The sequence below is a fragment of the Neltuma alba genome, unplaced genomic scaffold, assembly GCF_004799145.2.
Source record: "Neltuma alba isolate B1F8T4 unplaced genomic scaffold, ASM479914v2 tig00004693_pilon, whole genome shotgun sequence".
NCBI lineage: Eukaryota > Viridiplantae > Streptophyta > Magnoliopsida > Fabales > Fabaceae > Neltuma > Neltuma alba.
In genome coordinates, this window is record NW_021633822.1 from 1 (window position 1) to 66,595 (window position 66,595).

A 66,595-nucleotide genomic window follows, 5' to 3' on the forward strand; every position below is an offset into this window, starting at 1 on the left:
AAAACAAATGAAAGAGAATGTATGAAAAAATATGATACTACTTCTTGTCTTAATTATAAAAACTAGTCGATTAATTTGAAAAGATTAAGGAAATAAGTTAAATTAGTTATTTGTAATAAATAAGTGTTGTCTTTCCTAAAATATCCTTACTAATCAAATGTATTGGCTAAAACTACCATTATTAGAAGAACCATCTTAGAAAAAAATGTATAAATATGAGAGACAAAGTGGATTGTGATCTTATACTTAGGACTAAAATAAAAGTCAAATGAGATTTTATATTAAGGATCAGAGGTAGTAAGAGAATATGTCAAAGGAGAAAGAATAAATAATTAAGGACAAAAGTGAAAAAAATACATTAAATATAAGATAAATTCAAATTAAACTTATAAAATACCACACATTCTTTAAATTTAAAACTTATAAATAAGACTAGATGAAATATTTTTTTAAGAATATTTTGATCTTTAAAAAGCCCAACAAAAGGTAAATATTATAACATAAAAAATTCATACTCAAAATTATACTCGTCCAATCCTAAATATAAACCCGTTTTATAGTGTAATTTATGTTATAAAATAGATCTTATATTTAGAACCAGAAGAGCATTAAAAAAAGAAAAAAGAAAAGATGTCCCCCGACCATGACGGTCTCCGAACCGGACGGGCGGACGTAAACAATATATCTCCTCAAACTTTTGTTATTGTAGGGATAACCACTTTTGACTTTTGCTTATACCTTCAACTAAGCCCCGTACATTTTAGGTATAGATAACATCCTATAATGTTTACTAACATATATTCTATAAAAGAAAAACTAATAAAAAGTAAGAAAATTATTTGCACAAATCCAAACTTGTATAAAGATTGGGGTCGTTCATTATCAAGTTTTAAATGACAATTAAATTATTTACATAATTCAAAATCTGGGAAGATTACGTGTAACTCCACGAATCTATTTAATTTTAATCAAAATAATATCATAGTTGAACTTAATGAAATTTAAATGTGCAGAGAAAGTCTCAACCAAAACTTGAGCGCGGGGTCGACTCTATAGACGCTAATCTTCACATTAGTCTACAAAGAATGATTCAAGTCTATATTCAACCATAGAATGAATATTGAATATAGTTAACAGTCATCGGTAACGAACATATATGATTTTTCTTTTTTCTTTTTAATCCTTTCATGCGATAATCAACACATCACATAGCTAGAAGTCTAGAACTCCATTTTTTTAATTTAAGAGTTGAGTTTATATTATTGAAATCATTTCCAAAACTGATTTTTATGTACTAACTAAAGATTACTTTTATAATGGGCTAATATAATTTTTTATCACTCAAATTTGTTCTCATTTTCAGTTTTGGTCCTTCAAGTTTCCTTTCATTTAAAACATTTATCCCTATAAGTTAATAAAAACATGGATCATTTTACTCCTCAAAGGACTAAAACCAAAACAATGACAAATTTGAGGGATTAAATGTTATATTAACCCTCAATCATCCATGGAGAGGAAAAAATGTATAAAAGAATTTCACTCTTTTTTGGTTTTGAAACTTGAAAATTGTAGTAAAACTTATCAATTAACAGCACGAAAAGAGATTGACCATAGTTTAAATGGGAAAAAAAATACTGGAAGAAAAAACTCTAACGAAATAGTAAAAGTTTTTACTATTTTAACTAAGTTTAAATTAACCGATGTTTAAGTCAAAAAACGCTACAAGTTATAGAAATTAAATAAAATAAATTCCACTTGTTAATAGCCCTCTTTATTGGTTTGCCCAGTATGACGTTAAAAAAAATGTTGAAATTAATGAAGGAATTAAGAAAATGTAAAGATAGTTAAATCCAACAAGACCCAACGATAAGAAGTTCAGCTCTCTTGCAGAATAGAAGTCGCTTTCGTGTTACCAAAGCGACGTGGTTCACATGGTCAGAGGAATCTCCAGCTATTATTCTACGAAAGTGATAGTAATATTATGATCAATGGCAAAACAGAGGGAAATTCCATCTAACTAAATAGATATTTATGATCGAGGCAAACCGTTAATTAATTCATTGACCCAACAAATTAATTGTTTCATTCATGAATTATGAGTTGGTTAAATGGCAATATTTTTTATTTAAAAAATTCTTTTCCAACATAGGTATACTACTCTCTCTGATCCTCTTTTAAGCTAAATTTTTTGTTAATTTATTTAGTCTTTTTTTATCAGCTCTACCTTGAAAATGCCTAAACATTTGGTATAGATATTTTTTATTTTTCCTAATTATTATATGTTTCTCTCCTCATTTTTTAACTCATTATTTCTCATCTCCTTTTTTACTCACTCTCTTTCCCACCCATTTTTTTTCATAAATAAGGGAATTTTTTTTAAAAAAAAAATACATTTTTGACATATTTATTATTATTAACCAACTTTTTAATTTGTTCATCTTATAAAAAACAATTCGTGGGGGGCATTTGTTACGGTATAAACATGCGAATCATACTCCCTCTGCTACTGCTACTATAAGGCATCTTGTGTTGTGTGTGAGAAATTGATGCCAATTCAAATTCGTGGTCGGGGAGGAGAGACCCAAAAAAAAAAACTTTTATTACCTTTTTTGGCCCCAGAAAACAGAACACTTTTACCAATATAATATCCATCAAGCCACAAGCTGGATGAGCATTATAAGACAGAATTTTATAAAGGCAGTTAAGCTTTTATTCTGAAAAATCCTTGACAAAAAAAAAAATTTACCTGGCTCATTAATTCGGTCTGTTCTTCGCTCATAAAAGAGCTGACTGTATTTAATTTGGTTTATGGGGCTGCCAAAGATATGTTATACTTCCTTGGCTCCATGATATAAGTTGATTCTAGAAGAATGACTCAATCCAATTAAAACATAAGTTATTTGAAGAGTAATTGATTCTTATTTATCAATTTCACTTCTGCAATTAATGTTTAAACGTAACTCTTTGTATTTTTCTCTCTTCTTCACAACCTCATTTGATATGGGCCAAGTTGAAAAAAAATTTCAAATTAAAATACGTTTAATAAATAAACTATCATTTTTTTATATTGATAAATTGATTAAATAACTTATATTTTGAATCAAAGGGGCAGTGGGTAACCCAAGTAGAAGAGAGTAATATTTGTTAACTATTAATTACACCCTACGCATACGCTCCTTCGAGTCGAGTTTCTTCAAGTAAATAAGCTTAATTTTTGTCCTTTTTTTTGGGGGGGGGGGGGGAGAGACAAACAGTTCACGTCAAAAGTTGCATCTATATGCTGCGTCCTTTCTCCCATATATATAAGCTGGAAAATTAAACAATCTATATAGAAACGAACTTTCAAAGAAAGATCAGAATATTCTATCTGGAACATGTCATTTCATTTGGATTTACCATTATTTTGCTATGCCCCAACAAAGTGTGATCACAAATTCACAATGGGTCCTCTCATCGAAGACTGAAGGAATTCATTGGTATGAGTTGGAAAATTAAGTCATATATGTAAAACCATCGAAACTTCAGGGAAGCTAGAGACAGCACCTATGAATATGAACATGTGACTTTCCTCGTCTCTGATATGTCCGGTTCCTCTAAAGAGATTAGCCCGGCCCTTCATGGACTTCTCTCTCTCTCTCTCTATATATATATATAAAAGATAAGAGATGAGAGTAGCCACGTTATAAAATCAGAATGAACATGTCGAGCCAGAAGAAAAAGAAGAGCTTTAACCTTTGCCTCTGCTGGTTTCGTTGTTTTTGTTCTTTTCTATGTTTCTTTGTAGAATCTTCGAAGGCCAAGGAAACACATATACCAGTAGGGGTAGTTGTTGATCTCAACTCCTCAATTGGAAGAATGGCCATTCGCTGCATGAAAATGGCTCATGATGACTTCTATAAACACTATTCTCATTACCAAACAAGGCTTGATCTTCGAACCAGGGATTCTGAGAATGATGTTGTCAAAGCAGCATCTGCAGGTAATATATTTTTATCAGTTGCAGTCCTAAAATGTTATTTTCAGTCAACTGATTTATATTTTAACACTTTGAAATCCTTTTTTAAGAATTTTAATCTTCTGTTTCTAATGGCTCCTGATATTAATTATACCCATGCAGCTTTCCATTTGATGACGAATGAAAACGTGCATGCAATTATTGGACCTTTATTTTCGGAACAAGCGAGGTTCGTAATACAACTTGGGCACAGATATCAGGTGCCCATCGTCTCGTTTTCAGCCACAAGTCCATCTCTCACTCCAAACAGAAGCAAATTTTTCATTAGGACAGCACAAGATGATTGCTCACAGGTGCGGGCTATAGCTGCCATTGTTGAAGCTTACGGATGGCACGAAATCATCCCAATCTACGAAGACACCGAGTATGGCAAGGGTCTGATCCCATATATCACAGATGCCTTGGAGAAAGTTAACACGCGAGTGCCGTACAGAATTCCCATCGATCCAAATTCTGAGGAATATGACATTTTAGATGAGTTGAAGAAGCTCAATCAGAGTCGAAAAAGAATATTTCTTGTTCACATGACTAGTCTTATTGGTCCGAAATTCTTCTCAGCAGTGAACAAGGCTGGAATGATGACGGAAGGGTATGGGTGGATAGTCACCGGTGGATTATCCAATGTGTTAGACCCTTTGGCTCCGAAAGTGATGGATTCCATGCAAGGTGTCTTAGGGGTAAGGCCGAGATTGGAAAAGTCTAAAGGGCTTACAATTTTCAGAAATAGATGGAAAGCTTCGTCAATTAAATCTGGTAATGTGTCTTTTCCCCTAACCTTGTTTGGACTTTGGGCTTATGACACAGTTTGGGCGATAGCCATGGCAGTAGAGTCCAAGTTTGCAAGTTCTAAGGGTAATGATACACTTATAGATAGAATCCTAGATACTAAATTCGAAGGCCTCTCCGGGAATTTCCATTTAAGTGAAGGACAACTCGAAACCTTAGAGCTTGAAGTATTCAATGTGGTAGGACGCAAGGAGAGGGTTATTGGATATTGGAGCCCACAGCGAGGACTATTCCACAACAATCATTTGAGTTCAAGATTGAAACTAATGCCACCAATATGGCCGGGGGACGTAATAAATCAACCAACCAAGTTGAGAATTGGGGTCCCAGTAAGAAAGGGCTTTAATGAATTTTTGAAGGTGGAAACACGCCCTTCAAATAGTACTCCAGATGTTTCTGGCTTTACCATTGATGTGTTTAACGAAGTGCTCAATGCTTTACCTTTTCCTTTTCCATATGAGTTCCTCGCATTCCAGAAGAAGAATGGAGAAAGTACTGAGTCTTATGATGAGCTTGTTCTTCAAATTGAGAAAAAGGCGAGTTTTCGTTAAAGGATAAAAATCATAGTATACTGTCTAATATATTTGTCCAAGCATATTAATTCAAGCTTTTTGAAAGATAATGTAACAAGTAAATGTAACCGTTTTTTTTTTAATACTTGTAGGAGTATGATGCTGTGGTTGGGGACATAACTATTGTAGCTAATCGTGCAGACCATGTTGATTTCACGCTGCCATATTCAGAATCTGGCGTGTTAATGGTTGTTTCGATGAAGCACGATGAGAGAGAAAATATGTGGATCTTCTTAAAGCCTTTGAGTCCAGGTCTTTGGCTGACCACAGGTGCAGCCTTTGTCCTCACAGGTATCATTATATGGCTTCACGAACGTCGAACAAACACAGAATTTCAAGGGTCCCCACAGCACCAACTTGGCATCATGTTCTGGTTTTCTTTCTCCACCATAGTCTTTGCTCACAGTAAATCTCCTCTTAAACTCTTCCATTACATATTTCATGATCTCTAGGTCAACAGTTTTATATTTATCATTAAATTTTACGCACTATGTTTAATGGTCACACAGAGGAAAGATTAGTGAACAATTGGTCGCGTTTTGTTCTGATCTTATGGGTATTTGTGGTGCTCATCATAACACAAAGTTACACCGCAAGTTTGGCTTCCATGTTAACCGTACAAAGATTGCAGCCTAAGTTCATTGATGTGAATGAGATAAGAAAGAATAATTACTGTGTGGGGTATATGAAGGGGTCCTTCGTCAAAATGCTTCTGAAAAATCAATTGGGGTTCAAGGATGAGACGAAGTTGAAGCCGTACGAGACCCCTGAAGAATTTGATCGAGCTCTCGCTAGTGGTGAGGTTGCTGCTATCTTTGGTGAAATCCCTTACGTGAAGTTTTTCCTCTCAAAATATGGCTCCAAGTATGGTAGTGTGGGACCAACCTACAAAACTGGGGGATTCGGCTTTGTGAGTTCTCTTTCTCTTGTTCAATCTTGCCTTGAATAGAAGTCTTTTAACAAATACAAATGCCGAGCAATACAATGCAAGTGTTTAATTAAACTCGTTCACACATGTGACATGTATATTATTTCAAAGGTTTAAGTTGATACTCCCTCTGGTGTCATATATACCATAAGAGCCTTTTTAAAAAGTCTGATTTGGTCAAATATAAGAAACAAAGAAAGAATGCCTATATATTAATTAGAAAAAATTACAATAAGGTCCCACCTAAAGGAATGAAATACAAAAAAGTCTCTTAAAATTATCAAATTATTCTAAAGTCTCAAGAGATCTCATTACAAAAATTTTTATTTGTTTAATTACCAAATTGTCCTTTTTTTTAAAAAAAAGTTCGTATTGACAACTGAAAGAGCAGTCGTTGATAACTTAAGGTGTAAAGATTAACAACTATCATGGCAAGTATTGATAACACATTTTCTCAGGACATCACAAAATGTAATGCATGAATTGTCAATACCTGCCGCGATAGTTATTAATCCTTACACCTTAAGTTGTCTATAACTGCTCTTTCAGTTGGTAATGCAAACTTAAAAAAAAAGACAATTTGATAATTAAACAAATAAATTCTCTTGCAATAAGGTCTATTGGGACTTCAGAATAATTTGATGATTTTAAGAGGCGTTTTTATATTTAATTCCCTAGGGTGTGACTTTGTTACAATTTTTCGTATTAATTAATAACATTCTAATTATGCCCGCAACTAATATAGCAGTATTTTGTTTATATGCGGCGCCCATTTATTTGTTGATGACTAAAACTTCAAATAAGTTGAGTTTCATGATGAGTTTATTAAAGTTCGGACATGCTTTTGAATTCAAAGAATTTTTATTTTTTTATAAACGAATTCAAAGAATGTTTATAAAAGATTGATAGAGCGCTTGTCGAAACACCCATTATTTTTCATATGTTTGTTGAGTGTGAATAAAATAGGGAAATTTCTTTTAAAAAATAATCCCATTTTATTCATTAATCTATGGTAGTTATTTTTTTTCCCTTACATATGAGACCAGAGGGGCTATGACTTGTGAGTTTAGTATGTGCCGTATTTTTTATATTTCGTTATCAATTTTTAATACAAATTTTACATGTTTAAAGAAATTGCGGTATAAATGAAATTAATCATTCAGGCCAAAAAAGAAATTGAAATTAGTCAAGTCTTCCCTTCACAATCAGTCAATTAATAAGACTAGTAAAGTCTTCCATGCATCGCTGATTAGAAATTTCAAATTTTTAGTTGCCTCTTGGAAGTCAGTTTCTTAATTGTACTAACGCTGTGTTGAAGGATGAAAATGGCTATTGAATTGAATGAGATAAAAATAAAGGTTTCTAATAACAAAGAGGCACAAATATATGCTTAAGCCTTCAATTGTCATAGAATGCTAACGTTGATATATGTTGTACATATGCGGTCAGGCGTTTCCACTAAAATCTCCGCTGGTCTCTTATTTTTCGAGGGCAATCCTAAATGTGACTCAAGATGAAGAAAAGTTTGAAAGGATTAAGGGAAAGTACTTCTCCAGCGGAATCACATCTGAAGATGAAAATGGATCATCAATCCCAAACAATCCCGTGAGTCTTACTGTGTCCAGCTTTGGAGGGCTTTTCGTCATCGTAGGGGTCGCTTCTGGGATTTCACTTCTGTTCTACCTGTTTAAGTTTGGGTACTCTCGTTCAGAAGAAAGACTTCTTTGGTTGTTGCAGTTAAACGCTCGAATAGCGAAGTGCTTGGATCGAAAGAATAGCTCTTTATCTGTGAACAGAAGTGATTCCAGTGTACATCCTGCAAGTAATAATACTGAAGAGGGAGATAGAGCCACAATTACTACGTACCCTCGCTGCTGATATGGTTTTGCCTTGTGAATGGACAAGATCAGGTACTAGATGGATTTGGATCTTTGACGCTTACAAGTTTATATGAAATATATGTGCTTCTGACTATAACTAGATATAGGGTGAAACGAAACAGAATAAGTTTGAAGAATTGAGTTTCATACCAACTCGATCTCCCTTGTATGTATCACTCTTTTTCAGTGTCTAGGAAATGCTTGTACGAATAAAATGTCATGCAAACTGATGTTCATGTTATACATACGATAACATCTCATAAATAAGATTATGAATTCGAACCTTGTACGTAAATGGAGAAAAATTAAAGATCATATTAAAAAGGTCACCTCTATTTATTCACCCCATTATTTTGATATTGCGTTGTCATATACCAACCAAAAAAGGAATTGTATGACTATGATTCAGGTATAGATTCACACACTGAAATTACCAGCTGAGAGGCGTATAACTATAAATTGGACGAGAGGAGCATTTGTTACACTATAGAGATGTGAATCTTACTCCCTCTGCTAACCTATTATTACAATTTAGAAGGCATCTTGTGTGCAGGCATCTGCCAATTCAAACTCATGGCCTGTGAGGAGAAAACAGAACACTTTCACCATCAAGCCACAAGTTGGATAAACATTATATTATAAAATTTGGGTCAAGTTACTAGTTATATTCATTAAAATGCTTATTTGCCGTTACTTATATAAACATTTATAAGCATGGTTTCATATAAGTCAATACGAAATTCTTCTCACATATATATCTCGTATTTTGTAAATTATGATTGAAAAGTTTCTTATAAATTAAGTTTATAAGTAAATTTATAAGTACATATACACATTTTAACAATTGATAATAAAAAAATACTCCTCCGGTCCTTAATATAAGACCCATTTAACTAAGTTGATTAGATTAAGGAAGATAGGTAAGTTAGTTAATTATAAGAAAAGTGACACATTTTTCCTAAAACACCATAATCATCTTTTTTAATACCCCCTCTCCCTCTTCTATTTGATTATGGTTGAGAGAGTATCTATAGGGGTAATTTAGAGAAAATTGATAAATATGAGAAATTGGTCTTATATTTAGGATCAAAATCAACTCAAGAATTGGGTCCTATATTAAGGACCGGAGGAGTAATAAGTATCAATGTTTCACAAATAAACTAATAAATATACATACATATTTTAATAATTAACAATAGCAAAATAATAGTTGACAGAAAAAACAATAGCAAAATAATAAGCACACATTAAAATTTATAAATTTTAATTTATATCATCCTATATTCTTCTAGATTCATTCATTTATTTTTTTTGCCCATATAACAGTAATATTAGAGTATTACTATAAACTATTAATTTCTTTATTCAATTAATAAATAAATAAATTATTAAATATTAATTAATTGATTGTTCATTTAATTTATTAGTTAATCATATACGTGTTGATTTGTTTTTATTTTTTCATGTAAAAACTTTTGACGAGGGCGCCCCCCGGGGTTTTGTGGGATCACAAAAAGGAGGCAGGAGAGAGAGTGCCGTAGGCCTGTCCGCACCAATGCTTTCTTTCAACGTGACGCGCCCCAAAGCAATTAAAAAAAAAAAGTAGCTATGAGATAATTTCTTGAATATCTTTCTCATCTATTTTTTTCTTACATTCTCTCTTATCTTTTTTTCCTGCTCTCTCCCTCCCACCCACATTTTTCACAAATGAGTGCATTTTTGAAAAATAAAATTTAATTTTAACATATTTATTACATCTAATTAATTTTAATTAATTTTTTAAAATAACGCAATTTAATTAATTGTATCTTATATAAACGGAGGGAGGGAGGGAGTATCATGTTAATGATTTTTGGGCCAAAAGCACTTAATGCCAAGAGCTCTCCCAAACATGAGTAAATGACCCGACTAGCCTTTGAAACCAAAAGGCCACTTTTAAGCGAGCCAGCCACAGTTCCAAGCATACCCCATGTGTAGTAAGAATTAGATAATCAATATGCACCATCCAATCTTAATTGCGGAAATCATCTCTTAAATATAACGTGTTTTAATTTCTTTAAATGATATTATTCTTTGTTATTTGTGTTTCAACTACTACTCATAAGTAATGGAAAAGCTCTTTAATATGCGCACCTAATTGGAATAATTTTTTAAAAAATTATACATTTAGAAAACAAAGTAAAATTGTTATCAAAAAAAAGAAAACAAAGTAAATTAAAGCATGAAAATCTTCATGTTATGATCTGGCAAAAAAAAAATCTTTATATGATGGACGCTGGGAGTAATCAATATCTTCGTTGAAGTTTGATTACGACTTGCTTGTGAAATTGTCGTTGATGCGAGCCATCTTTGACTCGGAGATGATGGTTTCTCACTGGTGATGGAGTACATGAACCGAACTTTCAAGAACACAACATTCAATCTTTATTTATTTATCATTATCTTCTTATGCCCATCAAAGACCTAAATAATTCGTTGGAGTAAATACAATTATTTTTTTAAAATCCAATAGTATATTCTTAAAAATTAATTAAATATATACTTAATTTAATTACATATTCTTAATTTATTTAATTTAAGGATGCGTTAGAAGTGTACATTTAATTAAGTCATATAAATCTAATACATGGTTCAAATTTTTATTTTTATACAAAATGTAACGCAATAAATATAACTTTCAATTAATAATTTTGAAGATTGATTTTAATTAAAAGATAATTAATCAATAACTAATTCAACTCCATTTACCGCTTAATAATATCACATGAGGAATGAAAAACGGTGCATCGGGTATATTGACGAGCAAGAAAGAATTTATTTTTATTGATTTAAAAACAAAGCGAACTTGGACGTACGGTCATGAAACATTCAGATCGTTAAGTGAAGGAATGGTTACGTATGCTTCCTAATTCCCCTAACTGCGTCGGCGAAAAAAATATTCCCGTAATTGCAATGAAGCTTCCCCTGAAATAGCAATAAATATTAAATGATACTAACATATATTCACTTCACAGTCTTTATAATCTAATTTTCAATTAACTACTTCATGTAAATTAAGAAAATTGAAATCAGTTATATTTTTGTAAATTTTTTTAACATTCTCAATACTTTTTTAGTTGAATATTGAGAATATGAAACATTAGTGAAAAAATTAGCTGAAAAATTATAATTCCATATTTTTAGTACTTATGGTTGCTACAACAATTTAACCATAGAAATGGGGGAGGAAATTAGGAAAAAAAAATCCTATTTTATTGGTGAGGAGTTTGATTTAGATTCTACTCACTGATAAAATTTTCAATGAGGAATTTTCCCTAAAACTTGAACGGAAAAATACGGGTGAGAATAAGGATATAAATAATATGATTTGGACCGTCTAAATCCGTCATATAAAAAAAATTAGGATAGAGTTTCTGTTCAATTCATGAGAACATTTCTGATAATGTGTTCACACACACACACACACACACACACAACACACAAGCCGACTATATAAATGAAGTTAATTAACTGCATGAACTCAAACTAGCCAGCTTTTTATTTTGTCTTATATTGCCACATTATAGATATATGGCAGCCCCAAATTACTATTGTTACGGCTACCTTCTAATAATTACTTGTGTTGTGTTTTCAACAGCTCAGGTTAGAGCAGGCGATGATGATAAAGCCGCGGCTTCACGCCTAGGAGGAAAGAAGTTGATAATAGGTGTTCCCAAGAAACCAGCCACCGGCTTCGTCCACTTTAAATTTGTGGATTTGGAACTCAATTCAAGCAATAAGAATCAGGTCGTCAAGGCTACGGGCTTTTCCATTGGCGTCTTCGAAGCTGTAATAGCTTACCTTAAGAGTTTACATTACAATATTTCTTTCGAGCTTAGAGCTTTTGTAGACGAACATGGAAACAGTGCTGGAAATTACGACGCACTCGTCTATCAGATTTTTGAAGGAAAGGTTAGAAACTATATATGCGATCTTCTCTTCATATATATTACTGCTCATATGAAGACGAGAGACCAGCTAGCAAGACAAAGAAAAGATTGGTCTATGACTTCCATGTATACAAATTAAAGACGTTAGTTAACTTGAATATATGATGAACAGTATGATGCTGTGGTGGGAGATGTGGCGATTGTGGCAAATCGATCAAAGTACGTAGATTTTACATTACCATATAGACCGGCTGATATGAGGATGCTCGTGAAGGTTCGTCATGATCCACGGTTGAATATGTGGATTTTTGTACAACCTTTTACTTGGGACTGTGGGTTTCCATAGCCATCTTTAGTATTTTTATAGGAGGTATAATAGTCTTCCCGGAACGTCCAGTCGATGAAGATTCACCCTGCAGGAAACAACTCTGCTGTTTTGCTATCCTGTGGCTTCATGTAATGCAAGCGGTCCTTCCTGAAAGTGAGCATTTTTAAACTAATCCTGCTTTAAAGTGCCTTTTGTGCAAAAATCACACAAGAAGCTGTGCCTAATTATTCTCAATTTTATATTTCTTAACTATTCGTAGGAAAATCAGTGGCCAAAGCAGGCTCTAGGTTTGTCTTGGTGTTATGGCTGATGTTAGCATTTGTGCTGATGCAAAGTTACACAGCATGCTTATCATCGATTTTGACAGTACATCTCCTAGTCAGAATGACGTTATAAATGATCCCAACATTAACATTGGATATCCTGGTGTCTCATTCTTGAGAGGCTTATTTGTCCATCACTTGAAGATTGATAGTTCGAGGTTGAAGAAGTACTCCAGTATTAAAGAGTACAAGGAGGCTTTGGACAAAGGAAGCCGTAAAGGGGGTGTGGATGCTATTTTTAATGAAATTTCCTACCTTAAGATCTTCCTCAACCAATATGGTTATTCTAATTATGCCTTGGTCGAAACCAGACACCGCAATGATGGATATGGTTTTGTAAGTATCTCCCTCTCTGTTTTCTAACCTTATTTAGATTTCCTATTGTTGAAGGGCAGCATATATAAAAATTATTCCGAGGCAAATTAGGAATGGATATGGATTGAATATGGGGAATGATTGTTACAGTACTGTTTATAACTTGTAAAAAATACTAACTAGTTTTAATCTCACATCTGATAGCGTATTTAACTAATTTGAATCCTGATGGTGAAACGTAACCAATCTAATTAATAAGATTGCAAATTTTAATTTTGTTTTTAACATGCATGTATTCAAACATTGGCATATACAACTTTTCAGGCATTCCCGAAAGGCTCCAACTTAACCTCCTACTTTTCTACAGCCATACTAAATGTGAGAGAGAGTGAAGAAACGGACAGGATTGAGCAGGAATATTTTGGAAGCAACGATATCCACAAGGAAGGCAAAGAAGACACATCCAATAATGCACCAGCAAACAATGCAAATCCCAGCCTTAGTGCTTATAGTTTTGCAGGTCTATTCATGGTAATTGGAATGCTTTCGGTCTTAGCTTTACTAGTTTCTGAAAATCGTGTTTGGCAAAAAACCAATTATATTGGCAAAAACGTACAGCCAACAATTCTTAATGATGAGTAAGAGTTTAATTAAGAACTAAAAAAGCTGGTTTCACAGCTACAAAATGTCATTAAAATAATAATTTATAGGAAGATGGAGCAAATAAACATGGAAAAATAAAATATCTCTCATGAGATCACTTTCTTGCATGAATACTTTATCATTATATTGCCTATGAAAGTGTATTGTAGTGATGATTGAATATGCAGACTCTTGCTTTAGTTGTAAATCTGTTTTTTCACCTCATCCCAGGTTCTTCTTCTTTTTTTTAAAAATTTTTCAACTCATCCAATTACTTTGATACTCCCTCTCGTACTAAATATAACACCCATTTTGCAGTGTAATTTATGCTGTAAAATAGATCTTATATTTAGGGTCAGAAGAGTATTGTAGAAATATTACCCTTTCTCGAAGGTGGTTATTTGGAAATTGTTTTAGATGATGTACATAATTATTTTTTGAAATTTACATGTTATTAACCCCCGGGCCATACACGTACAGGCAAACTAACACATAAAAGCCCAATGGCTCATTAATAGACTGGCCAGCCCAATCCATGACAAAAAAGACTGACCAGCCCACTATTCTCCAACGCAAACGAGCCCAGTCTCTAGATTTATGGGTGTCCCTTGTTTTTTCCGCGTTTAATTTGTCGCCAAATTTTTTCCTTTGGTTACGCTTTAGAAAAGATAACATTTATAATTACTTTTCTTTGTGTGATTCGTGAAGAAATTGAGAAATTAATTTGTAAGGATACGTAGAGGAACTTAGTAAACGGGGAAAATGTACATGTTGTCATATTTTGTTCGGGAGTTTAATAATTACAACCGTTTAAAAAAAATTAACGGTACTGCTTTTTCCTCCCCTAAATTTTTGGAGATCAAATTTGAAGTTGGACCCTATGTGAAAATTCTGCCAGAGGATAGTTCGACTGTAAATTAATGTATCTCATTAAATCATTTCATTTTTTCAGAAAATAAAATAAGAGGCTAATTAAGTTTTGATGGGATCTTGACAGATTCATATATACTGCTTCGGCCTGTTTTGAATATTCAATGGGCCAGTCATGATACTATTGCTGAATGATCAGATTGTGTCCACGTCTATAAATTGCTCAAATTTATTCAGTTAAATTACGCAAAATATCTTCCACAAAAAAATCACCCAAAATTATTTTGACTTATGTGCAAATAGCTCATGCAATATTTAAAATCTGAGGATGAATTTTTCAAAATTTTTAGATCTGAACAAATAATTAATTTTCTTGTCATTAATTAGTCTTTTGCGTTACTAATATCATATGTCATAAATATACAAGGGTTCAACTTGTCTCATCCCAACCGTTCTATTCCATCTCGGTCCTAGTTAATTTGGGACAGGATAGGTGAAATAAAAAAATTTTTGGAACAATAACCGAGACAGGACAAAATGTTAGATGTGGTTATCCCGTCTCAGGGTTTTTTTTTTTAAATTTATTTATTACTATTAAATTATTTAATTCATATATTAATAATAATTATTTTTATAATGATTTTCAGCTCTTAAATTATACTGTTATCTTAACAAAATCTCTTTTCTTAATAAAATGAATTCATAAAGTCATTATAGTGTTTTTTTTTAAGGTTTTTTTACAATATTATTTTTACACCTTGTTTACATTATATGATTGAGCTTTCTACATAATACTCCCTTTGGTCCTTATTTTAAGCTTCAAATAACTAATTCGAGAATAATAAAAAAATTAGTTAAAATTAGTTAAAAGTAATAAATACATTAAAAATATACTTTTGTTTTCAAATATGCCCCTATTATAAATGAGAAAAATGGTGAAATAGAATATATAAGAAAATGTAATAATAAGAGAGAGTATGTCAAAGAAAAAAGAATAAATAATTAAGAACAAAAGTGAAAAAAATGCATCAAATGTTGAACAAATACAAATTGAAAATTATAAAATAGACAACACTCCTCTTCAAGTTTGAAACTTATAAATAGGATCAATGGGATTTTTTTAATAATATTTTTATCTTAGAAACCCAATATGAAAAACAAATATTATAACATAAAAAATTCATACTCAAAATTATAAATTTTTTTAAAAAAGAAAGGGGACGTCTCATCCTGTCCCGATCCTGAAGGGGTTAGAATGATCCTCCGTCTGTCCCATAAACAGTCTTACATAAACAATATTTTTTCTCACACTTTTGTTATTGTAGGGATAACCACTTTAGACTTTTGCTTATATCTTCAAATAAGCGCCGCACATTGTAAGTAATGTATAGATAACGCCCTGTAATGTTACTAACATACATTCTATAAAGTAAAAGGTAATACAGAGTAAGAAAATTATTTAATTTGCACAAGTCCAAACTTGTATAAAGATTGAGGGTCATTCATGCATTATCAAGTTTTAAATGACAAATAAATTATTTACATAATTCAAAATCTAGGAAGATTACGTGTAACTGCACGAATCTAATTATTTTTAGTCAAAATAATATCATAGTTGAACTTACTAAAATTTAAATGTGCAGAGAAAATCTCAACCAAAACTTGGGCGTGGGGTCGACTCTACAGGCGCTAGTCTTCACACTAGTCTCTATCGAGAATGATTCAATTCTATATTCAACCATAGAACGAATATTCAATATTGTAGTTAACAGTCATCGATAACGAACATATATTGATTTTTCTTTTTTCGTTTTAATCCTTTCATGCGATAATTAACATATCACATATCTAGAACTCCATTTTTTTAATTTAAGAGTTGAGTTTGTATTATTGAACTCATTTCCAAAACTGATTTTTACGTACTAACTAAAGATTACTTTTATAATGGCCTAATACAATTTTTTATCATTTAAATTTGTTCTTATTTTAGTTTTGATTCTTCAAGTTTCCTTGCATGCAAAACATATGTCCCTATAATTTAATAAAAACGTGGACTATTTTACTCCTTAGGAACCAAAACCAAAATGATAATAAATTTGAGGGATCAAATATTATATTAACCCTTAATTATCCATGTAGAAGAAAAAAATGTATAAAAGAATTTCACTCTTTTTTGGTTTTGAAACTTGAAAATTGCAGTAAAGCTTATCAATTAACAGCACGAAAAGAGATTAACCTTAGTCTACATGGGAAAAAATACTAGAAGAAAAAACTCTAAAAAAATAGTAAAAGTTTTTGCTATTTTAACTAAGTTTAAATTAACCGATGTTTAAGTCAAAAAACGCTACAAGTTATAGAAATTAAATTTAATAAATTCCACTTGTTAATAGGCCTCTTTACTGGTTTGCCCAGTATCACGTTAAAAAAAAATGTTGAAATTAATGAAGGAATTGAGAAAAATGTAAAGACGGTCAAATCCAGCAAGCGATAAGAAATTCAGCTCTCTTGCAAAATCGAAGTCGCCTTCGCATTAACTTAGTCGAAGCGACGTGGTGGACATGGTCAGAGGAATCTCCAGCTATTATTCTACGAAAGTGATATTAATGATCTATGGCACAAAACAAAACAAAAAATCCCAAACCGTTAATTAATTCACTGACCCTACAAATTAACTGCTTCGTTTTTTGTTTTGGCCAGCCAAAATAATTGTCTCATTCATGAATAAAGAAGACAATATAATCTGATCAATCACTTTTCATTGGTACAACTTGCACATATATGATGTATGAGTTGGTTAAATGGCAATATTTTATTTAGAAAAGTTTTTTCCTAACATAAATATGCTATCTCCGATCCTCTTTTAAGCTTTTTTTTTTTTTTTAATGTATTTAGTCTTTTCTATTAGCTATACTTTGATCATGTCTGAACATTTAATATTTTTTTATTTTTTTTCTTTCATCATTTTTAACTCATTATTTCTCCTCTCTCTTTTTACTTATTCTCTTTCCCATCCATTTTTCCATAAATAAGAGAATTTTTTAAAAATAAATTACATCTTTTACACATTTATTATTAACCAACTTTTTAATCTACATAATTCGGTTATTTATCTTATTAAAAACAATCCGTGGGAGTATATTTTACATTATGAAGATGTGAATCATACTCCCTCTGCTACCGCAACTATAAGGCATCTTCTGTTGTGTGTGAGAAAGTGATGCCAATTCAAATTCGTGGCGAGAGAAGAGAACACTTTTACCCTTTTTTTCTTTCTTTTGGCCAGAAAACAGAACACTTTTACAATTACCATCAAGCCGCAAGCTGGATAAGCATTGTAAGACAGAACTTTATATTTTGTTTTATAAATCATCTTGCAAATTATAAAAAAAACAGTTTAAGTTTTTATTCCAAAAAAAAAAAAAATCCTTGACGAATAAAAAATTTACCTGGCTCATTAATCTGGTCCGTTCTTCACTCGTAAGAGAGTTAACTGTATTTAATTTGGTTTATGTGAGCGGGCCGCCAAAGATATATGTTATACTCCCTTCAGTTTACAATACAAGTCACTTCTAGAATAATGATTCGGTCCAAAGCATAAATCATTTGAAGAGTAATTAATGCTTATTTGTTAATTTCATTTCTGTAATAATTAATATTTAAATGGAATTCTTTATCTTTTTTTTCTCTCCTTCACAATCTCATTTAATATGGATAAGGTTAGAAAATGTTTTTTAATTAAGACACATTTGATGAATAAACTATATTTTTTTAATGACATATATTGTGAACTGGAGGGAGCAGCACGTAACCGAAATAGAGGAGAGGAGTAATTATTAATTACACTCTATTCATATACTCCTCCAAGTCTTCAAGTAAACAAGCTTAATTTTTTTGTCTTTCTTTTCTGGGGAGACAAACAATTCACGTCAAAAGTTGCATCTATGTGCTGCGTCCTTGCTCAATTCCATATATAAAAGTTGGGAAATTAAATAATCTATATAGAAACGAACTTCCAAAGAAAGATCAGAATATTCTATCTGGAGTATGTCACTTCATGAATCTGGATCTATCATTATTTTACCATGCCCAAACAAAGTCTGATCACAAATTCACAATGGGCCCTCTCATCAAAGACTGAAGGAATTCATTGGTATAGCACCATCGAAACTTCAAGGAAGCTAGAGACAGCACCTATGAAGATAAACATGTGACTTTCCTCGCCATCGAAACTTCAAGGAAGCTAGAGGCAGAACCTATGAAGATGAGCACGTGACTTTCCTCGTCTCCGATATGTGTGTTTCCTCTCAAGATTCTAGCCTGGCCCTTCATGGACTTGACTTGGCTTGGCTCTCTCTATCTATATATATGTGTGTATATATATATATATATATGTATATATGAGATGAGAGTAGCTAAATTATAAAATCAGCTTGAACATGTCGAGCCAGATGAAAAAGAAGAGCTTTAACCTTTGCCTCTGCTGGTTTCGTTGTTTTTGTTCTTTGTTATGTTTTTTTGTAGAATCTTCGAAGGCCAAGGAAACACATATACCAGTAGGGGTGGTTGTTGATCTCAACTCCTCAGTTGGAAGAATGGCCATTCGCTGCATGAAAATGGCTCATGATGACTTCTATAAACAGTATTCTCATTACCAAACAAGATTGAATCTTCGAACCCGGGATTCTGAGAATAATGTCGTCCAAGCAGCATCTGCAGGTAATATATTTTTCTCAGTTGCAGCCCTAAAATGTTATTTTCAGTCAACTGATTTATATTTTAACACTTTGAATTCCTTTTTTAAGAAGTTTAATCCTCTATTTCTAATGGCTCCTCATATTAATTATACCCATGCAGCTCTCGATTTGATAAAGAATGAAAACGTGCATGCAATTATCGGACCTTTATCTTCAGAACAAGCGAGTTTCGTAATACGACTTGGGCACAAATTTCAGGTGCCCATCGTCTCCTTTTCAGCCACAAGTCCATCTCTTCCTCCGCTCCGGAGCAAATTCTTCATAAGGACAGCACCAGATGATCGCTCACAGGTGCAGGCTATAGCTGCCATTGTTGAAGCTTACGGATGGCACGAAATCATCCCAATCTACGAAGACACCGAGTTTGGCAAGGGTCTGATCCCATACCTCACAGAGACCTTGGAGGAAGTTAACACCCAAGTGCCCTACAGAATTGCCATCGATCCGAATTCTGAGGAATATGAGATTTTGAATGAGCTTAAGAAGCTCAATCGGAGTCAAAAAATATTTCTTGTTCACATGACTAATCTTGTTGGTCCGAAATTCTTCTCAGCAGTGAACAAGGCTGGAAAGATGACAGAAGGGTATGGGTGGATAGTCACCAGTGGGTTATCCAATGTGTTAGACCCTTTGGCTCCGAAAGTGATGGATTCTATGCAAGGTGTCTTGGGGGTAAGGCCGAGACTGGAAAAGTCTAAAGGGCTTACAATTTTCAAAAATAGATGGAAAGCTTCGTCAATTAAATCTGGTAATGTGTCTTTTCCCTTAACCTTGTTTGGACTTTGGGCTTACGACACAGTTTGGGCGATAGCCATGGCAGTAGAGTCCAAGTTTGCAAATTCTAAGGATTATGATACACTTCTAAATGAAATCCAAGATATAAAATTCCTAGGCCTCTCTGGGAATTTCAATTTGAGTGAAGGACAACTCCAACCCTTGGAGCTTGAAGTATTCAATGTGGTAGGACGCAAGGAGAGGGTTATTGGATGTTGGAGCCCGCAGCGAGGACTATTCCACGAAAATCATTTGAGTTCAAGATTGAAACTAACGCCACCAATATGGCCGGGGGACGTAACAAATCAACCAACCAAGTTCAGAATTGGGGTCCCCGTAAGAAAGGGCTTTAATGAATTTTTGAAGGTAGAAACACGGCCTTCAAATAGTACTCCAGATGTTTCTGGCTTTACTATTGATTTGTTTAACGAAGTGCTCAAGCCTTTACCTTTTCCTTTTCCATATGAGTTTATCGCATTCCAGAAGAAGAATGGAGAAAGTACCGAGTCTTATGATGATCTTGTTCTTCAAATTGAGCAACAGGCAAGTTTTCGTTAAAGGATAAAAATCATAGTATACTGTCTAATATATTTGTCCAAGCATATTAATTCAAGTTTTTTGAAAGATAATGTAACAAGTAAATGTAATTTTTTTGTTTAATACTTGTAGAACTATGATGCTGTGGTTGGGGACATAACTATTGTAGCTAATCGTACGAACCATGTTGATTTCACGATGCCATATTCAGAATCTGGCGTGTCAATGGTTGTTCCGATGAAGCACGATGAGAGAGAAAATATGTGGATCTTCTTAAAGCCTTTGAGTCCAGGCCTTTGGCTGACCACAGGTGCAGCCTTTGTCGTCACAGGTATCATTATATGGCTTCACGAACGTCGTACAAACACAGAATTTCAAGGGTCCCCACAGCAGCAACTTGGCATCATGTTCTGGTTTTCTTTCTCCACCATAGTCTTTGCTCACAGTAAATCTCCTCGTAAACTCTTCCATTACATATTTCATGATCTCTAGGTCGACAGTCATATTTATCATTAAATTTTACGCACTATGTTTTATGGTGACAGAGGAAAGATTAGTGAACAATTGGTCGCGTTTTGTTCTGATCTTATGGGTATTTGTGGTGCTCATCATAACACAAAGTTACACCGCAAGTTTGGCTTCCATGTTAACCGTACAAAGATTGCGGCCTAAGTTCATTGATGTGAATGAGATAAGAAAGAACAATTACTCTGTGGGGTATATGAAGGGGTCCTACATCAAAATGCTTCTGAAAAATCAATTGGGTTTCAAGGACGAGACAAAGTTGAAGCCGTACGAGACGCCTGAAGAATATGATCGAGCTCTCGCTAGTGGTGAGGTCGCTGCTATCTTTGATGAAATCCCTTACGTGAAGTTTTTCCTCTCAAAATACGGCTCCAAGTATGGTAGTGTGGGACCAACCTACAAAACTGGGGGATTCGGCTTTGTGAGTTCTCTTTCTTGTTCAATCTTGCCTTGAATAGAAGTCTTTTAATCTTATTGAAAACAAAAGTTTAACATATACAAATGCCGAGCAATACAATTCAAGTGTTTAATTAAACTCGTTCATGCATGTGTATTGTTTCAAAGGTTTAAGTTGATACTCCCTCTGGTGTCATATCACATATGTACCATAGGGGCCTTTTTTAAAAGACTGATTTGGTCAAATATAAGAAACAAGCAAAGAATGCCTATATATTAATTAGAAAAAATTACAATAAGGTCCCACCTAAATGAATTAAATACAAAAAAGTCGCTTAAAATCATTAAATTATTCTAGAGTCTCAAGAAAGCTTATTGCAAAAAATTTTGTTTGTTTAATTACCAAATTATCTTTTTTTTAATTTTGTATTGACAACTGAAAGAGCAGTCATTGAGAACTTAAAGTGTAAGGATTAACAACTATTGTCGCTAGTATTGACAATATATTTTCTCAGTATATCACAAAATATAATGCATGAGTTGATAGTTGTTAATCCTTACATCTTAAATTGTCAACGACTGCTATTTCAGTTGTCAATACAAATTTTAAAAAAAAAAAAGAGGTAATTTGGTAGTTAAACAAATGAATTTTCTTGCAATGAAGTCCTTGGGACTTCAGAATAATTTGATGATTTTAAGAGACTTTTTTATAGTTTATTCCTTTGGGCGGGATTTTGTTGCAATTTTCCCTATTAATTAATAACATTCCAATTATGCCCTCCAGTGATATAGCAGTATTTTGTTTATATGTAGCGCCCATTTATTTGTTGATAACTAAAACTTCAAACAAGTTGAGTTTCATGATGAGTTTATTGAAGTTCGGACTTGCTTTTGAATTCAAAGTATGTTTATAAAAGATTGATAGAGCGCTTGTCGAAACACCCATTTATTTTTTATATGTTTGTCGAGTGTGAATAAAATAGGGGAATTTTTTTAAAAAAATAATCCAATTTTATTCATTAATCTATGGTAGTTATTTTTTCCCCCTTGCATATGAGACCAGAGGGGGTACGACTTATGCGTTTAGTATGTGTCGTATTTTTTATATTTCGTTATCAATTTTTAATACAAATTTTATATGTTTAAAAAATTTATGAAGAGTGAATCATATTATGTTGAGATATAAATGAAATTAATCATTCAGGCCAAAAAAGAAATTGAAATTAGTCAAGTGCTCCCCTCACAATCAGTCAATTAATAAAGACTAGTAAAGTCTTCCATGCATCGGTGATTAGAAATTTCAAATTTTTAGTTGCCTCTTGAAAGTCAGTTTCTTAATTGTTCTAACGCTGTGTTGAAGGATGAAAATAGCTATTGAATTGAATGAGATCAAAATAAAGGTTTGTAATAACAAAGAGGCACAAATATATGCTCAAGCCTTCAGTTGTCATAGAATGCTAACGTTGATATATGTTGTATATATGCGGTCAGGCGTTTCCACTAAAATCTCCGCTGGTCCCTTATTTTTCGAGGGCAATCCTAAATGTGACTCAAGATGAAGAAAAGTTCGAAAGGATTAGGGGGAAGTACTTCTCCAGCGGAGTCACATATGAAGATGAATATGGATCATCAATCCCAAACAATCCCGTGAGTCTTACTGTGTCCAGCTTTGGAGGGCTTTTCATCATCACAGGGGTCGCTTCTGGGATTTCACTTCTGTTCTATTTGTTCAATTTTGGGTACTCTCGTTCAGAAGAAAGACTTCTTTGGTTGTTGCAGTTAAAGGCTCGAATAGTGAAGTGCTTGGAACGAAAGAATAGCTCTTTATCTGCGAACAGAAGTGATTCCAGAGTACATCCTGCAATTAATAATACTGTAGAGGGAGATACAGCCATAATTACTGCTTACCCTCGCTGCTGATAGAGTTTTGCCTTGTGAATGAACAAGACCAGTTACTACATGGATTTGGATCTTCGAAACTTACAAGTTTATATGAAATATATGTGCTTCTGACTATAACTAGATATCGGGCGAAAAGAAACCGAGTAAGTTTGAAGAATTGAGTTTCATACCAACTCGATCTCCCTCGTATTATTTTTTTCAGTGTTTAGGAAATGCTTCTACGATAATAAGATATCATGCAAACTTATGTAGATGTTATATAAATACGATAATATCTCATAAATAAGATTATGAATTAGAACCTTGTACGTAAATGAAGAAAACAGATCATATCATATTAAAAAGGTCATCTCTATCTATTCACCCCATTCTTTTGATCTTGAGCTGTCCCGAAAGTAGTGGGTATATACCAACCAAAAAAATATATATATATATATAAAAACGATTCAGGTATGCATCCGCAAATTGAAATTACAAGCTGAGAGGCGTATAATAACTATAAATAGGACGAGTGGAGTATTTGATACATTATAAAGAAGTGAATCTCACTCCCTCTGCTACCTATTATTATAATTTATAAGGCATCTTGTGTGTGTGTGTGTGAAAATGCCAATTCAAACTGATGGCCCGAAAAGAGAAAACAGAACACTTTCAGCTTCAAGTCACAAGTTGGATAAACATGGTAGCATAAAATTTGGGTCAAATTTATAAGAGAATTTATAAGTGCGTGTACGTACATTTTAACAACTTGCGATGATAAGTTGAAACCAAAACAACTTGCGATGATAAATAACGTCACACGTCAATATTTCATAGATGCATAAATATTTTAACATCTAACAATAATGAAAGAACACGTATCCATATAAAAATTTACATCACCCATATGACAGTAATATCAGAGCATCAATTTAAATTATTAAAGAAGAATTACAATCAAGTCTCATAAAAAAAAATAATTACCAAGACATCCCAATAATAATTTTAATAGTCTATAATAACAAGTCTTATAGTGACCTCTGAGATTTGTTTTTCAATTGTTTTCTTTGTTTGAGACATCATTATAATTTTCCCAATTATTAATTTGTTCATTCAATTAATTATTAAATATTAATGCTTCCTTTCCACGTGACGCCCCCAAAAGCAATAACAAGCAGTTCTCGTCCGCCATGGCTTTTAATGAGTTTTGGGCTGAAGCACTTAATTTTAAAAGCCTTCCCAAAGATGAGTAAATGACCCGACAAGCTTTCGAAACCAAAACGGCACTTTTAAGCGAGCCCACCACAATTCCAAACATACCCATGTGTAGTGAGGCTTTAGTTCGCTTCCGTACAAGTGGGAAAATTAAATTATTTATACTTAACTAGTTGAGGACCCTAAATTCATTAAATATAGATCATTTATATCTGATTTGAACTGTTTAGGTTTAAATTTTTTAATTAATTATTTTAAATAAAAAATTATTTTTAAAAAAAAAGATAGTTAAGAGATTGTCTTTATTTTAGATTTCATCCATATTAAAATAATTATTTTAAAAAAATAAAACTAAAAAATAAATTAAATCCTGAGCATCTAAATGAGATATGGATAATCTAAATCTGATGAGTTTAAGATAATTATCAAAACGATGAGCACAAAAACTGATTCCAATTTATACTAGTATATTGTATACACCATCCTGTCTTAAATATGGATTCATCTCTCAAATATAATGTGTCTTAATTTCTCCAAAGTACGTTTTTAAATTATTTGTGTTTGAACTCCTTATAAAAAACCTTTTAACATGCACATGTAATTTTTAAAAAAATTATATATTTAAAAAATAAAGTAAATAGAGGTTTTACATTTATAATTAAAATAAGTCATAAAAATCTTTATATTATGGAAGGTGGTAGTAATTAACATCGTCGTTGAAGTTTGATTGCAACTTGCTTGTGGAACTGTCGTTGATGCGGACTGTCTGACTTGGATGCTGGTTTCTCACTGATGACGGAGATTGTGAACCGAACTTTCAAAGAAAGAATACAATATTCAATCTTTATCTTGTTATGCACCGACAAAGTTTGATCACAATTGGTCCTCTCATCAAAGACCGAAAAGAATTCGTTGATATCAACAGATGAACATGTCACCTTCCTAGTCTCTCTGATATGCGTGGTTCTCCTCAAGAGATTTAGCCCACCCCTTCATGGACTTGAAACCAGCATCGAAGTCAAGCCAGAAGAAAAAGAACTTTAACCTCTGCCTCTGGTTTCGTGGCTTTTGCACTTTGCTTTGGTTCTTTGCAGAAACTTCGAAGGCGAAGCAAGCACAAATACCAATAGGCGTAGTGGTTGATCTCAAATCCTCAATCGGAAGTATGGCTGTGCGCTGCATCCAAATGGCTCATGATGACTTCTATAAACAGTATTCTCATTACCAAACAAGACTTGAACTTCGAATCAGCGATTCTAAGAATGATGCCGTCACTGCAGCATCTGCAGGTAATATATTTTTATCAGTTGCAGCCCCAAATTGTTATTTTCAGTCAACTGGTATATATTTTGACATTTTGAATCATATTCCTTCGACAATTAAAAGATCAGTTCACAAATTTTATTAATTAAAATAAAGTGTCCACTGATTAGTTTAATAGCTCATGAAATTATACCCATGCAGCTCTCGATTTGATAAAGAATGAAAACGTGCATGCAATTATCGGACCTTTATCTTCAGAACAAGCGAGTTTCGTAATACGACTTGGGCACAAATTTCAGGTGCCCATCGTCTCCTTTTCAGCCACAAGTCCATCTCTTCCTCCGCTCCGGAGCAAATTCTTCATAAGGACAGCACAAGATGATCGCTCACAGGTGCAGGCTATAGCTGCCATTGTTGAAGCTTACGGATGGCACGAAATCATCCCAATCTACGAAGACACCGAGTTTGGCAAGGGTCTGATCCCATACCTCACAGAGACCTTGGAGGAAGTTAACACCCGAGTGCCCTACAGAATTGCCATCGATCCGAATTCTGAGGAATATGAGATTTTAGAGGAGCTGAAGAAGCTCAATCAGAGTCGAAAAGGAATATGTCTTGTTCACATGACTAGTCTTGTTGGTCCCAAATTCTTCTCAGCAGTGAACAAAGCTGGAATGATGACAGAAGGGTATGGGTGGATAGTCACCGACGGGTTATCCAATGTGTTAGCCCCTCTGGGTCCGAAAGTGATGGATTCTATGCAAGGTATCGTGGGGGTAAGGCCAAGACTGGAAAAGTCTAGAGGGCTTACAATTTTCAGAGATAGATGGAAAGCTTGGTCAATTAAATCAGGTAGCGTGTCTTCTCCCTTAACCTTGTTTGGACTTTGGGCTTATGACACAGTTTGGCGATAGCCATGGCAGTAGAGTTTGCGTTTGCAAATTCTAAGGATTATGATACACTTCTAAATGAAATCCAAGATATAAAATTCCTAGGCCTCTCTGGGAATTTCAATTTGAGTGAAGGACAACTCGAACCCTTAGAGCTTAAAGTATTTAATGTGGTAGGACTCAAAGAGAGGGTCATTGGATGTTGGAGCCCACAGAGAGGACTATTCCACGACAAACAGTGGAGTTCAAGAGAGAAACTAATGTCACCAATATGGCCGGGGGACACAACAAATCAACCACCGAAATTGAGAATTGGGGTCCCAGTAAGAAAGCGTTTTGTTGAATTTTTGAAGGTGGAATGGCGGTCTTCAGATAGAACTCCAGATGTTTCTGGAAGTGGTCAAAGCTTTACCTTTTCCTCTTGAATATGAGTTTCTCCCATTTCAGAAGAAGAACGAGGAAGCTACGTCCTATGAAGAGCTTGTTCGCCAAATTGAGACAAAGGCAAGTTTTCGTTAAAGGATAAAAATCCCAGTATATATACTATCTCCTGCCCTTAATATAAAAATTAATTTCACCTTCAATTTAATTCTAAATATAAAACTTTAATCTACCTTGTCTTTTTTTTTTTTTGAAAAATAGTCTTTGTAAGAGTTGTATATATTAAAGATTTTATTAAATGGTAGCTCTAGCTAATATCTATCATTAGTAAAAGCATTTTAAAGAAAATAACACCTATTTATTACAAATAACTAACTTAATGAAATTTCTTAATTTACTTAATCAACTGGCTCTTATATTTAAAACAGGATGTAGTACTACCTATTTGTCCAATTGTATTACTACAAGCTTTTTGAGGGATATTATAATGACAAGAATTTTCATTTATACTGGTAGACATATGATGCTGTGGTCGGAGACATAACTATTACAGCTAGCCGTGCTGAACATGTTGACTTTACCTTGCCAGAAGCCGGAGTGTCAATGGTAGTTTCGATGAAGCACGATGAGAAACAAAACATGTGGATCTTCTTGAAGCCTTTGAGTCCAGGTCTTTGGCTGACCACAGGTGCAGCCTTCTTCCTCACTGGGATCATTATATGGCTTCACGAACATCGTACAAACACAGAATTTGAAGGATCCCTACAGCAACAACTTGGCATGATGTTCTGGTTTTCTTTCTCCACCTTTGTCTTTGCTCACAGTAAATCTCCTCTTAAACTCATATACTACATCCACTCCTTAATATAAGATTTAGTTTATAATGTAATTTGAACTGCAAACTAAATCTTATATTAAGAACAGGAGATAATATATTTCGTGGTTATAAGTTGACAATCATGTATTTATCACTAATGTTTACCATGTTTAATGGTGACACAGAGGAAAGATTAGTGAACAATTGGTCGCTTTTTGTGCTGATCTTATGGGTATTTGCGTTGCTAATCATAACACAAAGTTACACTGCAAGTTTAGGTTCCATGTTAACTGTACAAAGTTTGCAGCCTAGGTTCATCGATGTAAAAGACATAAAAAAGAATAATTACTGTGTGGGACGTCAGAATGGGTCCTTCGTCAAAAGGCTTCTGAAAAATCAACTGGGATTCACGGAGTCAAAGTTGAAGCCATACGAGACACCTGAAGAATATGATCGAGCTCTATCCAGTGGTGAGATTGCTACTTTCTTTGATGAAATCCCCTACGCGAAGCTCTTCCTCTCAAGATACGGCTCCAAGTATGCTATGGTGGGGCCAACTTACAAGACTGCTGGATTTGGCTTTGTGAGTTCTCTCTTGTTCAATCTTGCCTTGAATACAAGTTTCTTTTACTGAAAACAAAAGGTTTAATTAAGGAACACGAATGTTGAACAATTCAAATGTGTAGTTAAACCCTTTCACATATACATACACCTACACGCACATATATTATTCAAAGGTTTTAGTTGATACTCCCTCAGCTCTATCTAAGAATTTTTTAAGGATTGGAGAATAGGGGGGGAATAACGAATGGTACAATGTTAATTATAAGATTCCAATTATGCTCCAGTAGTATAGTAATATTTTGTTTATAAGGCACCCATTTATTTGTTTAATTTTGATAACCAAAAACTTAGATGAGTTGATCCCAATATAACTTATTAGGATTAAGATATACTTCTAAGTTTAAAAATTTTTGTATTATAAAATACTTAAATTAAGTTTTTTATATTCGTTATATCAAATTCTTCAATCATACATACCTATGTACCCTAGTTTTTTTTTATGTGAGTTTATAATTAAATACTATTAAATAAATGCTAATATTTTAAAAACAGTATAAATGGTCACATGTGATTGTAAAACTTAACATAATAGCATAAAAATTTGATGTACGTACTATTCTTTATATTTTGTTATCAATTTGTAATACAAATGTTATATGTTATGAAGAGTGAATCATAATATGGTGAGTTAAAAAAAAAAAGAAAAAGAAAAGAAACCAGTAAAGTCGTCCATTCAAATTCAATGAAACGAGTGAAGTCTTCCATGCATCTTTGACTTTAGAAATTTCAAATTTTTGTTGCCTCTTGAAAGACAGTTCCTTAATTGTACAACCGCTAATGTGAAAGGGTAAAAATAACTATTGAATTGAGTGAGATCAAAATAAAGATTTGTAATAACAAAGAGACAATATTTAAGCCTTCAATATCCTTTTTTCCCCCCTCCCCACAAGCCTTCAATTATCATCGAGTGCTATTATGCTAACGTTGATATATGTTATGGTCAGGCATTTCCACTAAAATCTCCGTTGGTATCTTATTTTTCAAGGGCAATCCTAAATGTGACCCAAGATGAAGAAAAATTTGAGAGGATTAGGGCCAAGTACTTCTCCAGCAAAATCATATCTGAAGATGAAAGTGGATCATCAATCCCAAACAGTCAGACTAGTCTTACTGTGTCCAGCTTTGGAGGGCTTTTCATCATCACAGGGGTCGCTTCTGGGATTTCACTTCTGTTCTATTTGTTTAAGTTTGGGGACTGTCAGTCAGACGAAAGATCTCTTTGGTTGTTGCAGTTAAAGGCTCGAATATTGAAGTTCCTGGATCGAAAGGACAGCTCTTTATCTTTGAATGGAAGCGATGTCAAAGTATTCCCTGCAAGTAATAATATTGTAGAGGGAGATAGAGCCATTACTGCCCAGAATGAACAAGACCAGCTACCTTCTCCAGAGCATAGTGACAGCATTCAGCGTGCTCATCAGTCAGCACAAGAAGAAGTAGAGAGAAAAGAATAGGATTTTAGTTTCTTACAAACTCTGATCACTTGTTATATTCTTCATTTGAAAGACACTTTTAAGTGTCTAGGCAATGGCTGCATATGAATAAAATATCCTACAACAAACTTATGTGCTACCTCCGGTCCTTAATGTAAGATCTCATTTGATTTTAATTTTGATCTTAAATATAAGACCTTTATCTACTTTGTTTCTAATATTTATGCATTTTTTCTTAAAGTAATCCTTCTAATAATTATAGTTTTAGTCAATACACTTAATTAGTAAGGATATTTTAGAAAAAACAACACTTATTATTACAAATAACTAACTTAGTTTATTTTCTTAATATCTTCAAATTAGTTAATTAGCCCTTATAATTAGGACCAGAGGTAGTATATCTCATGGGTTGACAATATCCCCTAAATAAGATTATAGATTCGCATTTGTTAATAAAAAATTATATTGAAAGAATTATTCTTCTTTAATATTGATGATACTTAAATTTGACCAAGCATACCATGTCCAATAGTTATTTTAAAGAATAAATAAAATAATTAAAGAAAATCGAGTAAAATGAATAATCTCTAGCAGTTAACCACTGTATTCAAATTCAGACCATGTAAATATACCGGTTCAAAATTTATGTAAACTAGGCATGCTTCCAGCCATTCAAACTTATGTACATGCTATAAATACGATAATATCTCATAACTAAGATTATGAATTCCAACCTTGTACGTAAATGAAGAAAAAAAGGTCATATTAAAGTCACCTCTATTTATTCGCCCCATTCTTTTGTTCTTGCGTTGTCCCGAAAGTAGTGGGTATATACCAACCGGCAAAAAAAAATTGTATAACTATGATACAGGTATACATTCACAAATTGAAATTACAAGCTGAGAGGCGTATAACTATAAATTGAGTATTTGTTACAGATGTAAATCTTATTCCCTCTCCTAACCTATAATTATAATATATGGCATCTTGTGTGCGGGAATCTGCCAATTCAAACTCATGGCCTGTAAAGGAGAGAACAGAACACTTTCACCATCAAGCCACAAGTTGGATAAACATTATATTATAAAAAATTTGGGTCAAGTTGCTAGTTATATGTATTAAAGTGCTTGTTTGTCACCACTTAGGGCTTGTTTGGCATAGGGTTAAAAATCCCTTATAAGTATATTTCATGTAAATCGAGACAAAACTCTTCTCATATACTTACCTCATATTCTGAAAATCACGATTAAAAAGTTACTTATAAGCTATTCCAAATGGACACTTATATTATCAATTTAAACACGTTTCACGTAAGTCAAGATAAAACTTCTTTCACTATGTACTTCGTATTTCGTAAATCTCAATTAAAAGTTTGCTTTTAAATCAAGTTTATAAGTAAATTTATAAGTAGGTATATACATTTTAACAATTAATAATAATAATAAAATAATGACTACCAATATTTCACATATGAACTTATAAATATACATACATATTTTAATAATTAACAATAGCAAAATAATAGTTGATAAAAAGACAATAGCGAAATAATAAGCGCACATATTAAAATTTATAAAATTTAACTTACATAACCGTATATTCTTTTAGATTCATTCAGTTATTCTTTTTGTCCATATAATATATTTCTTCATCTTAGAGTTTTTTTAACATTTAATACTTTTTTTTTTATTCTCAATTAATTAAACGTCACTCTCATATCTTTTTCCTTCTCATTCTCTCTCTTTCTTTTTCCACTCACTCTCCCTTTCACCCACATTTTTATGAATGAGGGCATTTTTTTTAAAAATAAAATTTAATTTTGACATATTTATTGTATTTAACTAATTTTTCAAATAAAACATGGTTAATTGTATCTTAAGGAGTACTAGTATCATGTTACTATTTTTTTTTTTTTTTGCCAGAAGCACTTAACGTTAAAAGCTATCCCCAGCATATGAGTAAATGACCCATCCAGCTTTTGAAACCAAAAAGCCACTTTTAAGCGAGCTAACCACAATTCCAAACATTCCCATGTGCAGTGAGAATTAATTGATCAACATGCACCATCCAATCTTAATTGCGGGAAGCATCTCTTAAACATAACGTGTTTTAAATATATAAACGTGTTTTAATTTCTCTAAATTATTCTTTATTATTTGTGTTTCAACTACTACTCATAATGAAAAAGGTCTTTAAAATGCGCATCTAATTGGAATAATTTTTTTAAAAAAATATACATTTAGAAAACAAAGTAAATTAAAGCATAAAAATCTTTATATTATGGTCTGGCAAAAAAAATCTGTATATAATGGACGGTGGGAGTAATTAAGAAGGTCGTTGAAGTTTGATTACGACTTGCTTGTGGAATTGTCGTTGATGCGAGCCGTCTTTGACTTGGAGACGCTGGTTTCTCACTGGTGATGGAGTACATGTGAACCGAACTTTTAAGAATACAATATTCAATCTTTATTTGTTTATCATTACCTTGTTATGCCCATCAAAGACTGAAATAATTCGCTGATATATATACCGGTGACCTTCTTCCTAGTATCTGACATGCGTGGTTTTTCGCAAGATATTAGCCCGCCCATTCATGGACCTGAAACCAGCATCGAGGTCAAGCCATAAGAAAAAGAGGAGCTTTAACCTTTGCCTCTGGTTTTGCCGCTTTTGTACTTTGCTTTGGTTCTCTGCAGGAACTTCGAAGGCGAAGCAGGCACAAATACCAGTAGGCGTAGTTCTTGATCTCAACTCCTCAGTTGGAAGCATGGCCATGCGCTGCATCCAAATGGCTCATGACGACTTATATAAACACTATTCTCATTACCAAACAAGACTTGATCTTCGAATCAGAGATTCTGAGAATGATGTCGTCACAGCAGCATCTGCAGGTAATATATTTTTATCGACAATTGAAATATTAGTTCACAAATTTTATTAAAATAAAGCGTCCGTTGCTTGGTTTAATAGCTCATGGAATTATACCCATGCAGCTTCCGACCTGATGAAGAATGAAAACGTGCATGCAATTATCGGACCTTTATTTTCAGAACAGGCGAGCTTCGTAACATCACAAATCTCATGTGCCCATCGTCTCGTTTTCCGCCACAAGTCCATCTCTTCCTCCGCTCCGGAGCAAATTCTTCATAAGGACAGCACAAGATGATCGCTCACAGGTGCAGGCTATAGCTGCCATTGTTGAAGCTTACGGATGGCACGAAATCATCCCAATCTACGAAGACACCGACTTTGGCAAGGGTCTGATCCCATATCTCACAGAGGCCTTGGAGAAAGTTAACACACGGGTGCCTTATAGAATTGCCATCGACCCGAATTCTGAGGAATATGAAATTCTAGAGCAGCTGAAGAAGCTCAATCAGAGTCGAAAAAGAATAATTCTGGTTCACATGACTAGTCTTGTTGGGCCCAAATTCTTCTCAGCAGTGAACAAGGCTGGAATGATGACGGAAGGGTATGGGTGGATAGTCACCGACGGGTTATCCAATGTGTTAGCCCCTCTGGGTCCGAAAGTGATGGATTCTATGCAAGGTATCGTGGGGATAAGGCCAAGACTGGAAAAGTCAAGAAGGCTTACAAGTTTCAGAAAAAGATGGAAAGCTTCGTCAATTAACTCAGGCAGTGTGTCTTCTTCCTTAACCTTGTTTGGACTTTGGGCTTATGACACAGTTTGGGCCATCGCCATGGCAGTAGAGTCTACGTTTGCAAATTATAAGGGTAATGACACACTTATAGATAGAATCCTAAGTACTAAATTTGAAGGCCTCTCTAGGAATTTCAATTTGAGTGAAGGACAACTCGAACCCTTAGAGCTTGAAGTATTCAATGTGGTAGGACGTGGTAGGACGCAAAGAGAGGATCATTGGACGTTGGAGCCCACAGAGAGGACTATTCCTCGACAATCATGGGAGTTCAAGAGGGAAACTGATGCCACCAATATGGCCGGGGTACACAACAAATCAACCAACCAAGTTGAGAATTAGGGTCCCAGTAAGAAAGGGTTTTGTTGAATTTTTGAAGGTGGAAAGGCGGTCGTCAAATAGCACTCCGGATGTCCCTGGCTTTAGTATTGATGTGTTTCTGGAAGTGATAAAAGCTTTACCTTTTCCTCTTCCATATGAGTTTGTACCGTTGCGGATTAGAAGCAATGGGTCCTCTGGAGGGATTTTTAAGGCAAGTTTTCTTTGAAGGATGAAAATCTAGTACACTGTCTATTTGCCCAAGCATATTACTACAACCTTTTCGATGAAAGATCACATAACAAGTAAATATGCATTTTTTTATACTGGTAGGAGCATGATGCTGTGGTTGGAGACATAACTATCGTAGCTAACAGTGCGGAACATGTTGACTTTACATTGCCGTTTTCAGAATCTGGGGTGTCAATGGTTGTTTCGATGAAGTACGATGAGAGACAAAACATGTGGATCTTCTTAAAGCCTTTGAGTCCAAGTCTTTGGCTGACCACTGGTGCAGCATTCGTCCTCCTCACAGGTATCACTATATGGCTTCACGAGCGGCAAACAAACCCAGAATTTCAAGCATCACCGCAGCAACAACTTGGGATGGTGTTCTGGTTTTCTTTCTCCACCTTAGTCTTTGCTCACAGTAAATCTCCTCTCTTTAAACTCATACATTACATATTTCATGATCTCTAGGCCACAGCCATATATTCATCATTAAATTTCACGTACTATGTTTAATGGTGACACAGAGGAAAGATTAGAGAACAATTGGTCACGTTTTGTGCTGATCCTATGGGTATTTGTGGTGCTCATCATAACACAAAGTTACACTGCAAGTTTGACTTCCATGTTAACTGTTCAAAGATTGCAGCCTAAGTTCATCGATGTAAAAGAAATAAAAAATAATAATTACTCTGTGGGGTATCAGAAGGGGTCTTTCGTCAAAATGTTTCTGAAGAATCAGTTGGGATTCAAGGATGAGTCAAGGTTGAAACCATACGAGACGCCTGAAGAATATGATCGAGCTCTCGCTAGTGGTGAGGTTGCTGCTATCTTTGATGAAATCCCCTACGTGAGGCCCTTCCTCTCAAAATTCGGCTCCAAGTATGCTATGGTGGGGCCAACCTACCAAACTGCTGGTCTCGGCTTCGTAAGTTCTCCCTCGTTCAATTTTGCCTTAAATACAAGTTTTTTTCATTGAAAACAAAAGGTTCAAGGAGCACAAGGGTTGAGAAATTCAAATGTGTAATTAAGCCCAGTCATATGTTGGCCCAAAAAAAAAATTAAACCCAGTCATATATATTATTTAAATATTTAGGTTGATACTCTCATGCACATTATTTAAATGTTTAGGTTGATACTCTCATGCACTAAAAGACTTCTTTTAAGCATTGATTTGCTCTCAAGTATAAGAAATAAATAAATAATGTCTGGCATATTAATTATATCATTCCAATCATGCCATCCAATAATATTATAGTATTTTGTTTATAGGACGCCAATTTATTCGTTTATTTTGACAACCAAAAGTTTAGATAAATTGGATATTAGGAATTGCTAGGGATAATGCATGTTTTCGGGTTCAAAATAAAGATTTGTAATAATGAAGAGACAAAAATAAATTTAAGCCTTCAATTTTCATAGACTGCTATTATGCTAACGTTGTGTTTTATGGTTAGGCATTTCCACCAAAATCTCCGTTGGTGTCTTATTTTTCGAGGGCAATCCTAAATGTGACCCAAGATGAAGAAAAATTTGCAAGGATTAAGGGCAAGCACTTCTCCGCCGGAATCATATCTGAAAGCGAAAGGGGATCATCAATCCCAAACAGTCCCGTTAGTCTAACTGTGTCCAGCTTTGGAGGGCTTTTCATCATCACAGGGGTCACTTCTGGGATTTCACTTTTGTTCTATTTGTTTGAGTTTGGTTACTCTCCGCTAGAAGGAAGATCTCTTTGGTTGTTGCAGTTAAACGCTCGAATAGTGAAGTGCGTGGATCAAAAGAATAGGTCTTTATCTTTGAACAGAAGCGATCTCAGATTATACCCTGCAAGTAATATTGTAGGGGGAGGTAGTGACGCCTTTCAACGTGAGCATCAGTCATCATAGCAAGAAACCGAGAGAAAAGAAAGAGAATGAGCATAAGGAATTGAGTTTCATAGAAACTCTGACTTGTATCATTCTTCATCTGAAAGACTCTATTTCAAGGTCCAGGCAATGCCTGTGTATGTATAGGATACCCAGCAACAACATTATCCATATCTTATTCATTGAGAATATCCCCTAGATAAGATTATAGATTCGCATTTGTTAATAAAAAAAATTATGTTGAAAGAATTAACAATTAAAATAGCTCAAGTAAAATGAATGATATCTAACAATTAATGACTGTAGTCAAAATCTGACCATGTATATGTACTCGCTCTTTCCCGTCATCCAAAAAAGGGAGAGGGTCTAACAATGGTGCAGCAGACCTTTCCAATGCCTATAATTAATTAATTACACGTAATTAATTTACATGCATATATGATGACTTGTTGTTTGAAGCAATTAGTTACTCTCCACTAATCATATACGATTGGAAAGGCTCCCTCTTGATTTCAACGAAGGTAGAGAATTCACTTCTCAAAGGCTGCTTCCAGGGTTCTCCATCCATTTGCATATAAGCATCTCTCCACTCCCCACCTCTTATTTCCAATCGAATTGCTGCTGCCTGAAACATATACACAATTATCCAACTTCACATACACTTGTAGTACCAACCAATCGAACATATCGGACCAATATGATCCTGATTTTGGCTCATTCTTGACATGATATAATATGTTCCATCATATATTGGGATAATACCTGAGCTATGTGCTTTGCAGAGATTAGTTCAACCATTACAAATGATGCATGCCATCCTTGCTTTAGACCAAATATTTCCAGAAGTCCATCATCCACATTGGCTGAGACAAAGCCTCTCTGAAAGTGCATTATCCCAAACCCTGTCAGGTTCGTTATATCACACAATTTGCAACAGAGAAGCAGAGTCAAACGTAAAAGCACCAAGGAAATGAAAGGGAAGAGTAAACATGGTCTAAAACAATAGGCTTTGGGTACTTGCAAAGAAGATATATGACAGGCAACAGCATATCCGTTGTCTGCAGGCGATCTTCAAGAAAATTTTCTAAAGAATTTTTCCCTTCATTCTTGTTAGAGGGATGGCAAGACATAGCAAAGTGTAAACTGGTGAGCTTGTGATATTGTTTATATTTGCGTTCGTGAGAAAAGCTTCTCAAATAGTTTCCTGCGACCCAAAGAGAGCCCGGAGAGATAATGAATGCTTTCACATCATCATAGCGGTACAGGGGTAGTGCTATACCCTTTCCAAATACTCTGGTTTCAAATTACCCCAAGGATTTCTTCCACTTCCATAGCTATGAAGATTGAGAGCAACTATTGCCCTTACACTGAAAGAAAATATCATTACCTTGTTATATAAAATAAGATAAACAGAAAACGGAAGCATAAATAAGACTGAAACACCATGACATTTACAAAGGACACGGAAATTTAATGTGATAGAATCTTAAAAACTAAGAGTAAATAGAATCTTATAAACTAAGAGAGTAAGTGTGACATCCCATCAAATACGAAATATAAAATCACCAGCAACTAGAGATGGCTGCTTTAAAAACAGTGTTTGTTCACCAGTTTATAATATGCATCAGAAAAATTATATAATGTGCAATATACGTACCTGGAAGGAACTGGGATCTGCTCCCACTCTAAGGAGTTGAACTTTTTGACATGCATCCGCAGAATGTTTTTAAGCCCCCTACAATCAGAAAGGTTTTCTGAAGACTTTAGTCTTTTTTACTAGAAACGGTAGAGGTATTGCAAAGGCCAGTCACTATCCTTCATTAGTTGAAGTTCATTGAGCACAACTTTTTCTTGAAACTATGGGAAATTGAATGATCCATTAAACCACTCCTTTTAATACACCCACAAAAATAGGTGATTTATCAGAAGAACTTGGTTATAATATATCTTACCTTAGACCTGGGTCACTTGTACAGGGTGTTAAGAACCAGCCCTGAGTGCAACTGTAACCAGAGTAGATAATCTGGAAAAGCAAAAGAGAAAAATAAAGACTAGGTCATAAGCCTGCATTAGCATGACTATATCTTTAGGGGCCATGAATATTTCGTAGGTGTTAATGCTGATACTGCACGATGCAAATAAACCGTCTTTCAAGGAACAGAGAGAGAAATTTAATACCTTATTTGCTATTGGACCATTTGCAAGATAAGGTTTTTCATTACGCAGAGTATGGAAGCCATGAGCTACTTGGGCATCCATTCCTGTGAAATTAATCGAGAAAACTCAGTGATTGGATTTGCCTACAAAAAAAAATTAGAAATCCATGGAGGTATTTGAAGTCTAACACATGCGTAATAAGCAATAAAACATCGTTTTCAAACTTCTCTGGTAAACAGAAATAGCAGGCAGAGACTAATTGGGCATTAATGTAACGTTCATTTGAGTTGAAACATAGGATATTCCATTGCATAGTAATTTCAGTCGCAAGATATTCCTGACTACATAACCAAGGCACGAGGTATGGGCATGATATATGCCAAAATTCACTCAAGTGCCGGCGCGACTCCACGTCTCTGCTAATGAAGAGGTCAAATTACCTATACTGAAGTAATTGTAGAAAACTCCCTCATAACAAGTAACTTCCTCAGGCGACTCTCCTTCAACTTCTAAACCCTGCAAACGCAAGAAACTACTTACAACATATATACAACAATAGAATTTAAATGAATAAATATCTTGTAGTAAAGAAATGCTATGCAAATTGATGGGTTCGGTTTGCTCTTTTATGCTGATGCTACTGCTTTGAAGTTTTCTTTTCTTCTTCAAGAGATTATTGGCCCTCCAGGCTCAAATAAAAGCAAATGGCAAGGGCTAGATTTTATGCCGTATAAATCTAATAATTAATTAGTTGGCAACAAACTAAAGAAGCTATATGACGTGAGCAACTGAACCCACAACCTCATCAAGAGAGAACTCTTCTGTGCGCTTCAGAGAATGGGGTGCTTCCACAATTGTGCCTTCTGGCATTGAAAGTAAGATTTCCCAACTGCATGAAATCCAAACTGATAAATACATATATTCATACCAAACATACCCCGCATATTAGAAACTAAGAATACGAGAACAAAAATTTTTGGCACCTGAGAAATATTTCAACATATTTGGGAATGAGAGAATCCGTGTAGACAAATAAGATTCAAGAAGCATTTATATTTTATTCACACCATAATACCTCATTCTTTCAATAAACTATTGGTGAGCATGTAAAGTGTTGAACATCCCGAGTCTTCATTGTGTTTTATTTGTTGTCTGATCAAAGTCGAGGATTATCAACAACTTTCTTCCCCATCGGGAACCTAGGTTTTTGTATTCATAGTGACTTCGTTATAATTTATTTTCTAGAGCTGAATGGCAAACTTGTTCCATTTGTTTCCATTTTGCCCTCCAACCATGAATGAAACAAGAACGTTCATACTCATGATTTTCTGAAAACCTTCATGAGATCAAAGCATAATCAAACCTGAAAGGACTGTATGCCCAAACACGGACATGGCATCAACAGCTTTTTTGAGAAAAAATGTTTGCTAGTGAAATTAATATATTGATATATCAATACATAATAAAAGTTTAAAACACACCACACTATCATATATTACCTCCAATCCTAATTATAGGACCTCATTTGTAGTCTACAAAAGAGGTTTTATAATTACGATCAAAAGAAGTAGTTTATTATAAAGAGATGTACAACAAAAACACTACCCATTATTTTAAGAGGAAGTTGCACATCAGATCTAATGCTAAGAAGTATAAAGACACTGATTCAACATCTATAGAGGGAAAAGGAGGATCATATTAAACATGAAAGAAGGTCAGGATGACCTGAAATCAAGCATTATCACTGCCTCCCAGATATAACCCATGAAATAATGTAAATCCTACTGTCTCCGAGCATTAGACTTGGACAACTTTTTTATTTGCCGATAGCTACTTGATTGAAGAAATTCACAAGAAGCACAGATTATATGAATGAAAGTTGATAGCTACTTGATTGAAGAAATTCTCAAGAAGCACGGATTATATGAATGAAAGTTACCTATCCAGACGACAAACCCGACCAGTACTGGCCTTCAAAAGACTCCTGTTAATAGCAGCTTTCCAGGAAAAAGGAAATGAACCTCCCTGATACGGTGATACCATATCAAAGCCAAATATTAGTGAAAAAGATAACACACATCTAACTAACACATCAATGTATGTAAATACTTACCCATCCAAAACTCCGAGATAGATCATTGCCTGTACCAAGTGGTATAATTCCTACTGGAGGAATTGGATCCCGGCCTTTCTTGTGAAGATCAGTGAGACATCCCAATACCCAGCCAACTGTGCCATCACCTCCAGCAACCTGTCAGCCAATATCATCCCATCTCAAAGCTGTTATAGTAAAATCCGAACTCAGAATGTTCTGCGGGCACCATTTAAATTCTGAATATGATAGTACATGTTCTGTTGCACTAGTCGACATACCATAATCCTCATTCTTTCACGAACTTCTTTTGCGCAAGAATCACCAAGACTTGCCACCACCTCGAGGCAACCTAATCCGTACTCCAGAAATTCATGAGGCTTCACATCAGTAAGATCCAAAACCTGCAGTACATAGAATTTAATATTAGTCATGAGGAGGAATATAAAGGTTCTAATTTGGTCTTGAGGGATAACTTGGGATGTGGAGCTCGTCCACTACCTCTCAATGCACGTATGTCCTCAATATAAATTAATACATGAATCTGTTCATAGAAATATATTAATTCTAAAGCGTCATATTCATAGTTTTCACATGGCTTCCATTAATATATTACTAAAAAATTCCTTACGTTCACTAAAATTAAAACGTTAGTTATGTCTTTTTCTAGGCACAAGTATTTTCCTAAAAGAGGATTATCACATTTGAGATGCCATCAAGCCCTACATTTGGTGTTGAGGGAAATGGAGGGAGGGAGGGAAGGGAATGAAAAATTTTAATGGGTTTGATTTAAAAAATTAGAGAAGTGATACTCTTAACTCACGTCCGATGTTCGGCATTAGTGATTATTATTTCAGATTTATTGCTGTCTTTGAGATAAAAATTAAGATGCAATGATAATATTGAAACTTCAATAGATTTTTTATTTTATTTTCACAAATAATCTGAGGGCTTTTTTCCGCCAACATAATCTATGAGAGACTAAAGTGAAAGTAGGCAATAAGATATTCCTCTTAATCGGTTGGGAGAATTATGCTTAAGCATAAAATCCACAAATTTTTTATTTCTAAAAACCACCAATAATAAATAAGTATTATTTTATCTATAAATCTGTATTGTTTGAATGATAAATAGTATTAAATATATTTTTTAATTGTAAATTTTATTTATATAAATAATAAATATTTATAATTCAATTAATTAAATTTTAAAGCTTTTTAATAATTAATTTGTGAATTTTTCTTTCATCTAATTGCCCCTAATTTGTTCCAATTTCTTTTTCATGAGGAAGAAAATGAGAAAAGGGCGAACGCTCTGGCTCTGCTGTTGTTTGCGGGATGCTCCAATTCAACCCAAAAATGTTGAGGAAAAATTTTAAAAAACTAAAAAAAATTGAAAATCTTAAATAAAAAATTTGTGCAAATTTTTTTTTTTTTTTTTGCAAATCTTGAAATGTCGTCGTCAAACTTAGTTTGAAATTTAGGAGGTGTTGGATTGAATCAAAAAACGCCTTTAAAGGATATTTTTAAAATTATACTTAAACACCTCTATTTGTTTAGCAGTGGGATTCTTCGATAATAATGTTAAAAGCAAAGCTAATCAAATAAGCGCATTCAAATTTGTATAATGAAAAATAATACAGCAAAAAATATGACCTGTTCTTCACTCATGAGATGTTTCAGCCTTTCCTTAAGAACAGGGCCGTGACGGCCGCCGCTGCGGGTATTTATGAATACTACCATGGGCGTCTCCGGAGGCCCAATACCTTCTTCGTCCTTGTCGCCTATGCGACTGCTCATTGCGGTGGGATCCTGGAAACGTATGCAATCGCGCATTGCGTGCCGGAGATACTGCGGCATCGTAAGCTTCCTCCTCAACTCCTCCTTGTCAATCCGGCCCCCCGACAGCACACAGGTCCTGAACGTCTCCATCATCGACGGCGACATCACCGCTGCCTTGTTGTTAGCCACCGTGTCCGGAGAGTTAATCGTCGTCTCCGAGGAAGGAACCGTCGACGAACTTAACTTTTCCTCCTCAACCGCCGGAGACGGCAAGTCGACATTCTCCGGAGAAACGTTCGTCTCACTCATGATAGTCGATAAATCAGGCTGCTATCAAGCTTAAATCGATTCCAATTCTGCAGAAATGTTGGTCTCACAAGATAAATTCATTCGAAATAATTCGTAATAAAAATCTGGAATGATTCTATCTCTAAATCTTCATAATTTTTGAGAGAAAACAGAGAGAGATGTGGCTGTTTATTTGCATGTTTATAGGATTAACAATGGCATTAAATTGGTAATATTCATAGGCAACGAAAAAGGGGTGATCACTGTGAACGAACGCTTGTCAGTTACCCTCTCGTTGCATGGTTCCTTACAGCACCCAAAAAAATACAGGCTCTCTCTGTTTTATTTAGAAAAAATGACAATAAAATACCACTTGAATTTTAAAAAGACAAATAAGGGACCTGAATAAACAAAATGACAAAGAAGGCATCAGGTACCAATATGAGATTTTGATTTTAAATTTTACAAAACACATAGTGGGATTTACAACTTTCATAGTGAGAGTTACTACTTCGTCAATGGGTTTTACAACCTGTTTTGAAGGACCGAGCAAGTTTTGCCTAATTTTACAAACACATAGTAGGATTTACAACTTTCATAATGAGAATTACTACTTGGTCAATAGCTTTTGCAACCTGTTTTGAGGGGTTAGGCAACTTTTCTGTAAAAAACAATACAATTCCACGCTAAATTTTACAAAACACATAGTGGGATTTACAACTTTCATAGTGAGAGTTACTACTTTGTCAATGGGTTTTGCAACATGTTTTGACATCAAAAATCAAAATTCCAGATTAGTACCCAGTGCCCTATTTGTCATTTTGCTTATTCAGGTCCTTTATTTGTCTTTTTGGAATTCAAGTGGTATTTTATTGTCATTTTCCCTTTTATTTAAGGATATAAAAATCAAATTAGACCCTTAAAGGTGGACACCTGAAATATGAGTTAAAAAACTCGGGGGAAAAATTTGAGCATTTGGAAAATTGGTTAAGAATCAATAAATTGATTAAAAATTTAGAAAAATTAGTCAGGTATAGGTGAGAGTCAATAATTTTATTTTTATATGATATTTTAAAAATTAAAATCAAAATATATTAATTTGGTTATAATCAATTCGTTTGCAATTTGATTGTAATCAAACTAACAATAGAGCAAATAATCATTCAATTCTTTTTAAATTACAAAAAAAGTAAAACTAATGATATTACTTTTTTTTAATGAGAACTTAAATTATACTTCCTCCCATTTTTATTGAAAAGACATGCTAAATATTTTATATAAATTTGATATTTGATGCGCAAAGTAGCATCTAACAATTTAATCTTATCTTTTAAATGCATCCCTGATATTTTTTATAGTACATATAACATGTAAATTTTATTTTTAGTACATCTTTATCATATTTTAATCTACAGAATGGAACGTTATAAAAATAGACTGTTGACGCACTTGAAAAATAAAAACAGGTCATACTTTACCGTATTTTTTTTCTTGTTCCACTTTACTCTATGAGAAAATTGTAAAAAAAGACTTCTAAATATGTAAAATTATGATTTGGGACTTTCAATTTAGAAAATAGCAAATAAGAACCTGGTCCCACTTTTACAAATATAAAATCATGATAAAATATCTGAAATACCCCTCAGTCAAAGGACAAGTTGACTATGAAAAATGACAACTTCACTTTAACAAATGATAATTTCACTAAACCAAATCATAACTTGATCAAGAGTATGTCAAATGACAAGTTGATTATGGAAAATGACAAGTTCATTTTAGTGAATGACAATTTTAGTAGACCAAATTACAATTTTAGCTGAGGGACATTTTAGATATTTCACCCACATTTCATATTTGCAAAAGTGAGACATGATCCTTATTTGCTATTTTTCCAATTTAGAGTCTTAAATCATAATTTTACATATTATGGGGTTTTATTTGTAATTTTCTCTTACTCTATTTTGATTTCACATTGTTTGTGTTATCCTTCGCCCTCTAATACATTACTCATTATTAATTACTAATCAATTATTCCCTCCGTTCCTTATTATAAGAGACGAATAACCGAATTACGTCAATCAAAAAAACAGTTAAAATTAGTTAAGAACAATTAATATGTAAAAAGTATAATTTTTTTTCCAACAATGCCCTCATTAATAAGGAGAGAGAACATGAGAAAGAACAATGGTAATTTATTAAAAGAAAGAGAAATGAGAAGGAGAGAGAGTGTGAGTTGGAGACAATAAATATGGGTAAAATAGGAAATCAACACAAAAAAGTAGAGACAACTTTTAAGTGTCTCTTATATATAGGAACATGCCATAAGCACCAAATGTCTCTTATAATAAAGTATTAATCAACGTATTGGCCAAAAAAATAAAACAATTATTAATCACCGCGTGAACAGAAATATCGAGCGGGATGCACGGTGGGATGCTTTGCAGCAACAGAAACAGCACAAATCAGTATTCAGTGCCATTTGCATTTCTGTCTCTTCTGTTGACGGAGGTACTGATACTTCTCTGGCTTACAAATCCATTCGCTATTTCTTAAATTCTCGGTATTCTGCTTGTCTGGTTTAAGTGCAGGGTGAATTCTTCTGACCAAAAGTAAATAATCAGATAAAGTGATTGAGTCAACGCAGATGAGCAATTGTCCCCCCATATTGTTGAGTTTAAGCTGCACAATTCATTTTATTTTCTATCTCAGTTTTGATTCTTTCTGGTGATTAAAGTTTGGGAATTTGCTTTTGGGTTTCATACTTTAGTGTGAATTCTTTCTGGGTTCATACTTAAGTTCAACGTGACTTCTTCTGTCCGAGAAAATGTCATCAAATAAAGTGATTTAGTCAATGCAGATGAGCAATTTCCCTCCCGGATCGCAGAGTTTGGGTTGCATAGTTCTTTTGTATTTTCTACTTCGGTTTTGATTCTTTCCGGTGATTACTTTTCGCGAATGTACTGACTAGCCACTGGGGAGCTCCATTGGTAGGGTCACGCGTTCAACTTCTCTGATCAGGTAGATATTGGGAATCTCTAGAGGTGCCAATGTTTGAGCTTTGATGCAGAGCTTCTAACAGTATAATGTTTTAATTTAAAAATACTTCTTTATTTTGAAAATGATCGTCATGAATCTGAGTCTATCTGTTCTTTCCCAGTTATCAGCTATAATCTTGAAGCTAAAGTTCCAGGACGTAGCCTGAAAAGTTCAAAAAGATTAGGAAATCCGTAGTTTAGGCATGGCAAATGATTGTCCAATAGAGCAGCCCCTGGTGGAGGAACTTACTTTTCCTGAAGCTCCATTCAAGAGTTGCCATGCATCTACCATTGTTGAGGTCAAGGAATAGTTAAAAAAACACAAGCGAGTAGCGTTTTTCTCAAACAAATTACGGAATTTTGTGGGCATTGAATTGAATTATATCATGTTTGATTTTGCAGGTTGAGAAGGATCATTTCCTGGTTGCCTATTTTGGGGGCACGTCAGAGGGGGCACCTGATGTCAAAATATGGTTGCAGACTTACAAAGTAATTGTAAACGAAGCTCCTTCTCTCTTTGTTTTTTTCGATTATGCTCTCGATTGAGTCTCAAGCTAGCGTCACCAAGCTCGACAAGCTTCTATCTTTAAATTCATAGAAATTGATTATTCCCATGCGGCCGTGCTAATTCTGGTTTCTAATTTGTGTTCTTTTAATAAAAAAGTAAAACCTTGTCTCTCTATCTTAGAGAGCAAAACTTCAGCAAATTTATGGATCCTCAACTTCATAGGATCCATTCTTCATGTTTTTGTCATAATCTACTGTCAGAATTACTGGTATAGTTTTCTTTTCCTTTTTTCTTTCCCCTTTTACACTGCTCAATCGTCTATCTGCTTCGCAAGCAAAGTCAGCATGATATAGGGAAGTTTAATCTGAACGATGAGCCATTGAATTCATCTTCATTTTAAAAGTAAATTCAATGTTCTTTTCTTTGTCTGTTTTGCGGAGACTGAAGACATCTTGATTGCAAAAACAGTGATATTCCTGCTTCCCTTGTCTTATCATAAATTTTTGAATGGATCATTAACTTTCTAAATGCAAATTTGTTGGGCAGAATGGCAGATGGTATCCACCTGTAATCGCAGATGAACAACCAAATGTTCCTATGTGGAACCCTGTACTGTTCAAGCTCCCATCAGACGAGATACTGCTATTCTACAAAATAGGCCAAGAAGTTCAAAAGTAAATTCTAACCTTTATGATCTTATCAGATCATTTTCCCCCTTCTGTTTAAGCAGTCATTGAGGCCACTACTCCACAGTGGAAACTTTATATTTGTCAAAGTTTATTATTAAAACAATTTCTCAGTGTTAACCAAAAAGACAATTTCTAAGAATGACAGATAAAACAATTAAACAGACATACTGGATAACTGCTTATTAAATAGTAGCTCATTGTAAAAGACATTCACAGTTCTAGATATAACAAAAGAAGCCTCAATCAGTTATGATCCCCTTGCACATAACCATGTAGAAGTTATTTCACTTTTAAGTTTGCTACTTGTTCCCTTCTTGCATATGAATGATATGATGGAAGGAATGGGCTTATTTAATGTCAGATGGAGTGGATTTATGAAAAGGTTGTATGATAAAGGCATCACCTGGACAGAAAGAGAACAACTTCCTCCAGGCATATTAGGACCAATAAAGAATAAGGTAAAACTGAAGCTATTTTATTGTAATGTGTTTTGAATTCATGGGCATAACTATTTATTTGGCATGTTCTGAAGTCTTATTATTATTATTTCTCAGCCCATTTTGCTGGACAGTGGCCATTTACTTTGTGGATCATCTGTTGAGAGCTGGAACTCCTGGGGTGCATGGATGGAGGTTTTAACTTCTGAACAAGCGCATCTTAGTTGAGCTTCTGATTGAAAAATCGGCTGAAACTTTATTATTGTTGTATAAAACAGGTCACTACAGATTTTGGTCGGTCATGGACGAAGTATGGCCCAATTTACTTTGAAAACAATCCCCTGAGTGTAATCCAACCAGTACCTTATCAGACTTCAAATGGGGCAATACGAGTTTTACTACGATCCTTTGATGGCATTGGTAGAGTGTGTATGTCAGAATCTTCTGATGGTGGCAAGACTTGGGGATATGCAAAACCCACTAAGCTCCCAAACCCGAATTCAGGTCAAGTTCATCTATGTAGTTTCTTAATCTATTTAATCCTGAAGTTCATCGCTTCAACTTTTAGGCATTCCTTCGTGTTTTTTTTAAGGTTAGCAAGTAAGACCTTCCTTGATCTTCGTCAAAACCTGATGATCTAGTGGCTTATCTCTTAAAATTTGTTTTTCTAGGCATTGACGGCGTTAAGCTGCGAGATGGCCGTTTGTTGCTTGCTTACAATACAGTTTCAAGGGGCGTATTGAAGGTTGCCCTATCTGAAGATGATGGTGATTCTTGGCGTGAAGCTCTTACGTTGGAGAATAACTTGGGAATGGAGTTCTCTTATCCTGCTGTTATCCAGGCCAGTGATGGACGTGTGCACATCACGTATACTTATAACAGGACACAAATTAAGGTATATATCGCCTTCTTCTAATCTGAGTTCTATGTCTGTGTGTGTGTACCCAACTATAAATAAGGACTAACCTCCTCATTTTTCGTTGTTGGCAGCGTGTTGTTCTTGAGCTAAAGTGACGTGGGTTCGTGAATTAAATTACCTCGAACGGCAAACGATGTTTCCGGTCATTCTAAGTTAATTATAATTAAGGACCTTAAATTTTGAAAATTTCAAGAAAAGATCAAGGTCCTTTGTTGTAATTGGAGTATTTTGAGTGAAATTTTTCAATAATGATGTTTGATTTTTTTTTTTTTTTGAGGACTTATTTTTCGATATTTTCATTACTAATCGTTGATATTGTCAGTAGTTCAGTACTCATTCGTTAAAGAATAACCTAGAAGATCTGAGCTTGAAGCCTCACAAATAAGTGAAGAATAATCTGAAACTTGGTGGACGATGGGGTCTCTTTTAGTGTTTATCTTCAAACGGATTTTCCTCACAGCAGTTCCTCTTGTTTTCTCACAAATTTCCGGTTTCCAATTTTGCGTATTCATGGACTAGAACTACAGAAGTACTATATCCTGCACAGATTTTGCCTTATTTTGTTATGTTTCAAACGGAATGAAAATTAACCCGTGGCTGGTCTCCTCCTCCGCTTGAATGGGTAAAATTAAATGTGGATGGGGCAGTCAATACTCATTCGAGTGATGCTTGATGTGGTGGAGTGATAAGGAACCATAATGGTGAATGGATTGTGGGGTTCTCTTGTAAGATTGTAAAATGCAGTGTTATAGATGCCGAAACATGGGCTATATTCAAGGGCTTGAGCTTGGCCTTGGATTATGGATTTAAACAGATCATTCCGGAATCTGATGCTAAAGGACTCATTGAGATGCTGACATCAAAGGAGATTACTTTAAATAGCAGTCTTGTAATGCTGCGAATTCAGGATTTATTAAAGCGAAGTTGGGAAGTCCATCTGAGATATACAAGTCGAGACAGTAATGGTGTAGCAGATAGTTTAGCCAAGAAAGGAATTTCCACTTCAACTGTTTTTGATATGTGCCCTCCTGAATTGAGGGTCATTGTGGACAAGGAGAGCTTGGGATCTGCAAAACAAAGTAAACTCCTTCACATATTTATCTCGTATACCGTAAAAATACTTTTAAAATTATAATTTGATTTTTATCTAAATACTCCTTTAGTCTTACTCTGGACGTGGCCCCCTCTTGTATCCTTAAAAAAAAAACATATATTATCCGTTGTGCGGATGAGCAAGAATTTAATTCCTCCCCAGGGAGAGATGGACAAATTTAATCATAGAAACACCTGAAAAATTTAGCTTAAAACTGTTTTAAATCCTACATATAAAAAAAGTTAGTTGAAAGAATTGATTTAGTTCTAGGACTTTAATTCACCTAGTCTTTTAAATTTATAACTTTCTTTCTAAATTATTTATATTATCACGTGTTAAAAGAAAATTTTTTATCAATATAATAATTTTCAATACAAGTGATTGAAGGTGTATTATAGAAAAATATATAATTTTTATAAGCAACAAATTTAATCCTAAATATAAAGTTAGTTGAAAGAACTGATTTAGTTTTAAGACTTTAATTCACCCTGTCTTTTAAATTTATAACTTTCTTTCTAAATTATTTATATTATCACATGTTAAAAGAAATTTTTTTTATCAATATAATAATTTTCGATACAATTGATTGAAGGTGTATTATAGAGAAATGTATAATTTTTACAAATAACTAATTTTATTAATTTTTATAAATTAGTTATCTAATTTTTAAAATATTAAAATGAGAACAATGAAAGTAATGACTCCATCTGACTGAAAAATTAATTAAAAGAAGAAAATGCCAAGTCTTTACTTCAAAGTTCAAAGCCATTTAAGAAGCACGTAAATGTATCCCTATCGAATGCGGGCGTATTCAATAATGGAAGGCAACCGTTAGCTGATGTAGCGAGCCACATGGCTATGTATGATGAGTTTCTGAACTTGGAATGTTTAGCTTCTCCTTTTCTTTTTCTTTTTTTTTCTTTTTTAATTTTATTTTGAAAAAATCGCAAGAAAAGACCATCAAAATGAAAAAATTGCAAACAAAACTCATGACGATATTAATATAAGTTTTTACCAACTTTATGAATGGGTGTAATTTTTTGCGATTTTCTCTTTTATTTTTCTGGCATATATGGGATAGACAAGAACCACTTCAACTAGCAGACAACAGACAGAAATCAACGGCAGATGATAGCCGGTGAACAATTCAACGGATGACACTGGGTCAACTAACTCGACTCGCTTGAACTCAAATGAGCTATTTTCCTTTCGACGAGCAACATTGTTTGGAAATCAGTGGAGATAGTAGCAGCACAATGACCTCTCTTCTCTCTTCTTCTGTCCATTTTCTGTTTTTGATATCCATTATCATCGACAGGACCTACTCATTCTCACGGTTCGTATTCTTCTTAGCTCTTTCGCATTCCCCTTTCACTATTTTGTTCTTTCCTGTTTTTTATGTTTTTAATGGTGGGTTCTGTTTATTTTCAAACAAAATCCTCGGTGCCTCAGTCAATGAGCTTCTATAAGTATACTACCATAACACTATAATGTATAGTATACGTGATATGTCTGATTCTACTGGCTGTTCTTTTTGTTCCCTACTTTTCCTGTTATTATTATGAGCTAAAAATCAGAAGAAAATTCTGCAGGGCGAAATCGACAACTTCAGAAGCACTTGGCTTAAATGGACTAGTGTTAGAGGAGTTCACCTTTCCTGCAAAATCAACTCCTTTCAACAGTTGCCATGCTTCTACCATTGTTGAGGTAGTAAAATACAATAAGAGATTGTTCTTTTTCTACGTTTTTTTTTTTTTCCATAACCCCTTTCATTGGGGAAAGCTAAAGTATTCATTTGGTAATTTAACTTTTTACGTAAGATTTCAGTTTGATCTCTCAACTTTAAAAAGTATACTTTTAGTCCTTTAATCCTAAAACTGTTAGTCTTAAATAATGAATTTTTGTAACAATCATGATTGTTTTGAAAATTAAACTTAATATTGTAACATTTAGTAATGTTTTATCAACATTCAAGAGCTCAATATCATTGTTTTTTGTTTACAATTCTAAGGTTAGAAGACTAAAAGTTTACTTTTTAAAATTAAGGGACCAAAATAAAACCTTATGTAAAATTAAAAGACCAAAAATATACTTTAGCCAATAAAAAAAATATCGTCATCAAAATGTGAGACTATGAGTTTTTTTTTATTTTCTCAGGTTAGAAAGGGTCATTTTTTGGTTGCCTACTATGGTGGCACAACAGAGGGAGCACCTGATGTCAAAATATGGCTGCAGACTCACAAGGTAACCCAGTCCTTCAATTTATAGGAAACTGGGAATCCTTCAATTTGGTGCCATTTGAAAACTAAATCTTATGGATTTTGCGAAAAGGTGTTTGCTGTTTTATTTTTGGGCCTTCCTAAGGAATTGATGTTACTTAGCTTTAAAGTTTTCATTGGTAACTCTAGTTTGTGAGATCATTTGGTGGGCAGAATGGCAGATGGAAACCACCTGTAATTGCTGATGAAGAACCAAATGTTCCAATGTGGAACCCTGTGCTATTTAAACTTCCATCAAATGTGTTGCTGCTATTCTACAGGATAGGCTTAGATGTTCAAAAGTAAAGTTTCTGACTTACTATCTTCTTAGATGGCAACATATAGTTATGAAAAATAGCGCAAGTTTCTCTATAAAATGCTTAATTTTCTTTTCTGTTGGGGTTGACATGCTTCCAAAAGGGCTTTTGCCCTGAATTAAGCTGTCAATCTCAAATCGTCATGCTTCAATGCATGAGAATACACCTAGTATTAAATTTTTAGTTTTCCCTTCTAATGGGCAGAATTGGCTTATTTGAGTTCAGATGGAGTGGATTCATGAAACGTTCATATGATAAAGGCGTCACGTGGACAGAAAGAGAACAGCTTCCTCCTGGTATTTTAGGACCTATAAAGAATAAGGTAATAAAACAATACCAACGAACTCTATTTTATCTTTTCTTCAAGTTTAAAATTCATGGGTTTGACAAATTTATCTCTAGCAAGTGCTGAATTCTGACCACTATTTTCCCAGCCTCTCTTACTGGAAAATGGTCTCATGCTTTGTGGGTCATCTGTTGAAAGCTGGAACTCTTGGGGTGCATGGGCAGAGGTATTGACTCTTAAACAGAACTGATCTCGATTGACCAGTTGATTTAACTGCTCCACAATATTTTAGATGCTTGACATTTATTTAGCTTCTTGCATGGGATATAGGTAACAACAGACTTTGGTAGAACATGGAGAAAATATGGACCTATTTACATTGAAAATAAACCTCTTAGTGTGATTCAACCAGTGCCTTACCAAACTGCCAGAGGAACCTTGCGAGTCCTGCTTCGATCCTTTACCGGCATTGGTAGAGTCTATATGTCAGAATCCTTTGATAATGGCAAGACTTGGGGATATGCAAAACCTACTCAGCTCCTAAACCCAAATTCAGGTTAAATTTCCAAAAGACATTGGTTGTCTACATTATACGCTCTGCAATATTTGTGAGAGATATGAATAAAATCACTCTTAGACTTGTGAAGAAGTCCTTGACATTGTCATGACTGTATTTGACTGAATTTCAGAACAAAGCTGATTGTGACTTTTTGTTCTAAAGACTAATCTTTCTGATATCCTTATGTTAAATGAAGTTAGGAGAATGATTCATGAATAGTTTTATTATAGTCTCTAACATTGTGCATTTCATGAATCTCTTTCACTAGGTATTGATGGGGTTAAGCTGAGGAACGGCCATCTATTGCTTGTGTACAACACCATTTCTAGGGGTGTGCTTAAGGTTGCCCAGTCTGAGGATGACGGAGATTCCTGGGATGAGGTTCTTACACTGGAGGATACCTTGGGAATGGAATACTCGTATCCTGCTGTTATCCAATCTACTGATGGACTTGTGCATATCACCTATACATATAACAGGACACAGATTAAGGTACATCAATCTCAAATCTTTGATGTGGTTTGGTCTACTTTCATGCATTTCTTTTATTCACTAATGCTTCTTGTCCTGTCTTTCATTTGGACAGCATGTTGTTCTTCGGCCGAACTGATGCAGAGCAACCTGTTTCAGATAAGCAGGGACCAACAAACCCTCCTGCAGCACTTAGACCAGAAATAAAGGATTATGCTCCCAATTGAATCCTTTGATTTTTTTTTTTTTTGGGGGGTAATTTTTGGCTCCACCTAAAATTTTGAATTTAATTATTAATTTGATGTAAGTGCTTGTTGAAGGGACATCGCTTACAACAGTTGTTACCTTTGGTTGTGTGGGGACATGGAAATTTTTGCAGTCAAAATAGAAAGAATCTATAAATGGATCTTTATGAGAGTCTCATGACCATGCTTGCAAGAGACTAGTCATAATTACACGCGCCCATAGAAGCACAATGGGAATTATTGTTACTTTTTTTTTTACCTGTATTTTTAATTATTATTTAGGGATGTAATTAGTTTTTTTTTCCCATAATTTTCGTGGGATTGAAACTAAAAGTTTACAGATGTAATTACAAGTTGTTCATTAGCAAAATCTTTACGAAAAAGAATTTGAATCCACAACTTTGTGAATTATAAGTCAAATTCTTATGACCTGGACTAATCTTTATTGGTGGATTGAAGCCAGTTTCTTTTTCTCTTTTTTTTTTTTGTTTTGGTTACAGATTGAAGTGGTTTTTTTTTGGGTATTTGAAGCGAAAAACAAAACCTTGTGATTTGCCATCTTGCACACTAATGGGCTTATATATCTTTGGAGGCCTACTTCTTTTAAGATCCAATTGCCATTAGCCTGGCTCCTTATGACGTCCTCAAGACCGGCACGGTCCTACGTGAGGCCCAATTACTTCAGGGGCAAAAGCAAAAGGAACAAACTCTCACATTTCGGAGGCATATTGTCAATATTTGTCGACAATATACGGGGCCAATGTTTTGCCCTACAGTGTCGTATAAAAATCATCAACAATCATCTCCTTACTTTTTTTTATATTGCATGTATTTTTTCTTTCTTGTTTTATACTTTCATCCTCAAGTTGACTAAAATTTTCAAAACATTTTGTTTGTGTTCCTTAATTCCCAATCTTTTCTAACAAAGCTAATCATTAGCTCATAATTATAAATTTGTCAAACAGACCATTAGCTTAAACACTTGAGCACTTGAAAATCGAATGATTCTATAACTGCAAACTTCGAAATAGATGAAGTTAATCAAAATCCAAAATCACAAAATGATAACGTGAGGGTGATTATGAACATCAATTAAAGTCAATAGTACAAGACCAATACATATTCAGCCCCAGCAGGAAAAGGGCGCCAAATTCTGGTGTTTGCTCTTCTTCTGAAAGCATAATGTCACACACCAACTCACTTCACTTTAATTCATATTGGATCAGTACATCCTTCTTGTTCTTCTTCTCTTGCTCTTTAAAATGGGAACGGTTTAACAAAGAAGAAAAAGTCAAGGGCATAGTACTATAGACTTATCATTATGATAGTTGTTCAAATAGAAAACTGTGGGTTTTGACCAAAAAAAGAAAACTGTGGGGATGGGAAAAGGAAAAAAAAAAAAAAAGTCTCTTACAGTGTACCCCTGTGTCTCTTTTCTGTCTCTCTAATCTCACTTTCTTATATCTCAGGCCCTGAATGACTTTACACGATTCCCTCCTCCTCTACTTCTCCTTCTTCTGCCTCTGATGTTCCTCAATCTTCTCACCTTTCATCATTATCCATGTTGTTATTTTCTTACACTTAATTATTTATCTCACAATAGAATTTACACCTGAAACTACAGCATGCAACTTAAAGTTTCCCACTGAGTTTAGTTTGGGCGTGTCAAAGAAATGGTCTTCATTTTCTACGACAGCCTTAATTTTATCACACACGAAGCTAGATAAATTTTAGAAACAGTTCGCAATGGAGAATATATATATATATATATATATATAGATGCATTTTTTGCCTGGAAAGTGACAAAATATCATTTTTCTAATAAGTTCACAGAGACAATCATGCGAACCAATAGGATTTATTTGAGATTTACATATGTGCATACGAAGAGGCAATAACAGATATCAGAACCAGAAGGGTGGGAAGAAATTTGGAAGAAGCTGGTCTGAATCAATATATAGATTGAAAGTGAGATGAGATTTGGTGGTTTAAGAAGTGACAAATACAAAGCATAGCAAGTAGAAACTGTTTATATCATTTTAGAAACGGCAAGAGAATACTGAACAGTGAATGAACATTAATTTTCTGAGAAGTTTCCTGATTGATGCCGCTGTGTCAAGTTATAATAGTCTTCCATATATTGATGATGTTGAATAATATACTATTTATCAGTTGTGTTTTATGCAGAATATAATCCTTTAATATCTATCACAAAATCATAAACACATGTGGTTGTTATAACGCTATCATTTATTGCCCTAAGGACAGGAAACTGCATACTTCACATGGGGATTATTGATAAATATTTTATTCGAGAAATTAGATGTTTTATTAACAAGAAAAATGAAAAATGAAAAATGGATATAGGACCACCTTGAAGGTGACATTCTAACCAATGAGCTAATCACTTCGGATAATTTCTTGGCAAATAAACCTCATTTACGAACCCCTGAAGATCTGTACCACCTTCTTTTTTATTGAAATCAAAACAAAAGTTGTGTTTTGCTAACTAGGCCACGCGATAAAACAGTTGTGTCTCCTAACAGCATATATAAAAATGTGTAATATATATATTCTCATCACAAAGTTTAATTGAAGCAAAATTTAAGCCTCAAATTCTGGTGGTCTTTCATTTGAAAACTTGACATATTTGTAACAATGCTGGTGCAAGTTGGCCCTATTGGTCAAGGATTCAGGAAAAGCTCCCACCTCATTCATACATGTAGATTCAGATATCTTAAAATCATCCAAAGTCTTATTTGAGGGCGATAACTTCACAAAAAGAGATTCTGGTTCTTAATATAAGATATAATAATTTAAGGACAAGAGATAATAACATTTAGGGATTAATGAATAGCTACAATGAGATGAAAATTATACCATTTAAGATTATGAAGTAATATAATCTCATGGGTTTGTATATCCCTAACATGCCAGTAGCATCATGTCCTGTGGAATTGGAGATGCACATCTCCTTCCTGCCATTTTTTGTCAAAAAATATTAGGTGGTGCGTAAAAATCTGATAAAGTAACAGCATAATATTTAATATGAATTTAACTATAGGAAAACACATTTGCATGTAAGAAATAATAATTTATTATATGTACTGGTTATACAAAATAAGAACAAAAGCAAATTATGGAGGCTGGCTGCAATATTTAATATGATTGGAAGACAAAGTTATGGATGCTGTCCATGTCAAAGGTCCGGTGCTACTAAATATGCCACCTAAATCCATAGATGCATTCGACCCAGTTGGAGATCAGATAACTAAGTAAGAAGGGGGTGGGGGAGAGAGAGAGGGAGAGAGGGAGAGATGACAAAACAAGCAATTATGAAATTAGTTGAAACTGTGTTGGTACACATATTGTATATTCAATGCATTTCCAATTTCTGTAGGTCCTTAAGATGAATAAGGCGACAATGATATGTCCCTCTTCAAAGTAAATTTATATACATAGGGCCTACATATATACTAGATAAACATGACCATATATAATGTCACTTAGTTTATTACTTTCTCCACTAAATGCTAATCTCAGATATTCTAATGCGCGTACATCAGATCAGTCCCAATCTTAGCTCAAGACACACTTTACTGTTCATAGTTGTATTTTGATTCAGTTATACGCATCACTGAATAATAGGAACAAAAGAAATATCCAATTAATAACAAATTATTCTTCGAGTCTCACTATTTGACATGTATAAAAATTTAGAGTCGTACCTGAGGAATTGCTTAAGAAACACTACTGTGCCTGAAAAGCTACGTGCATGCACATTTTGGGTTGCTTTTACTATTGATGTTTGCGATAATGATGAACATATTTAAAGGAAAAAAGATTAAGACACAGTAGAAAGTGAAAGTTGCACGGTGAATATACGACCGGTGATTAAATAAAAGGAGGGTTTTTTTTGGGGGGGGGGGGTTACTGTATCGTACAATAATGACTAGGTATATATGAATTAGGGTAGGGTCCTTGAAGGGATATATGTGTGGGAATCTGAGAGATTGCTCATAACTTAAATGTAATCACAGTGATTAAAACATGGCTTTAAGGGATATTAAGTGAATCTGATTACAAGTTCTGAAAAGATAATTACGTAGGCATGCTTGCTTTATTCATCATCAACGTGGGAAAGCCAGGGGAAGCTTTTAGGTTAATCTTGTGGGGTGGAAAGCTAGAAAGCAAAGCTTGTGTGTAAAGTAGGCTTGGGGGTTGGGGGGATTGACAAAATTCAACAACATTAATAAGTGGGAAGAGAGAAAATAAATGGGGAAAAAAAAAAGTAGCTTTTCATGTGTGGCTTCATCTAAGTGGGATTTTCTATTGTTAGAAACGCTTTAAGGATTCGACATATAAACTTGGGGGGAAAAGGGGCTTAAAAAGTTAAAAAGAATATTATAATGAGGAAGGTGTGGCTACTTTTTAGAAGCAAAAGAAGCTTTTTGAGATGGGAATTTGGCATCTTCTCATCGTCCCCTCTGTGGAGAAATTTAGCATAAGTGAATATAATTAGTTGGGCAAATAATATTAAGAGTTGAGATGGGGCGGTGCCTGCCTTGTCACCCTAATCAGCTAAAAAGCTTTGGCTAGGCTTTTGCTTTTGTTAATGAAAATACAAGTCATATCATGCTCTACTATAAAAGCTGAAAACCAAGGTTGTCTTGCCAGGCATCTTTATCTCAGGGAATTTCATGCGTGGAACAATTCAAATCTCAAAAAAAAAAAATTCAATATCAAATCTCCAATTTACATTTTCATAAAAACACATCATATCAAATAATTGGTCTATAAAAGTTTCGTTATAAAAACCGTCTAATAAGCTGCCAACAACTCGAGTAATAAGAACAAAAATAATAACCGTCAAATATGTTATTTTGTTGCAGGAGCAATGGTCAAATTTTCGATAAAAAAGTAAGTACATGTATTGTGCAACCAGGGTCTTTAGTAAAAACTCGAAGCAACTATATATATAAATATATATATATATATATATATATAGTCCACGCTTTATTTTGGGAATTAAGTGCAGATATAATTTATTTTAACACCATAAAAAATAAACTTAAATGAAATGAATAGTACAGGTCATAGTACTCAGAATAATGAGTTAGCATTACTAAAAGCTTTAATAATTGTAGAAGCTGCCGAATGATGACAAGATACAGCATTCACTAAGAGTCCATTCAATCACTATCTTGCATATATATGCGTTTAATCAGCAGCGCATTTGCACTAAAAGGCTCCCTAATCAATTGAGGATTGAACAACAAGCAAATATATTTACATGCATATGCTTGCTTTTTATTCAACATTATTTAGTGCTTCCCTTTTTTATAGCTAAACAATACTCCCTCCGTTCTTTATTATAAGAGACATTTGATGTTTATGACATGTTCCTATATATAAGAGACACTTAAAAGTTGTCTCTACTTTTTTGTGTTAATTTCTTATTTTACCCATATTTATTGTCTCCAACTCACACTCTCTCTCTTCCCACTTCTCTTTCTTTAATAAGTTACCATTGTTCTCTTTTATGTTCTCTCTCCTTATTAATGAGGGCATTTTTGAAAAAAAAATTTATACTTTTTACACATTGATTGTTCTTAACTAATTTTAACTGTTTTTTTTATCAACGTAATTCGGTTATTCGTCTCTTATAATAAGAAACGGAGGGAGTATTAAACACATACTATCGTCAACTCCTTTCTTTCTTTCTTTTTCCCTTTCTTTCTTGAAGAAGCTTTAATTAATTAAAAATACATACAAACACATCTAGCTATAATCTAGAAAGATGGTATATGGTGTGAGTGAGTGGCTAGAATATTTCTTTTGAAGGAAGTAAGACTATAAGAAAAAAATATATATATATATATATATATTATGTACATGATGTTGAAACTTTTTTCCAGTGGCTTCTTTTCTAAAAGGAAATGATGGTACAATTCTTCTACTGAAAAAAGGGGAACCAACGGTCTACTTTTTGCTTGATTGGTGCTCTCTGCTATTGTACCCATCGATTTCATCTCTTGAAAAAGCAACATCACTTTCTTTTATTCTAAACTTAGAGAGCAAAAAGAAAAAAAGTTTGTGGGGTTTGCCAAGAAGAAGAAGGGAAAAAGTTGAGAGCATGAGAGAGAGCTTATGAGCATCCATAAAATAAAGTCTATATTGTTTGCTTGGAATACAAGAAGCTACCAAAAGCTTTAATTTTTACTGAGAAATATATCATATCGGATCCCTCCCGTCAATATTTCTTCATCCCCAGCTGTGTTATTTGTGTTTGCTTAAACTTTGACCTTTGATGGCATGATTATGTGTATATATGTATGCTCTATAATTATATCCGATCCCTCTCTCTCTCTCTCTCTCTCTCTCTATATATAGTTATATATGTGCAACAAAAAGCAAGCTTAGCTTCGTGGGGGTGTGGCTTGCAATAGTGAAAAGTGTTCTGGGACCTTATTAAGACCTTTTGCCTCATTATATATTTATATATTCCTTCATCAATGCATTTGCCTTTGTGGGTGTGACCTTCTTATTTGTCATGGTTTGATCAGTATTGTGTTTCTCGTCTTGGGTTCGCATAATTTTGATTATGGAAGTGGTCCCAGAAGAAAAATATACATTTTTCACACTGTGAGGGATCAATATATAGTGGCGTTGAAGCTAACGTAACTTAGGCGTGCATCCTTCTTATCTCTATTAATATGTGTTCAGTTAAAGTAGATTGATCTTGTGGAAATTAATCTTTAAAATTATCAAAATAGATAACAAAATCCAAACTTGTAACGATATGAAATTTAAAAAAAAAAAAAAAAACAGAGAGAGAGAATATTTTATGTTGCGTGAGGGTTTAGAGTCTAGAGATGCACGGGATGAAATCTAGGAGTTAACTTTTGACACAAACCAAAAGGTAAAATAAAGTATTGGAAAAATTGGGGAAGTCCCAATTGAAAATTTTATTAAGGAGTAATTGTTAAATATTTATATGTAGAAATTAGTACCCTTAAAATTTTATGCACACAAAATACTGACGATCTTATTTAAATTCTCGCGCTAATACAATTTTGAATAGAGATTTTTTTTTTCTTAATTTTTTCTAAAATATTTCGAATTCTCCTGTGGATGGTTGAAATTTTGAGACATGATGGTTCAACCTAGATCTGAAAATTTGTCCTTGTAAAAAAAATATATGCAGAGGGTAAACTGTCATAAATTTATTGAAATTAGGCTAAATAACTTCTAATCTTTAACTTCTCTATAACCTTTGTCCCTAAAATCGTATTGTCATCTTGGAGCTTCATATTTACTAATTACTTCCTTCCATAATAAAATCCCAATCTCATTATGTAATACTCCTCCGGTCCTAAATATAAGACCCTTATACTAGTGAGTATAAAGATTTTATATTTAGGACCGGATAAGTATTATGTATAAGAGTTGACTGGAAAATGAACTTGAGACCAAAAATTTTGATAGAGACTTCTGAAATAGTATCAGATATTTTTTTTCCATCAGACTTCAAAAAGTTTGGCTTATAAGTTTACTCAGATAATTATATAATATATTTATGGGGCCAAATTTTCAAAGCTTGATTCCTTTTTTTGGACAGAAAGATCCTTGTGATTGAATCAAATAGTCTAAATAAGTATTCAATTGTGGGAGGAAAAAAGAGTGTCCTTGAAATCATTATAGCTTCTCTATTATTGGTGGGGGATGGAGATAGATTTTGAAAATTTTTATCTTATGAAGAAACCAACTACAAATTAAAGTAAAAACACTTTTTGATAATCATGCTCTAAGGTCAAATGATTCTCTCTCTCTCTCTGTATGAAGAGAGAGAGAGAGAGAGAGGTAAATCAATCTTGAATCTAAGGAAGAGGGAAGAAATGAAGGAAAGGAGATGGTGCTAAAAGGAAAGGAAAAAAAGTTAAAACCAATCAAGAAGGATTAAAGTGCTAGCTGATGAAGTCACCTAAAGTTTTTTTTCCTTTTTAACGGAGAACATAAGTATGCATCATGCTTACGGTATACTCCATCCAATTCTAAATATAAAACCTAATTAATTAATTCATAAAAATTAAGAAAATTGATTTTTTTATCACACAATCATTATGTGTCATTCTCTCTAAAATATACCTCTTTTAATGATAAATGAGAATATTAAACGTGAGAGAAAAAATTAGAAAAATATGAAAATATTAAGAGTAATACAAAAGAAAAATATGGTTCACTGAATGAATCTAAGATCTAACGGCTAAAAAAGGGTCAATCTAATAATTATACAGTACATGATATATGCTAATTGTTAGGCCAAAATTCTCTCATTCAATGAATAAAGTCAAAAAATCACATTTTAATTAAATAGAAAACAAGCATAGAGTTTTTGACGGGAAACGAACTGATCCAAAATCCATAATGACCAACGCATAGATTTGTCTAAAAACGAATGAATAGTGAAGAAAGTGATAGAGATAGAATAGATAGATTGGTCACAGGTGCTTATGAGAGGCAATGAGACGTAGCCAAGTTTTCTATTGTCAATATAAAGAATGATGGCTTCTTCTTTGTTTTTTCCCCCAAGCGAAAGTTGATTACTGGCTAATTAATATGGTCATTTTGACGACGTTTAAGACTAATATTGTTAATTACGAGTCAAAACAGACTTCAATTTTGGATTCTTTACATACACTGTTGTTTCTTTTCTTTTTTTTTTGCTTTCAATGCCCCCCAACTCGGCCTTTCTTGATGACCTTTATCTAACTTGCCTTATTTACAACATGTTTTAGCATATTAAATTGTATTAAAAAAAATAAGTCGTGCAGTGTTGAATAGCTAAAACATAGTAAAATACTATAACATTGGGTGGACATATCCCTCTATTTTCATCATCCTTCCATTATACTAGTATTAAGGTTGGAAACATTCTTTGCATAGCTTAGTTAGACTAATCCACTCTCATTTTATGTTGCGCAACTTAAGGCTCATCTGAAATGATATATAAATAATTTTTCAATCATAATTTATAAAATATAAGATAAATAAACTAAAAATTTTGCTTCGACTCACATAAACATAAACATGCCGATTCATCCCGGCTCCAAAGAAACTCGCAGATTTTAAAGCTGCAGGATGATGCGTGCAAATAAATTAAACGGCGTCGTATTGGCTCAGCGCGGAGGAGAGAAGTGGAGAATGGGGGACACGTGGAGGGGAGTGAGGGGACTGAGGAAGAGACAAAGATGGATGGGGTACAGGAGAAAGAGGGAAAGAGAAGTATCGTAATAAATGCTCAAAGCTGAAGCTTGATTTTTCTCTCTTGGTCCCCGCAAAAGCAAAGAACCCCAGTTTCACGCCTCAGCTTTTCTCTTTTATTATTTACCCACCGCCCAACCCCGCCTTCCTCATTCACTGTCATCTTTATCTTCTCTCCCCTTATTTTTCTTGCCACATTTTCCACCTATATTTATCTCAATTAATTCCTTCTCCCTCTTTTTTTCACCCACTCTTTCTATTTATCAAGCTGAAAAGTAAGATTTTCTTATCATATTTATAGGTTATATTATTAAATTTTTATATCATTTATTTATTATGATGCATATTTTGTTCTTACGGGATACATGTATGTTAGATGGCGGTGAAAATATTTTGTGCTTCAAATTTAGCCTTAAAATATTTGTTGAATGTGCAGGAAAAAATCACCCCATTGTGCTGAACTACAAAGTTTAAAATGCTAGACATATCTTGTTAGATACTTCTAATATATTTCACATAGGTCAATAAAAATCTTAAACTTTATTAACTCTCATTTAAAATTTAATAACTTTTCAACTTTCTCCCTATTTAATATACATTATACCTCATGTAAATAAAGTCAATACAGTAATAAATGAGAGGTTAAATTGTATATCCATACAAAAATATCTTTTAGTGTCCTATAAATAAGATTAAAAAATATTTTTTCTCTCTATCCTATAATAAGACTAGAGAAGTATTAGATAAATAATAAAATATTCTAAAGTATTTGACTCGTTGAAAAATATTTCCGGATGTGGCCTATAAATCTCAACCATTTTTGCATAAGTGTGAATAGAGTTGGAAATAATTGCATGAGACGAAAGAAAGAAGGAAGAGAAGGGGAGTGTGTGAAAAAGAGACAAGGAAAGGAAAGAGGGGGGAGTGGGTGCGTGAAAAGGCAGAAGTAGTTGTTGGGGAACTCGAAAAACGCGTAAAAGGCAAGTGATGAAGCAAGCAAAGGAACCTTTCTCTCTGCTACACATATCGCAACAAGAGGGCGTGCGTTACCAAAAGCTCCCCTCATCATGCCCTCTCCTTTTTCCTCTCCTCTCTCTCTTTCATATAAAGTTGGGAATCCCAAAAGTCATTACCATCTTCTATTTCTGCCTTTCCCTTTAACCCTCCCACTTCTCATTATTATTTTGCTTAATCCCCACACCCACAATTATCCCATTATTATATATTTCTCCCCATAATCTCCTCTATCATTAGCCTCCTATCACTCCTTATCATTCCTTCTTCTCCCACCCGTCTCCCTTTTGTTTTCGGCTTCCTCACTCAAATCCCATTCCAAAGTGATTCTTGTGTGCAAAGGATGTTCCTTCGTGTACGTGCAATTATTGACTATGACTGTTTTTGTCCTTTTTCCCCCCTCTTTTCCTTCCATTAAATTAAACTCTTTAATTTAATGCAACATTGCATTGCGCCTAAGAATATACCCTTTGCCTCTTCTCTCATGCCTTTTAGCGTGTGCCTATTAGCCTCCAACGCTAATTTATCAATGAATTGAGGGTTTGACGGATTGGAACTCAGGATTTTGGCCTTGTAACTAGTATCCCATTAGACTTCACTATTAATTACAAAAAAAAATATGTGGACTAATCACCCAAAAAAGTACACGTGTAGTCATCACTTTATACTTGTTTATTTGTGAACTAAAGATATCTAATCCCACCCGTCACATGTTGTTCGTGGATCACAGCTTTTACAGTTGTTCCTGAATAATACATGATGCTACGTACAGACTTCATAAATATATATATATATAGATATAATTACAACAATAAGAATAATTCTTATCTTATCCCATTAGATGGGAAATGCGTTACTTGTATGAATCGTAAAATGTCATTATATTCTGTCAATAATCAAATATTTGAATAAATTCTTAATTAAAAGATCTTTGTTAGACTTTACCATTTTCTATTTTCTTAAAATTTTCCTTAACTTTACCAACACCGATCCTGCGAGTAAAATGCTAAATTTTGTTCACATTATCAAGGTATCAAATCCTCCAAGTGACAAGTTCAAACCCTCTTGTCCGTCATTGAATAGCTTGTATAATAGAAGAGACAGGGCTTTCTTTTCTTTTTCTTTTTTTTTTTGGCTGCGGATTCTACAATAATTTATTTATTACAAATTAAAAAAAATGCAAATAAATTAGCCCCTCTCTAATTCTTGATATAGAAACTTAAAAAATACAAAATCAATCACATGAGTCTTTTAAAGAATCATATCAAGTTTGTTTCAATTGATTAATTCATTTAGTTTTTTTTTATTTAAATTAATTAATTAACTCTTATTAAAAGTATGATAAAATTAATAGTAGAATGAGGGTAGGTGTGTACATGGAAAAGGAAGTTAAATTTGGGGGCAATGAACTTAATGAAGGGGCGTAATTGGACGGCTGAAAATTGAGGGAGGGGTTAGGCCATAACCATTTTCTCTCTGGCATTTAATTTAATGCCATCTTCCTTTTCCTCCTCTCACGCCTTATCTTGACTCAACCACTTCCGCAACTGTTTTTCTTTCTCTTTTTCTGCTTTTCTACTAATTAATAAAATAATAATTCTTTCGATTCTATATATAAGTTTTAAATAATCGAATGATATTTTATGAACTAACAGTTAAAATTGATTAAAAATAATAAATAAGTTATAAATATAATTTTTTAAAATTTATTCTTATTTATTAAGAAAATAAATGGGAGAGTTAATAACTAAAATAATAATAATAAAGAATATATGAGAGTAATATTAATGATAGAGAGTACTAAATTTAGTCAACTAAGAACAAAATAAAAAAAGAGTAATAAATACTTAGACAAACTTAGAAATAAAGCTTATATTTTAAACCAGACCTCTTTCAAAAATGAAACTTGTACATATGATAAGAGGAAGTATCATGTCCAAAAATAATCATAATAAAATAATAAATCCTCCTCCAAGTCAAATGCAAACACTCGTTAATTAACGATCATTATGATGTGTCTCTGCCGATCACTAAATATATGCCACTTGTAGACATCATGTTTTGCTGCATTATTGGACGCGCACCCTTGGCTAGTTACTACCCCTCTGTTCCTTATTATAAGAGACAAATAACCGAAGTATGTTGATCAAAAAAACAGTTAAAATTAGTTAGAACCATTAATGTGTAAAAAGTATAATTTTTTTCCAAAAATGTCCTCATAATAAGGAGAGAGAGCATGAGAGAGAACAATTAAATTATTAAAAGAAAGAGAAGTGGGAGGGATAGAGAGTGTGAGTTGGAGATAATAAATATGGGTAAAATAGTAAATTACAACACAAAAAAGTAGAGACAAACTTGTAAGTTCTCTTATATATAGGAACATGCCATAAGCATCAAATTCTCTTATAATAAGGAACGGAGGGAGTACCATCTAATTCATGCAATGTTTTTAAGGCATGTTTGGTTGCAATGAGATGGCCCATATAACTAACAGAATTTTGAGTCTAACAGAAGGGTAATTTCTCATAACGTGATAAACTAATATTTGAATCCCTCCGGTTTGGAGAGAGCTTACTTACATTTAGTACTCGACATTACCTCGAATAGAAATTGCCTTCAATAAAAAGATATATGTGTTTATAAAAAAAAAAAAAAAAAAGAGATGACATATATACTCCTCTAATCTTATTTATAAGTCACTTCTAACGTATTTCACTTAGACTAAAAAAAACCTTAAATTTCATTAATTCTCATTTAAAATTTAATAACTTTCAACTTTATACCTATTAATGTAAATTATACCTCATTAAATAAAGTCAATAATAAATGAAGGGTAAAATTATACAACTATACAAAAAAATTTCTTTTAGTGCCCTATAAATAGGACCAAAAGATACCTCTTGTTTATCTTCCCTATAAATAAGACCAGAAAAATAGATTAAAGCTTTTATATTGTCACGCTAACCATGTACATTTCTTATAAATAACTAATTTTAAATTAATTATTCATAATCTCTATAAATTAGTTATACAGTTC

General features: G+C 33.7%; 9 protein-coding genes and 1 long non-coding RNA gene across 15 annotated transcripts; 9 read left to right on the forward strand and 1 right to left on the reverse strand.

The window, feature by feature from the left end:
* The first annotated feature begins 3,781 nt into the window (after positions 1 to 3,781).
* Positions 3,782 to 6,125, forward strand: LOC114745489 (glutamate receptor 2.8-like). The gene is made up of 5 exons (XM_028933645.1): positions 3,782 to 3,979; positions 4,118 to 5,337; positions 5,466 to 5,778; positions 5,883 to 6,054; positions 6,122 to 6,125. Exons 1-5 carry the CDS (start codon positions 3,856 to 3,858, stop codon positions 6,123 to 6,125), a joined length of 1,833 nt encoding a protein of 610 aa, XP_028789478.1. The 5' UTR covers positions 3,782 to 3,855.
* A 1,741-nt stretch (positions 6,126 to 7,866) lies between these two features.
* LOC114745488 (uncharacterized) lies at positions 7,867 to 8,409 on the forward strand. The gene is made up of 2 exons (XR_003740205.1): positions 7,867 to 7,906; positions 8,039 to 8,409. It is a non-coding gene; the product is annotated as an uncharacterized LOC114745488 (long non-coding RNA).
* Positions 8,410 to 12,740: 4,331 nt separating this feature from the next.
* Positions 12,741 to 13,718, forward strand: LOC114745491 (glutamate receptor 2.5-like). Its single transcript, XM_028933653.1, has 2 exons — positions 12,741 to 13,097; positions 13,401 to 13,718. The coding sequence occupies exons 1-2, from the start codon at positions 12,741 to 12,743 to the stop codon at positions 13,716 to 13,718; spliced, it is 675 nt and encodes a 224-aa protein (XP_028789486.1).
* A 5,266-nt stretch (positions 13,719 to 18,984) lies between these two features.
* Positions 18,985 to 23,593, forward strand: LOC114745492 (glutamate receptor 2.8-like). Its single transcript, XM_028933654.1, has 5 exons — positions 18,985 to 19,304; positions 19,443 to 20,659; positions 20,786 to 21,098; positions 21,199 to 21,599; positions 23,066 to 23,593. Exons 1-5 carry the CDS (start codon positions 19,025 to 19,027, stop codon positions 23,492 to 23,494), a joined length of 2,640 nt encoding a protein of 879 aa, XP_028789487.1. The 5' UTR covers positions 18,985 to 19,024; the 3' UTR covers positions 23,495 to 23,593.
* Positions 23,594 to 25,664: 2,071 nt separating this feature from the next.
* Positions 25,665 to 26,847, forward strand: LOC114745493 (glutamate receptor 2.1-like). The gene is made up of 2 exons (XM_028933655.1): positions 25,665 to 25,959; positions 26,135 to 26,847. The coding sequence occupies exons 1-2, from the start codon at positions 25,665 to 25,667 to the stop codon at positions 26,845 to 26,847; spliced, it is 1,008 nt and encodes a 335-aa protein (XP_028789488.1).
* A 2-nt stretch (positions 26,848 to 26,849) lies between these two features.
* Positions 26,850 to 30,096, forward strand: LOC114745494 (glutamate receptor 2.8-like). Its single transcript, XM_028933656.1, has 5 exons — positions 26,850 to 27,085; positions 27,177 to 27,327; positions 27,721 to 28,027; positions 28,207 to 28,604; positions 29,590 to 30,096. Exons 1-5 carry the CDS (start codon positions 26,850 to 26,852, stop codon positions 30,094 to 30,096), a joined length of 1,599 nt encoding a protein of 532 aa, XP_028789489.1.
* A 3,386-nt stretch (positions 30,097 to 33,482) lies between these two features.
* LOC114745495 (glutamate receptor 2.8-like) lies at positions 33,483 to 36,166 on the forward strand. Its single transcript, XM_028933657.1, has 5 exons — positions 33,483 to 34,040; positions 34,114 to 34,266; positions 34,386 to 34,701; positions 34,808 to 35,208; positions 35,738 to 36,166. The coding sequence occupies exons 1-5, from the start codon at positions 33,483 to 33,485 to the stop codon at positions 36,164 to 36,166; spliced, it is 1,857 nt and encodes a 618-aa protein (XP_028789490.1).
* Positions 36,167 to 36,611: 445 nt separating this feature from the next.
* On the reverse strand, positions 36,612 to 42,484 carry LOC114745496 (diacylglycerol kinase 4-like). Its single transcript, XM_028933658.1, has 12 exons — positions 42,050 to 42,484; positions 40,676 to 40,798; positions 40,416 to 40,553; positions 40,242 to 40,327; positions 39,104 to 39,191; positions 38,743 to 38,818; positions 38,324 to 38,406; positions 38,098 to 38,168; positions 37,803 to 37,880; positions 37,425 to 37,512; positions 36,908 to 37,024; positions 36,612 to 36,770 (listed from the first exon to the last, which is right to left on the reverse strand). The coding sequence occupies exons 1-12, from the start codon at positions 42,482 to 42,484 to the stop codon at positions 36,612 to 36,614; spliced, it is 1,542 nt and encodes a 513-aa protein (XP_028789491.1).
* A 2,404-nt stretch (positions 42,485 to 44,888) lies between these two features.
* Positions 44,889 to 48,402, forward strand: LOC114745490 (uncharacterized). 6 transcript variants are annotated; one of them, XM_028933648.1, is made up of 10 exons: positions 44,889 to 44,971; positions 45,321 to 45,481; positions 45,621 to 45,797; positions 45,901 to 45,987; positions 46,553 to 46,680; positions 47,057 to 47,153; positions 47,250 to 47,327; positions 47,411 to 47,636; positions 47,804 to 48,027; positions 48,123 to 48,402. In XM_028933648.1, exons 3-10 carry the CDS (start codon positions 45,702 to 45,704, stop codon positions 48,144 to 48,146), a joined length of 960 nt encoding a protein of 319 aa, XP_028789481.1. In that variant the 5' UTR covers positions 44,889 to 44,971; positions 45,321 to 45,481; positions 45,621 to 45,701; the 3' UTR covers positions 48,147 to 48,402. The 6 variants fall into 6 exon arrangements, with proteins under 6 accessions (XP_028789481.1, XP_028789484.1, XP_028789480.1 ...); XM_028933647.1 differs by having other exon boundaries at positions 44,919 to 44,971; positions 45,198 to 45,481; XM_028933649.1 differs by having other exon boundaries at positions 44,921 to 44,971; positions 45,312 to 45,481.
* A 1,848-nt stretch (positions 48,403 to 50,250) lies between these two features.
* On the forward strand, positions 50,251 to 53,314 carry LOC114745487 (uncharacterized). The gene is made up of 9 exons (XM_028933644.1): positions 50,251 to 50,480; positions 50,737 to 50,851; positions 51,302 to 51,388; positions 51,577 to 51,704; positions 51,945 to 52,041; positions 52,154 to 52,231; positions 52,336 to 52,561; positions 52,833 to 53,056; positions 53,151 to 53,314. The coding sequence occupies exons 1-9, from the start codon at positions 50,338 to 50,340 to the stop codon at positions 53,172 to 53,174; spliced, it is 1,122 nt and encodes a 373-aa protein (XP_028789477.1). The 5' UTR covers positions 50,251 to 50,337; the 3' UTR covers positions 53,175 to 53,314.
* The last annotated feature ends 13,281 nt before the right edge of the window (positions 53,315 to 66,595 follow it).

Bases quoted from the DNA above. Each gene is read 5' to 3' on its own strand.
- LOC114745489 (XM_028933645.1), top strand. From the start codon at position 3,856: ATGGCCATTCGCTGCATGAAAATGGCTCATGATGACTTCTATAAACAC. The intron at 5,338-5,465 runs GCGAGTTTTCGT...TAATACTTGTAG, and splicing joins TTCTTCAAATTGAGAAAAAG to GAGTATGATGCTGTGGTTGG. The intron at 5,779-5,882 runs GTAAATCTCCTC...ATGGTCACACAG, and splicing joins CACCATAGTCTTTGCTCACA to AGGAAAGATTAGTGAACAAT.
- LOC114745491 (XM_028933653.1), top strand. From the start codon at position 12,741: ATGGCTGATGTTAGCATTTGTGCTGATGCAAAGTTACACAGCATGCTT. The intron at 13,098-13,400 runs GTAAGTATCTCC...ACAACTTTTCAG, and splicing joins GCAATGATGGATATGGTTTT to GCATTCCCGAAAGGCTCCAA.
- LOC114745492 (XM_028933654.1), top strand. From the start codon at position 19,025: ATGTCGAGCCAGATGAAAAAGAAGAGCTTTAACCTTTGCCTCTGCTGG. The intron at 19,305-19,442 runs GTAATATATTTT...ATACCCATGCAG, and splicing joins CGTCCAAGCAGCATCTGCAG to CTCTCGATTTGATAAAGAAT. The intron at 21,600-23,065 runs GTGAGTTCTCTT...ATATGCGGTCAG, and splicing joins AAACTGGGGGATTCGGCTTT to GCGTTTCCACTAAAATCTCC.
- LOC114745493 (XM_028933655.1), top strand. From the start codon at position 25,665: ATGGACTTGAAACCAGCATCGAAGTCAAGCCAGAAGAAAAAGAACTTT. The intron at 25,960-26,134 runs GTAATATATTTT...ATACCCATGCAG, and splicing joins CGTCACTGCAGCATCTGCAG to CTCTCGATTTGATAAAGAAT.
- LOC114745494 (XM_028933656.1), top strand. From the start codon at position 26,850: ATGGCAGTAGAGTTTGCGTTTGCAAATTCTAAGGATTATGATACACTT. The intron at 27,086-27,176 runs GTCACCAATATG...GAATTTTTGAAG, and splicing joins AGTTCAAGAGAGAAACTAAT to GTGGAATGGCGGTCTTCAGA. The intron at 28,028-28,206 runs GTAAATCTCCTC...ATGGTGACACAG, and splicing joins CACCTTTGTCTTTGCTCACA to AGGAAAGATTAGTGAACAAT.
- LOC114745495 (XM_028933657.1), top strand. From the start codon at position 33,483: ATGACTAGTCTTGTTGGGCCCAAATTCTTCTCAGCAGTGAACAAGGCT. The intron at 34,041-34,113 runs GTACACAACAAA...GAATTTTTGAAG, and splicing joins ATGCCACCAATATGGCCGGG to GTGGAAAGGCGGTCGTCAAA. The intron at 34,267-34,385 runs GCAAGTTTTCTT...TTATACTGGTAG, and splicing joins CCTCTGGAGGGATTTTTAAG to GAGCATGATGCTGTGGTTGG.
- LOC114745496 (XM_028933658.1), bottom strand. From the start codon at position 42,484: ATGAGTGAGACGAACGTTTCTCCGGAGAATGTCGACTTGCCGTCTCCG. The intron at 40,554-40,675 runs GTATGTCGACTA...ATTGGCTGACAG, and splicing joins GTGAAAGAATGAGGATTATG to GTTGCTGGAGGTGATGGCAC. The intron at 37,881-38,097 runs GTAAGATATATT...TTCTGATTGTAG, and splicing joins ACAAGTGACCCAGGTCTAAG to GGGGCTTAAAAACATTCTGC.
- LOC114745490 (XM_028933648.1), top strand. From the start codon at position 45,702: ATGGCAAATGATTGTCCAATAGAGCAGCCCCTGGTGGAGGAACTTACT. The intron at 47,154-47,249 runs GTAAAACTGAAG...ATTATTTCTCAG, and splicing joins TAGGACCAATAAAGAATAAG to CCCATTTTGCTGGACAGTGG. The intron at 47,637-47,803 runs GTCAAGTTCATC...TTGTTTTTCTAG, and splicing joins GCTCCCAAACCCGAATTCAG to GCATTGACGGCGTTAAGCTG.
- LOC114745487 (XM_028933644.1), top strand. From the start codon at position 50,338: ATGAGCTATTTTCCTTTCGACGAGCAACATTGTTTGGAAATCAGTGGA. The intron at 50,481-50,736 runs GTTCGTATTCTT...AAAATTCTGCAG, and splicing joins AGGACCTACTCATTCTCACG to GGCGAAATCGACAACTTCAG. The intron at 51,705-51,944 runs GTAAAGTTTCTG...ATTTGAGTTCAG, and splicing joins ATAGGCTTAGATGTTCAAAA to ATGGAGTGGATTCATGAAAC.